Genomic DNA, 72,089 nt, shown 5'->3' with positions numbered 1-72,089 from the left:
GGGGGAGGCAACGCTCAAGGAGTGCACCTATTGTCGATAGTTGTGCATATATGGGTAATGGCCTGATTAGAAAAGTGTTCACAATGTATTTCAGATCTTCAATGCAGCAAGCAACAGAGAACAGTTACTTTGTTGGCTGCTGTCACGGGACTCCAAGGACCAGGAGCCCCGTAATTGTGTTCACCTGTGCCTGCCTGCTCGCTTGCCCACAAGCGCTACTTAACTTCTCGCTGTCCCCGCTTCGCGGGCGCGCACCGGATGAAGTCCGGGCCAAGGGCGGGCCCGTTTGAGCCTGTTGGAGACCGGGAGAGGCTGGGCTGGGCCCCCTCTGACGTCTTCCATAGTCAACGACCAGGTGTTCTACTAAGTAAGTGGCTATTTGATTACATCTGGTTATTTTGCACGCATTCATTGAGAACTGTCTGGCAGCGAGGGCAAGGGGAAGAAAGCGGCTGGAGTTGGATATGTAGCCGGGACTCTTGACCAATTTATAACGAGGGCTACATCCGTTTTGGCCCATGAAATTGCCATCACAGAGCGTCGCCTCTCTGTGGACCCTGTCTTTACTAAACGTTCATCTCTGGGGTGCTTAATGAGCGTACACACCCCAGAAAAAACACCCAAACAGTTCTTGCTTCCAGGCTATCAAGCCAAAGTACCTGTCAACTGCAAGTTACAGCTACAGGATCCTCTAATTTAGATGGCGAGTCCTCTCAGCTAGAGCCACTGTCGAATAATTCATTATTAAATCGGACCAGTGGCCCTGCCAAGCGTGCCACGGATGCCAACAAAGATACCCCACAACCTTCTGAGCAGACGCAGGGTGCAATCCCCAAAGGAAGCGTGGCGGTGCCCAGCAGAAGGGAAGAAAGTCAAAAGTTTTCAAATCAAATAAGTCTAGCACTGTGGCAACTATGGAGCCCTCTATTATTGAAACACCTCAGGAGAGACGTTCTGCTGTTAACAGTATGAACGAGGCTGATACAACTAATGGATTGCCCCAGATAGAGGATGCCCATTGGCAAAGAATAGGTGGACTTATAACATCTTTTTTACAGCCTCTAATAGAAAGACTCTTATTAATTGAGAACAGGCTCGAAAAATGTGAAGAACTGATGGTGACTACCTTGGGCAACATCAAGAACAAAATGGCGAACTGTGGCCAAATCCACAATTAATCGAGGGATGGACAAAAGGGGCCCAGTGGCATCTGCCAGCTCTAATATTACTTCGAACCCAAGCCAGGTTGTGCAATCGATTGTCCCCATAGTAGCGGGGGATGAGGCACGGGTATGAGTAACTTAAGGGGCCCAGAGGTGCTATGTGATAGGCTTTGCAAAGATGGGGAATTGTTGTTGGTAGCTGCCCAGGTTCAGAAAGTGGTTGCAACTCCGAAGGCAAACTATGCTGGGACAGACGCAGAGAACCTCTATCTGTACCTAGATTTACCCCCTGATTGCGCTCCATATGTTGCTGTTTTGACTGGTGTCCCAGAATTGGAACATGGAAAGGTTAAATCCTATGCCCAATTAAAAAACAAAACAATTCACTGGCTGAATAATAATAGACCCCTTCCTAGAGATGCCAAATGCCAGATTCTTTTTGTGAGAAGAGTGAGCTGGGTAGGATGCAGATCCAAAAGTATTGAAGGGGATTGTATTGCCATCAACTTTAAGGATCCCAGAGCAGTGGGGCATGTTTGTGTGGATTTTAGAAAGTATCCACGTTCTACCATCCAGATTCACGACCTAAGTTACTTCTACATCCCACCAGATTACATGCCTAATCTTGATCAGTACGAATGGACCAGGGGCAGGCCTATACGGCTGGTTGTACCATCTAAAATAGTAGAGGGGGGGAGTAGAGGACAACTGTCACCTGTACCATTAAGTAACAGATTTAGTGTACTGGATTTGGTGGATTGACGGGCACCTACCGCTACTTGTTTAGAGACAATGCCTAAGCAAAGTGTTATCCCGAGGGATGTGGGTGGTGGGGATCCAAGCCTCCATATATGCCCTAATAATGAAGTGGGGGTTATTAACAATGGAAAACCACTCCTGTCTAATACAGTGGGGAAGGTTGGGAACCTTACTGTTATGAATGTAACAATCTGTGGTAGTGGTGGTGTTGACCAATGTTTAGCGGGATTAGTGCCAGTCACTAATGGAACTGGTATCCAGGATTGGCGGATAGATCGGTGGCAAACAATTTGCTGCTGGCGGCTCAAGAATTTTATCCTGGAATATTGCTGGTCTTGCGGCTAAATTAGATCAGCCTGACTGGGGGGACTATATTGACTCCCATGAGATCTGCTTGTTCCAGGAAACTAGCTGTAGACCCCAAAATAGAGTGGGGTGTGTGGCATACTGCGAGGCTGCAGTCAAGGGACCAAAGGGTAGACCACCTGAGGGGTTATGTGTATGGGTTGGTTCCCACCTAGGTTGTAAGATAAAGCGAGTAGATACGCACTCTCCAGATATTACGTGTATCTTCCTGTCACACAGTAACCTCCCGAAACCAGCCATTATTAATGTGTACTCCAGGCCAGTCCAGCATGGTGTGACGGTGACCTCTTCTACCTTAGATTCTTTGGCAAACTTCCTCAGTACACTTGAGGGGAATATTTACTTTTTAATCGGTGGGGACTTTAATTGTCATTTTGAGCCCCTCAATGGCCTGATACAATGTATAACTAGTGACAAGGACGCCATATGGTCAATTCGGGCTTCTAATACTTACCCAACTAGGGGGTGGACACCTTTAGCCCTTCAGCTAACTTCTTTAACCCTGACTTTCTCCCTAAGGGCCTGCAATGGACGGTTCCAGGACGATAACCCGGGGCGCCCCACTTTTGAGCGACTTGGCCGAGCTTCAACAATTGACTATCTCCTCCTCAGTGTAGAGATCTGGCATAATGGGGCCGATTTCAGCATTGATGTACGCTGTGAAAGCGATCACAACCCTTTGGTTGTAATGCTAGATTTCCAGATGGGGGGAACAGGTCGAGCACGCGATAACACGCAACAAAATAGTTTGGTCGTTGTCGAAGGAGGGAGACAAATTCGTTGGGCTAAAATAAATCAATCGCCGGAAACCATGTCAGATTTGTACACGAGCATTATTCCGTTGCTAGAGAAAGTTAGTATTTCATTAGATAACATATCGACCTTATGCCCAATTAGTGATTTAGGAAAAGTCCACCAGGAAATGGTCCGGATTTTGGCAGACGTTTTCTTTAATAGTGGGCCAAATAATCATAAATCCGTCAACGACAAAAAATCCTGGTATAACAGGAATTGTAGTGAAGCAAAAAAAGCTTTGTTGCTCTCACTTAAAGTGGGCGACAATGACTGTATTCGGGAAGCCAGGGCCGCTTTTAAGAAAACAACTATAAAAGCTAAATCTGATTGGGAAGCAGATAGATGGCAGGCTATCAAGAATGCCTTAGATCAAAAAGATAGTAGAAGTTTTTGGAACTTGGTCCACTCGGGGAAAAATGAGGGTAAATGTAAATGTAAATGTACAGGAATTTATATAGCGCAAATCACCGAGCGGTTTCTAAGCGCTTGCTTAGGGAACCCGTCCTGGTATTCCCCTGTGAGATAACCCCGGCAGAGTATCCGCAAGGTGAAAGCCAGGCATCCCACCGCGAGGGGCCGTTGTGGAGATTAAGCAAGCTATTGCCCAGAGTCGCAGAGTGTGAACCCGTGAATCGAGTAGGCACCGGAGCGAGAATTGTCAAGTCCATGGACATTTTAGGACTCAAGACCCCGCCTAGCCGGGAATTGAACCCTGGTCCCGGGCTGACCTCTGCTTCCAGGTCTGCCTCCTCTAACCAGTAAGCCACACTTCTCCACTATTGGAGCACTATTGATCCAAACATTGGTGAGGAAGCCTGGCATCTATATTTTAAGGAACTATACTCAAGCACGCCCATTGATTTAAGTAGTAGTAAGGCTCTGTTGTGTGATTTTAACTTTGAATCCTCACAGGATATCCCCCGTGTACTATGGGTGAGGTATTATCTACTTTAGCAAAGCTTCAACCCAACAAAGCCCCAGGATTGGACAGAATCCCGGGAGACTTGTTTAAAAATGAGCAGACGTCTGGGCTCCATATTCATTATTACTCTTTAATGCAATATTGCATGGCCTTCCAGCGCCGCCCACCTGGGCAGGCGCGGAGATTGTCACTATTTATAAAAAAGGATCCCCGATTGAGCCCGCAAATTATAGGCTAATCAGCCTTATTGATGTAACACAGAAAATCTATGGGAGGGTACTATTGGGTAGGTTGCAGGACTGGATTGAAGTCTGTGAGGTACTAACCCCGTTGTAAGTAGGTTTTAGAGCTAAAATCTCTACTGTAGACCAATTGCTTAGGCTCCAGTTAATTTACTGGAAGCATGTGGTTTTGGAAGGTGGGAGCTTGTATCTTACCTTTGTGGATTTGAAATCTGCGTTCGATATGGTGGCTCGTGACCAGCTGTGGAGTATCCTGCTGGACATGGGAGTTCCGCCATATCTTTGTTTCCAACTTAAACTCCTCCACGAGGGCACATACAGCAGAGTAAGATATGGCAAGAATGCCCAATTAACAGCGCCCTTCCATGTCGGAAAGGGAGTAAGGCAAGGGTGCGTGCTAGCGCCGACCCTCTTTTCCCTCTTCCTAAATGGTCTAATTGAATATCTGCTAGCCATAAAGGATCTGGATTCCGCTAGAATATCAACATGCAAATTTCCAGCACTAATGTTTGCGGATGACACTCTGCTCCTTTCGAAGTCACCAATGGGGATGCAGCGGGTGTTAAAGGAATTCAGTCAGTTTTGTAAAAAGAGGAATGTCGTAGTTAATATCAATAAAACAAAATAAATGGTCTTCAATACCAATTCTACTAAGTACCCACATCCAGTAATGGATGATAGGCCCCTTGAGCGGGTTCATATTTTGGATTATTTGGGTCTATCGTTAAATATTAAGATGGGATGGGGCCCCCAAATTAACAAGGCCAATCTGAGGTTAGGTCAGGCAACAGGGGGAATATTGAAAGTTCAGAAGAGCTGTGTTTTGAAGGCCATAAGCCCACCGTTAGAAATTTATAAATTACAAGCCAGATCGGCTTCCCTATATGGAGCCGAACTTTGGGGGCATAGTCCATCCAATGCCCTGACACTTACTGAAAATAAGTTCATCAGACAAATCTTGGCTTTGCCAATAAATACACCCCTAGTACCGCTACAGATGGATTTGGATATCCTCCCAATGGTGGACTTAATCTCAACACGACCGTTGCTCTACTGGCGACGGCTGTGGAGTATACCCGAGTTGAGACACTACAGGGAGGAACTAAAAGCGGTAATTCTACTGCTGGGGGCTGTGGGTAGTATACCTTGGCTGTCTTTTGTGAGGGATTCTTTCCGTGCTATGGGCAGGGAGGACCTATGGTCTACTCCCGAAGAATCATGTGTAAAAATACTTAGCTAAAGCAGTGAAAGATTATAAATTGACTAGTCTAATCCAGGCAGTCAAAACCACGAGTCTAACGTATGGGTTCTTGGATTTTAAGTCACATTATCAATTTGAGCGGGTGCTAGATTCAATACAGCCTCTTTTAGCAAGGAAGTTGTTTCTGCAATTTAGATATGGGCCGCTCCCGCTCTTTTACAGTAACTAATAAGTGGGCGGGTGCTTCCCATTGTCTCTGTCCTGGATGCCTGGTGGAGGAGGAAACAGTGATTCACGCATTGCTCTTCTGCCCGGCATGTAAACAGTCCAGGTCTAAATGGATTATTCAACTATACAGAAATCTGGGCATTAGGAACCATCGTGAATTTTTTAGGATCCTTAAATCTGATACAAACCCAGTCTATGTTATTGCTATTTCGAAATTTCTCCTTGCTATGTGGCTAAAACGAAGGTATCTTTCAACCCGTTTATTGCGGAGGTTATTTGGGCGCAGTGCGGGCGTTCTATAGAGTGGGTGGGCCACGTCGGCCGTTGAACGTTCGCAGCACCAGCCAGGTAGTGCTCCAAACATTCAGCGGCCGACGGCAGCACTGATAGGGTTAAAGAACGGCACCTAATTATTTGTGTCCTTACCTCTGTGTGAGAGATAGAGTGCCCCCAGCTGGTAGGCTTACTGTCAATCGACGTCTAAAAGTTTTCGGATTTTTTTATTAATGTTTTTACATGTTCTTTTCTTTAAATTATATTCTTTAAAGTAGGTTTTAATCTTGCTTCCCTAATTATTGTGGCCCAATTATCAACACACTTGTATATACCAGTTCTTATAATGAGTTTTTATTTTTTGTTACTGCTATGGATTACATTTTATTGTATTGCAAATTCAAATGTGCTTTAATGGCTGCAATAGCCGCAATAAAGTTTTTGATGATGAGAACAGTTACTTCATATATTTAGTGAGTGTGCTGCTGTCATTACCGCTGTCGAAGCCAAAGGAGAAAGGTGAGGGACAGACAATTCTTGGTATTCAGAGTCCAGTGCAGTGAATCATTGACAGAATATCGACTACAGAAATATCAACGTCAAAAATATTGAAGGCGAAATATCGATGTCCACAATATCGAAGTCCTATCTATATTATGGTAAGTACAAAAAAATCGGAAAAACCATATCGTCAAAAATATCGTTGTTAAAAATATAGTTTTTTTAAATGTTAAAAAAAGTATGTAATAATACATATAATTAAAAGAAACAGTTAAAAATATTTAAAAATGTTTAAAATTATAACTAATACAGATAATGTTCAAATAAATTAAACATATACAAATAAAATACAATATATATATATATATACTTACTTAATATTATTTATAAATAATTATTGTAATAAAAAACATTTTTATTAATACATATATACACACAATAATAATATAAATGAAAATATTAAAAACAAATGTAACAAATAACAAATGTGTTATTAAAATAAATTATACACTACATTAACTAAAACAGTAAATATTGAATACCATAGGAGTAAAAATTACTATTCCCACTCCAAACAGTGCAACAATAGGGAAAGTGTTGGATAGCGTCTGGGTAAAAATTACTATCCCACTCCGGAGAGTGCAACAGTAGGGAAAGTGTTGGATAGCGTAGGGGTACAAATTACTATTCCCAATCCAGAGAGTGTAACTGTAGGGAAAGTTTTGGATAGCAGAGGGTTGCATTTAACATGCTTACCAATTGTTTTTTTTAATTAAATGACCAATTAATAATTAATTAACAATAAAATATTTACGAATACCAATAAATTAAAAATAATAATTACCCCATTAAAATTAAATTACTTACCACACTATTCCCTGAAAGAACCCAACCTGATCCTAAAGTAAATCAACACAATTAATATAATAATCACTTAATCAATTAATAAAAACCTAATTACCAATTAATAATTAATTAACAATAAAGTAATTCTCAATATCAATAAATAACATTTAATGTTTACTTTATTTTAATTAAAATATGTCCCACCCTATTCCCCTGTTAACTCACAAACCACTCCTAAAGTAAATTCACAATTAATATTATGATAAATGAATCAATTAATAACAATTAATTTCCAAATAATATTTAATTAACAATAAAGTAAATATCAATACAAATAAATTAAAATGAATAGTAACTTTATTATAATTAATTTACATAATTAATACAATTATCAATTAATTACCAATAAATAATAATTAATATCACATTGATTATCAATAATGATAAATGGAAATGAATAATATCTGTATTCAAATAAATTACCTCGCACCCTATTCCCCTATAAACCCAAACCCAGTTCCTAAAATTAATTAGCACAATTAATATAATCTATTGATTAAATAATAAAAATTAATTACCGATTAATAATTAATTAACAATAAATTATTTAACAATACCAGAAAATAAAAGTTAACTATTACTTTATTATAATTAAATTACTTCCCACCCTATTCCCCTATAAACCCACAACCTGCTACGGAACTAAAACACTAAATGTATTTAAAAATATTTAATAATTTCTAAAAACTATTATTCAATTTAATGTATTTAAATTACTTCCCACCCTATTCCCCTATAAACCCACAACCCGTTACGGTACTAAAAGGAAAACATTACTTAAAAAAAAATCTGTAACTTCAAAAAAAGTAATACATATATTTAAAAACAATATACAATACTTAACAAACAATATAGAACACATACATATAAAATACATACTAAAATACATAACACTAAAATAAACATCGATATTATTTACAACAATATTTCTGCAAATGATATTACTGGCTTCGATATTAACAAAAACGATATCTCTCACCTTCAGGTCGATATTCTGGTCACCGATATTCTTAATGTCGATATTCTGTCCCTTCGATATTTCCATCTCGATATTTCTGTAGGTCAAAATAAAAAACTCAATATTTAGACTGTGCACCCAGTGTGACGGGCGGACGGGAGAAGAATTACTGGTCGCCTTGTACACAGTAGCAAGTTCAGCTCAGTTTTGTTTTCAAAACTGGAGAGCATCATCCAATGTTGCATTACCACTGTAGTGTATGCGACTTTTCACTGGATAAAGCATTGAGTATTTCACATTGGCACTGCGTAAAATCAGTTTTATGTCCGTAAATTTGCATTGTGCCTCTTGCACAACCGGGGCTTAGTCGGGGTAAAATACTAGTGTCATGCCTTGATACTGCAATGACTCTTTTTCTCCGGCAAGACATAGTATAGTGTCTCGATCTTTGTAATCGAGTAGTTTAGCAATAATCAATCGAGAAGGCACACCAGGAACTGGTCTTCGCCCAAGGGTTCTATGGGCTCTTTTGATTGTAAAGATTGAGATGGCATCTCTTTTAAAGAGATCAGTGAGTAGTTGTTCGATTTAGTTACACATATGACCCGTATTGGTAGATTCAGTGATTCCTGCTATATGTATGTATTTTCTGCAGGATCTCGCCCATAAATCTTCTGCTTTTGCTGTAATTTGTTTAAGTTGTCTTTTTTCAGTTTATCAATCCGTTTGATGCTGGAAGAAGTTACGTCTTCCATATCCGAGATTCATTGTTCGGTTGCGGTTATGCGCCCTTCCTGATTGTTGAAACTCTCATGCATGCTCTCCAGTTTAGCAGCTATATTATCTAGATGGGTATAAACAACTCTTAAACCTGCTTACAGCTCAGCAAGAATGGCTGCAGTTCCCTCAGTTTTTGTAGTATCTGCATTATCCGCATGTGACTCTGCGCCACCATGAGGTTTGTCATCCTCTCATCTGGGGGTCTTGGCAGAGTTGAATGACAGCGGGTGCTTATGAGGTTCAGTGCGCCCCATTGTGGCAAGCACCCACCTGGGGGGCAACGGATATGAGCTTGGGCCCTGGTACTGCGTCAATGATACCAGCCCCCATGTGTCACTTGGACACAGTGTGAAAAAGAGCACATCTCTAGGGCATGGTAGGTCATTCACAGCAATAGTGTTTTTCCCCCTGTTTATGTAGTGAGGTATCTGAGGCAGTATGATACTGCATATCAGTGCTGGAGGCGATGTGTATTGCCAAATATACTGAGTGTTGAGTGAATGTTCCTTTCCGTAGTTGTATAGCTTCAGGGATTCATCGCTTGCAGCCTAAAGGGGAGTCCACACTAGATGGGCATCACAGCAGGTCACAGCAGGTCATATGTGCATCATCTCATCCGTCTCGCAGACTCTTTGGTATATTTTGCTGCGTTAATCTGCAGTGACTGAGCCATAGTGCCCATATCGGCCCACACACCAGCCCCCCCAGCAACCTGCATATCCCATAAATAAACAGACAAGACAATTGTTGATGGGAAAAAGTCGCTGCAGGTTTATTAGCATACACAATGCCAACAAGGTGGGTTATCTTACAGATGATCCAAAGGCAAGCCGCCCCTCGGAGCTTACCACCTGATGGGCCAAGTAGCACCGCGGCCTTGGCCAGATGGTGCTTAGCGGTTATGGTGGGAGGATGGCCCCTTCCATATCTGGTGAACCATTGGTCCACCCTCTTGCTCACACCCCCCCTACGAGGGCTGGACCGTTCAAGCGACCCCCGGTTGTGCAGGTTTCCAACCGCCCGTAGGATAACGGGGCACCGTTGCACCCCAGGGCCCACCGCACCGATCTTCCAGGGATATTAGGCCTCAGCACCCTTTGTGCTCCTGAATAGGGTACTCCTGAGTACCTTTCCACCTCTGGCTCATCCTGTAACTCCGCCACAGCCCTGGGAGTGGCGACCGTAGCAACCAGGCCCCCCACCTGAGCACACCTTTTTATTTGCATCCTGCTACTCCCAATGCTTCTTCAAGGTCTAATAGGAACAAGTCCATGCCCACATTAGAAAGGTGAACTCCTTCATCATCAAAGCATCCAGTGTATTTGGCATGCAGTTTCCCATGTCTTATAAAGCCAAAACCCAACTGGTCGGTGAATTTACGCATGGCGCAGTTAACTCTTCTGCGCGCCACCTCCAAAGCCTGCCCTGATCGTGCACCATGCCACACCAGACGTGGCGTGATCTCTGACCACCACAGTTCACATGTCCCTAACATGCTGTTTATCTTGCACATGTTCGCTTTCTTGTCCCTCAGCAGAAACCTTTTGCCCAAAGCCGGTAGGTCATCCCTGCCAAGGTGTAAGACTAGCACGTCTGGCGGAGGGAAGCTCCTCTCCAGTTCTCGCTGCAACGGGCCCAACAACCCATTCCAGCGCATGCCCGGGAATCCCAGCCAACTGAACTCAGTGTTGCAAAACCCATGTTTCCACTTCCTGCTTTCAGCCCACTGTGCCAATCTGGAGACACCCGCGTGGCCGATCACCCAGACTTTTGTTCCTGGTAAATAAAGAGATGTGATGTATCAAACTTGTTTTATTAAACATAAAGCACACCACACTGCAAATGAATACATAACACAACACTCTGCTGCCAGTCCGGGGGCTGGGTACTGGCAGCTCAATAACTTTGTGGCCACACGCCATACTTTATTAAAAGTACATGCCACCAACACCCTTCCAAATTGACCCCCGGGGTTTCTGTTGACGGACCTGACCCTATAATCATGCACTCAAGGTCTAATGTACCTTTTGAAACTGTTTGATTGCCAATGCCCCACTTGCTTGATGCCCTCCGCTGGCAAGCCTTCTGTGAAAGCAGTGGTGGCTGCGCCTATGCGAAAGGAATGCGTGCAAAAACGTTTGCCAAGGGCGTTCCCCCCAGACAGCGCCAGGCATGTGCGCATGACATGTTCTACCTGATATCTGGTGAGGGGGGTGTTGTCTGCATGGATGAGGAGGTAGCCATCCACTGCCGGGCGTGCTGCCAAGAAAGCGGAGACCAAGAAGACTGGGCAATACTTGCTAACTCCTAAGCTGTCCAACCAAAACACTTTTCCTCTCCCCCGCTGATCAGTCTTAGATTGTCACAGTGTGACTTTGAGTGCCTCACCAGAGAGAGATACATCCTGCAACTTCAGTGCTACCCCTGACGTGTCATTCTTAGATCTAGCTACCATGCGCAAATCCTGAATGCTCCAAAGAAGGCAATGCTAAGGTTGTCACAAACAGCGCAGCCTCATAATCTGAGGTAGTTGCTTGGGGCAGCCAATCAATCATCCCATGTAAAGTCTGCAAATCTATGGGTGATCTATTGTCTGGAGCCTTAGGTTCACTCCTAGCCCAACCTTTCAACGCTGCCCTAATCACAAAGGCCTTGGTAGGGTCAGCTTGCCCCCTGAGCTTGGCGTGGTGGCTGATGGCTGCTATGTGGCCAGATATCCAGGAATGGCTCTTCTTGCTGTCCTTAGCCCACAGAATAACAGACTGCACTCTTGCTTCTAAGGGTGCCCCGCAGTCCTCCCAAGCCCCCACTGTAGCACAAACTTTTGGAATGCATGTCCTGTATCTACTGGCGGTCTTGGGTGCTAAAGACAGTTCCCCCAGTCGCCTCATTTGCTTTTCCACTTCAACAGGTACCAGAGTTGTGCTGGGAAGGGGGTTGCTTCCTCTCTCGCTCTCGGCCATGCTTCCCGGAACCGGCGCCACTGCAAACGAGAGAGAGCGTCAGCCGCAATGTTTAGGGTACATTAGATGTGTCGAGCCCTGCATTCTACATTGTTGAAAAGACACACTCGCACCAGCTCCCGCAGGAGGCACAAAACCAGTGGGCAACTAGCGGAATGGGAGTTTATGGCTTGTACTACAGCCAAGTTATCTGACCATAACAGGACCCTTTTGACTGAACACTGCAGGCCACAAGTGAAAAGACACAACAATGGGGAATAACCCGAGAACTGTAATCTTGGCTGGAACCGTTTTCTTGTGCCAAGCGTTGGGCCACTTCTCAGCACACCAGTCCCTGTCCAGAATGGCACCAAAACCATGCCTACCAGAAGCATCAGTGTAAAGAGAGAGGTCGGGGCTACCCGCCCAAGGAGCCTCCAGATCACTGCCCCGTTGAAATTGGCCAGGAATTCTGCCCACATGGTGAGGTTGTGCTGCATGCCTTTACTCAGGTTCACCATGTGGTGTTTCTTGGTGACGTTGGCGGTGGCCCTAGAGAGTCGTCTGGCAAACATCCTACCTGCTGGGATGATTCTTGCTAAGAAATTGAGTTTCCCTAAGATGCCTTGAATGCATTCCAGGGGGGCCCAGTCCAGGCCCGCTAAGGACTGGATGATCTAATGTCTGGAGCCTTAGGTTCACTCCTAGCCCAACCTTTCAACGCTGCCCTAATAACAAAGGCCTTGGTAGGGTCAGCTTGCCCCTGAGCTTGGCGTGGTGGCTGATGGCTGCCAGGTGGCCAGATATCCAGGAATGGTTCTTCTTGCTGTCCTTAGCCCACAGAATAAAAGACTGCACTCTTGCTTCTAAGGGTGCCCCACAGTCCTCCCAAGCACCCACTGTAGCACAACATTTTTGAATGCATGTCCTGTATCTACTGACGGTCTTGGGTGCTAAATGCAGTTTCCCCAGTCCCCTCATTCGCTTTTCCACTTCAACAGGTACCAGAGATGTGCTGGGAAGGGGGTTGCTTCCTCTTTCGCTCTCAGCCATGCTTCCTGGAACCGGCGCCACTGAAAATGAGAGAGCGCGTCAGCCGCAATGTTTAGGGTACCTTGGATGTGTCGAGCCCTGCATTCTACATTGTTGAAAAGACACACTCGCACCAGCTCCCGCAGGAGGCACAAAACCAGTGGGAGTTTATGGCTTGTACTACAGCCAAGTTATCTAACCATAACAGGACCCTTTTGGCTGACAACACTGCGGGCCACAAGTGAAAAGACACAACAATGGGGAATAACTCGAGAACTGTAATCTTGGCTGTATCCTTTTTCTTGTGCCAAGCGTTGGGCCACTTCTCAGCACACCAGTCCCTGTCCAGAATGGCACCAAAACCATGCCTACCAGAAGCATCAGTGTAAAGAGCGGAGTCGGGGCTACCCACCCAAGGAGCCCTCCAGATCACTGCCCCATTGAAATTGGCCAGGAATTCTGCCCAAATGGCAAGGTCGTCCTCTATGCCTTTACTCAGGTTCACCATGTGGTGTTTCTTGGCGACTTTGGCTGTGGCCCTAGCGAGTCGTCTGGCAAACACCCTACCTGCTGGGATGATTCTTGCTGCAAAATTGAGCTTCCCTAAGATGCCTTGAATGCATTCCAGGGGGGCCCCGTCCAGGCCCACTAAGGCCTGGATTTGACCGGCCAGGTCCCTCACTTTTCCTGCCAGTAAACTGGACTCTCCTGCAATGGTATCAATCTCAATTCCCAGGAATGTTAACACTTGTGCTGGCCCTACTGTCTTTCCAGGAGCGAGAGGGACCCCCAGATGCCCAGATAGTTGTACAAAGTCTGCCAATGCCTGTGCACAATGCTGTGTCCCATCGCTCCCGATGAACAGGAAGTCGTCTAGGTAATGAGTCACCCCTTCCACCCCGTAGGTGTCTTTGAGGGCCCATTGCAAGAAACAACTGAACGCTTCGAAGTAGGCACAGGACACAGTGCAGCCCATGGGCATGCATTTGTCATGATAGTACATTCCATCTAGCTTGAAGCCCAGTAGGTGAAAGCTGCTCGGGTGGACTGGTAGTAGCCGGAAGGCAGATTCAATGTCTGCCTTTGCCAACCAGGCCCCTCTGCCCGCCCGCCTGACTAGGTCCAAGGCCACGTCCAGCGTACAATATGACACAGAGCATGCCCCCTCCTCCAAACCATGATTAACAGACGCCCCCTCTGGGTATGAAAGGTGATGAATTAATCTGAAGGCACCTGGTTCTTTCTTGGGTACCACCCCCAGGGGCGAGACAACAAAGTTTTCCAAAGGGGGAAGCAGAAAGGGACCCCCCACCCGGCCCAATGATCTCTCCTTCTCCACTTTCGCCCAAACTACCTCTGGTTGTTCTTTGGCCGATCTCAGGTTGTATGCTTCTCTGCTGCCCAGGGCACCTATGTAGGGGATCCTGAAACCTTCATGAAATCCAAACAATAGCAGTCGGCTGTCAGTCCCCAGGGGATAGCGCCTAAGCAGGGGGGTAATGTTGTCTAGGATAATAGGAGAACAGCCTAAAATAGCGTGCCCTGTGGCAGGAGAAAGAGTAACTGGCTGGGGGGAGGCAGGGAGATTAGTGAAACTACCCCGACCAGGAGATGAGCAGGGGCAGGAGAAAAAGGCGGGGGAGGGGGAACCAGAGCAGGGGGAGAGATAACTGATTCAACTATGCTGCCCCCCTCTTCCTGTTGGTTGCGAGCTCTGTGTGGGTTGGCAGGAGGCTGCAGGGTGCGGTCCCCCACAAGTGTGACATGCGTGCAGGAATTTGCACGTCTTTCCCCAGGAGCATGACCCGTTGTTAAACGGGCGACATGTCCCTGGGGGGATCTCTTAAAACCCCCTCTGTGTCCACCCCATCTGCGGCCCCCCCGAAAGGTATGTTTGCCCCTTGACCACGACTGAAAGGACGCCCCTTGTGAGGGCTGCCCCCCCGGGGGAAAAGGCCTGGGAGCCACTGGTCTGGTGAGCACGGGCACCCATGTGCTCCATCCAGAGCTGCACCTCCTTCTGATCCCATCTCATGTCTGGGCACTGCGACATCTTTCTCCTAAACTCTCTGTCGTAGTTGACCCACCCATTACCTCCCCATTTCATGGCTTGGTTGTGGAAGATCCTGGAGTACTGCACCAACTCTGGGCCCTGCTCAGGGAATTTCTCCATCGTGACTGAGGCTTGAATAGAAAATGCTTCCAGCCAGTTTGCAATGTTCTTTTCCGGCCAGGGCTGGTACTTAACCTTTTTCTCCTCCTCCTTGGCACCTATCTTTCTGACGTCCATGCCCAGCATGAGCAACGTGAATATATCTACGAAATCACGCCTCCAGATACCCTCTTTGGTGGCCTGGGGGACTTGCCAAGCCAAAGAGCAACGTCCAGACAGGAGCGGGGCGAAGGTGACTAGTGGAACCAGCGAGCTGGGGGGAATGGGCACCCGGATAACTGGAGGAGGGACCCCTGAGGTACTGAGTGCTGCGGGCGGACCATGTTGGACACCAGGGTAGGAGCGACCGGAGGAGGCGCCGCACTCTAACCCCCGTCACTGTTGGCCACCTGAATGCTCACTGCCGGCGCTACCCCGCCCGGACCAAACATTAGATGCTACAGGTGCAGCACTCGATTTGTCACCTACAATGGAGCATACCTGTGACGGGCTAGCAGCTACAGACCCTGCCTGAAAACGTACCATGAAAGAGTTCAAAGTGTCCAACATTTTGGCCAAATCGTCCCTAGTAGCGTAATTACCTTGGGCAGCGAGGCTGTCCTGCCTGATAACCGGAACTGGTGGGAGGGGAGCAGCCCCTTGGGAAATGACCTCCTGGGGGGTCGACACAGTTCTGCTCCTAGATGGTGGCAATGGGTCTTGAGGGAAATCCCTGACGGTGGGCTTGCAAACCCGCTTGGGTCTGGATGGGGCCACATCAGCGCTGGGCTGAAGATCCAATGGTGGCGATTTTCCTACAACTCCAGAGTCTTCTGTCTCGGGGGCATGCTTGACACTGTTTGCCCACGCTAGGCCTTTAAGCTTGGCCATCTCGAAAAAGTCTGCCCACTGTGCATCTTGGGAGGTTCTCGGCAATGAGTCCTCCACCTGCGTAGCCTCCGGGAAAAGGGGGGGAGCCCTGGCTGTCCATGCTCACTTCTGCTGGCCCACAGCAAGGTAATCTGGGGATAAAAATCTGGGTCAAACGAGTGCACATGGTGAGACTTAATGAACGGAAACCTTCCCCCGCTCCCGTGAGGATGCGTGCCCCCATTCCCCTCCATACTTACTTAATGCAAAGCGTGTATGTGCCGAAAAGCGAGGAAAGTGGACGATATTGGCGATCCTCTGCGAGCAAGGATGAGTGTGGGCGATCCTCTGCGAGCGAGGATGAGTGTGGGCTAAGAGGGATAAAAGGACACAATAGTGGGCAACAAGGCTTGAGGCGCTCCTCCTGGCTACCCTGCCCGTCCACAGACCTCGAGCGGGCCAGCGCCCCCACTTGTTCTCCCCCGTGTCTCCGCCCCTTGCCTTATACCTGCTATCCACTACTTTCTGTTCTGTTTCACCGGTACTTTCGGACGTTCGTTCCCTCCAGCGTCGTTGTGATAGGCACCTGTAATATAAAGGAAAACCATTAAACAACGTTCCATTCCTTTCTGCTGTGCCCCGTGTCTCCAGGCCTTGCTCCTTTAGTTTTGATGCCGTGGGCCCCCTGTCCGCCCTTCGCCTTGTCCGTCCTCCGTACCATGTAAGGGACACCTCCTGCAAGTACACACATGTTAGCACATTGTATTACGCAAACACCTCCATTACACTAGCAGACATTCTTGCCATGCCCATACTCTCTAAAAATTTCATATCCCGTCGTGCTTCCAAGCCCTGCTAGAACAGAGGCCTATCCCCCCCCAAGGGAAGAAAAAGACACATGGGTGAACCTCATGCCCAAAGCGTGGATTGATAAAGAAAGATTCCATGTTGTAAAAGTGGCGCCAGCTCATGAGCATTGCTCCTGAGGATCCAGATTCTATGCAGTCGCCTAACAAACCAGGACAGCATAATTAAGAGAAGAACATCGATCGCCAGAAGTTTGATCCTTACCCGGACTCGAACCTGGGACCACAGATTCCGAATCGGCTGCCGTAGATCTAACCCTGCAGTTATAAAACTGCCTATCCCCCAGGGAGGGCCAAGACCGGCGCCTACCGCATGGCCAAGTCAGCTTGTAGCCCACTTACCTGTAAAAATGCCACCTATAGGTACTCCGACCGGGGGAAACCTGGGAATACCCGCCCTGACCACGACTGATACCTGGGCCGGGGAGGAGGGGGAAAAAAGGCCTGCACTTGTGCCCGGCGACAGGATGCGGAGCAAAAGCCACCGGCAGAGCGAATGCGCTGCTGGCCTGACCGCACGGCACGGGGACGCCAACCCTGCTCCGGAGAGTGCCGGAGGGGCCCAAGGGGCACCAGGCCCTTCCCACCTGCATGGGAAAGTACTGGTTGTTGTGGGCTTCGCCCTGGTAATGTAACCCCAAAACATGGTGGCCTCTTGCGTGTAACGCTTGTGACGTAGGGCCGGTGGTTTCCTCACTCAGAGAGAATCAGCCATGGAAGGGTGCTAGCGCCTCACGTTGGGCCGCGAAACGCACAAGGTGACTGCGGGGTCCCCGGAGGGGACACATCCGGGACCTCGATCGCCCCCACTAACCGAACGGAAAGGCCCTATCTTTCCCGCATGCATAGGCCACTACACAGCCCCACACATAAGTTCCTGCTCCCGCGACCTAGAGATACCTCGAATGTGGTCGCGCGCCCTTCCCCCCCAGTGCTAGCAGACAACAGGGCCTCAAGGGAATGGCGGCCCAGTCAGCCCACCACACATGCCCCAGCATTCACGGCACCGGAATCGAAAGGCCCACCACCACCCCCGGGGGAAGCGGGCGCGAGGGGAGCACAACACACGGGCCCCGAAACACAAATACAGTCGAGACCCAACCACGTGCCTATACAGGGACACCAGGATCTGCTGCTAGGCCCGACGGGCCCATAACCTATCCCTTCCCCCAGCGTCTGTGCCCGAATCCATGCCCCACCTCAGCGGCCCGCAAGCAGGCCGCCCGGCCCAGCTACGACCCCCAGAAGGGGGGGAGCGGGCACGAGGGGGTTAAAATAAAATTACTCGGTCATCCCGAGCATGCTTGCCACAATCTTGCCCCCAGCCTCAGCGGCCTGTAAGCAGGCCGTCCGGCCCAGCTAAAACCCTCAGAGGGGGGGAGCAGGCACGAGGGGGGTACGACAACGGACTCACCGAGCAGCGCAGCTCGTGGGTTCGTACAAACATCGAGGGAGAAGTGGCCAACGAGACCGCCAGTAAGGGGGGGGAGCTTTATATACTTCTGCCCCGCCCCCCACCCGGCCGGACGTGATGCGCCTTCCGGAGGGGTGACCCTGGAACTTGGGCTGTCCTGCGTGACATCTTGGGGGCACTAAGGGGGCCGCCCTCTTATGAGGGTCCCCTGTGGGGACAAGTCGGTCAGCCCGCAAAAGCCACACTGTGTGGCATAGTCCACCACTCCTGACACTCCGGAAGGCACAGTCACACTCAGCGGGGGATTGCAGGTATTAGCTTAATGCAGTTTTTGTGGGTCTCACCGACGATGCTTAAACCGTCTTTCGATATACCAAAACCAAATGTTGTCTGCAGTCGCGCCCACGCAGCGAGCAGAACACCACTCAGGGCAGGCAGCTCACCACGGCGGGTCTCAAGTGAGACACTGGCGCCAGCCACAACTGTAGCCCCACCCTCAGGCTCGCCCCCCACCCCTGCTGTGATAGGGCCTACTAGGTCCGCGTTAGGCTACAGACGCCGTCAGCCGTACTTACGCTTCCTGTGGCGCTGTGCAGATTGTGCGGGGGTTAGGAGAACTCCCAGTGCTGTTTATTATGTCTTAATTGTAGCAACCAGTATGCATTATGGTTTTCTTAATTTTTCAGTTTTTTCGACTTCATACTCTAGTGTCCTTGTTAACTGTGCACACCTACCTATGTTTTCCTACAAAGTCAAAAAGTCAAAAAGTTTATTATGTTTTGGCTCTCAATGAGGGCCACATAAAAATAAACACACAATTTATACAATATAGATAACGAAATAAATCACAAAACAGAACGGGAAGAAACACTACTCATCTGCAAGTCAAGCAATCATCAACATCTCCCTGTACATCATTAATAAATATCTAAAAACCCTTTAAAAAATTTAAAAATTCTTGAACAAAACATTTCATTTGGAGGGCAGTAAAGTGCATGGAAAAACATTTTTACATTTAAAATTCCTAGCTGTATACAAATTGGTTTTAACCATTTGTGGCACAATAGGCGCAATGCAGGACAAATAAACAAGACATGATTACGATCCTGTACAGCATTATTACAGAAGTTACATATTGGTGATACCCCATACCATTTTGCTAAAAGGAGATTTAGTGGAAGCAAGTCGTGTCTTAAAAGGTACCATAATCTACGGACTCTATGAGGAATATTCCAAGTAAGGTATTGTTGGGCCAGCTTTGGGATATATGTTTTTACCAGAGATTCCCTTTCTTTTTGTCTAGGTTGGGCAAGTATATCCAATTTATAACAAAGTTCCCAAGATGCACATTTTAATTTAGACTTTAGCTCAGAAGGTGAAAGTAGAAATAAAGTGCTTTCATCCAATTCTAGCAAGAATACAGCTTTTCTAAAGTTTTTTACTAACAACGAGAACTTGTTAAAGTTGCCCAAGAGTTCCTTTTTAATAGCTTCTCTTAAGGAGCCCGGTTTACCTCTGGCCAAGCAGGCTACCCATCTTACAAGGGCTACCAACCCCTGTACCCAGCAACTTCGGAGTCCGAATTCCAGCCTACATGAGGATGTAGAGCATGCTGTATTAAAGGAGGAGATTTTTCTTAATACCTTTCCTTCGATTTTTTGCAAAAAACCCCATTGTTTCAACTCCACTAATTCAATTCCATATAGCAGAGTTGCAGGAATTTTTGCTCTAAATACTTCCAAAAAAAGGGAGAAGTGTCTCATCCCTGTAGCGTTATACAAGGAACATAACCCCATGCCATGGGCCAGCGCTTTACGTGAGTTATGTTCAATATGGGGATTGTCACCAAGATTTGCTGAAATTATTTTGCCTAAGAAGGTGTAGGTTTTAACCACCTCTAATTTTTGTCCACCAATAGCCCAATTATAACTTTCAGACCTACATTTTTTCTTACCAAAAATGCACATGATTTTACTTTTCGCTATATTAATTTTCATATAATGTGCATCAGCAAATTGGTTCAATGCATGTAGACGATTAGATAAACCCTTCGGGGTCAAATCTAAAACAAGTATGTCATCCGCATACATTAGGACCGATATAGATGACCCTCCTACTGTCGGGGCTAGTCCCTCACAAGCTGCAATGGAGGATGGTAGGTCGGCCGTATATAGGGAAAACAATATAGGCGCTAGTATACACCCTTGTTTCAACCCATTCTGAGAGGGGATAGATTGAGAAAGACCCCTTTCACCACCTTGTAGCACCTTACACCACGTGTTCGAGTGTAGAGACCTAACTAATTTGAGTAGATATACTGGCATACCCAAAACAGCCAGCTTTCTCCACAGCGTTGGACGGTCCACCTTGTCAAACGCCGTGGAGAAATCTATGAATGCTGCGTATATGCCACCACCTCGAACACGTGCATGCTTGTCCATAATCACCTGTAATAGTGTCAAGTTATCTAAAGTTCCATGCTCTTTACGGAATCCTGTTTGTTCCATGGGTAAAATGCCATTTAATTCTGCCCATTCCGTTATTAACATTAAAAGACATTTTGCGAAGATTTTTCCTATTGAGTCCAATAAAGCTATTAGACGATAGTTAGTAGGCTTATCCCGGTCACCCTTTTTAAATATGGGGATTAATATACTACCCCTCCAGGAGTCGGGGACTGTTCTTGATAAAAAACATGCTTGAAATACTGGAAGAAGAATCCTGCTCCAGGTGGTAGCATCTTGCTTGATGATTGACATGGGCAGTTCGTCCGGACCCATAGCTCCGGAAGAGTGCATACTCTTTATCACGGTAGCTATGGATTTCTCTGTAGGGAGTTCTATTTTATGCTCTCTATTTGGGCCTGGATCCCATGTGTCCCCCACTGCACTATTGGGTGCATATAAGGTAGTTACAAATAGAATCCAGACATCTTCCGCAATAGAGATTGGGGTTGGAGTTGTTATTGATCCACATCCTTTCCTTATTATGGACCAGAAATCTCTAGATTTATTGTAGGTTGAAGCCTCTCTTAGCTTGATCCATAGAGAATCTTCTTTTTCTCTTTTTAGCTTAGATCTCAATATAACCCTCCTTCTTTTTAATAAGGCTAACTGACGCTCATTTTCCCCAGATCTATTAAGGAACTGTTGCCTAACCAGTTTATTTATCTCCTTATTTAAAATTAGTAATACGCTTGGAGAGAAATGTAGCTTTTTAGGATTTCCAGTTTTCTTAGCTATTTTGATGAGTTTTTTATAAAATTTTCGAAATGCAAAAATTCCATGCCTTGCCAATCATTTAGTTCTAATAAAGTTTGGGCAAGAATGTTTTGTACATCCTTCATACAGGTAGATCCCCAGAAGCATCTTCCAGACTTACAGTTAATAGTAAGTCCTATGTTCTCTAAGGACCAAGAATTGGTTTCTGGAGGAATTATTGAGACAGTTATGTTAATCATTTTGTGATCGCTCAAAGAAGAGTGAGAGATCACCATATCTTTGATAAAAGAGAACGTATCGTAGTCCGTAATTGCATAATCCAAAATAGATTCACCCCTATATGATCCATGTGTATAGCTAGCAGGAATGTCGGAAGGCATCCTACCATTTATGATAAGCCCCTCTAAGTGACTAAGTTCCTCAAGAAGTATCTTTCCTCTTTTATTAGTTTTTATTTTAGAGGGAAAGAGTGCTTGAGGTATATTATATGCTTCTTCCTTAGATTTGTTTCTAAACATGTCTAGACTTAAATTAGACACTTTGCTATTTAAGTCACCCACCAGTAATATATAGGGGGGGTGATCGAGCTCTAATAATTGTTTGACATAAGAAAACATTCGCTTTAGAACTGGATTAAAAATATCTTCTGGGGGAATATATGCGTTTAAAATTATAAATGAAGACCGTCTACCCACTGAGGCTAGATTAGTAATAGTTATTGATTGGAAGAGATTACTAATGTCCGTGTAATGGGAGAATTGCCATTGTAAAGAGTTCGATAACAAACATGCAATTCCACCTTTAGCATGCCCTTTTTTAGAAGGAATTGCGGGGGCCTCCAGGACAAAGTAATCTTTCCCTCCGTATGGGAGATTTTTACACCATGTTTCCTGGATGCATAGCACATCTGCATTTAAAGAAAGTAACAGATCAAATTTCTCTGGACAATTATACAGGCCTGCAGCATTCCAAGAGACAATTTTTAAATGATCGTTAAAGATGTTGAAATAGTCGCGGGTTGTTCGATGTATTATTTGATAAAACTCCTGGTAACCAATTCCAACTCTGATTGTCTTCTATTAGAGGAATATCTATATTGTCAGGTAGAGGGAGTAGCTGAGAGACCATTCGTTTGCCTCTAGAGACCCAGATTTTTAGGTCTTTGTTACAAGTAGAGGAGTCCTCCTGGCTAGAATCCAACTTTGTAATTCTTTCTCTAGAGGAAGTGCACTTCACACTATTAACAAAAGGTAACACATCAATTCCTCTACATTGAAAGACTTCTGCTTGTTGGAAAACAAGATTTGCAATTATTTTAGAATAGAATTTTACCCTTGTTCGTTGCCCATTTACTGATCTTATTGGTAAGACTAAATCAATATCATTGGATAATATTAGTTTTAAACTTTCAATCTCTTTAAAGCAGTTAAGCAACCAAGATCTATTCAATTTTAGGTCTAGATCAAATAACGGAAGAAAGTCCAATGTCAGAGTATCCACACATATGATAGGTGTTTTCAGTGGCTGAATAATTGAGCTCCTAGCTACATCTGGTTGAGGCCGAAAAGTAGGAGCGGATGGATTAAGTACCTTTGCTACTATAGGTGTGTTTCCGATAGCTTCAACACTTGATGCTAAGGGTTCTAATGCATTTACCACAGAATATGGAACTACCCCATTCATAGTAGCTTCAACAGGGGTACCTACCAATACATTGTTAGTGATACACTCCACTACCTCTTTGGCAGGAGTATCTGATAGTAAACTATCTCCACTTTCTCTAACATCAGGCACTTCAGGTGTTATGTTTTTTTGGAAAATAATTTGCCTCGGTCGTTTCTTTTTATATTTACGAAGCAACTTCCTATTTTTCCCTTTAGATTTTATTTTTGCTGTTTTAATAGTCGTCAAAGTTTGTTCTGGTTCTTTTTTTTCCTGGATAAAAATGGGAAAAAGTTCGTTTCCGACCGTTTGTAGTACCTCTACCAAACTATCCTCCTTCACAGTAGGTTCTAAGTCTTTACTCTGTATTAAGGAAGATGGGGTAGGGGTCTCAAAGGGCTCATGAATATCAACCTTTATAGACATTCCCAACGCTCCATTTTTTCCCAGAACATTAATGTTATCTACAACTTTTTGAACAACAGGTTCAACAGGAGGAATAGTCACATTCTCAACATTTTTAACCAGCAGTGCCTTCAATATCTCGGTAACTGAAGTCAAAATGCAGTCGGAGCTCACAGCAAATTTACCAAGTAAGAGTAGTATAGAAGACAGAATTTGTTCAAGTGCTATCAGAGACTCAGAGATCGGTTTCTCATTTTTTGGATAGCTGGGTGGAGTAAAAGAGCAAATCCCCGATAGATTAAATTGTGGAGATTTCAAATCACTCTGGATTGAGAGATTGTCATTGGATTTGATGGAAGGAGTGCTACTGTATAGCAGCAGTCCTGATGGCGTTGCTCTAATTGGTGTTTTACTGTGCTCCAGCTGAGTCAAGGATCTCTTGTCCAAATAGCGACCACAAAGTTCAAGATCGATACTGGTTGAAATAGATGCATCTCCCATGTCTTCCTCCGCATTTTCTCTTCCCTTAGGAGTATTGTGCAGAAGTACTTGCGGATTTATTAACACGGGATCAAAGTCATCTCCTTTTAATGTATATGTTGGGAGGATTACTTCGTTGGACTGGATCTGAAAAAGCTTATTTATTTCCGTCGTTGGGTCTAGATTAAGATCTTGCTCCGCATTAGATTGCAGTTGCGGATGGGTTAATATGTCAACATCAGTTATTGTTGGGACTTCTATGGGTTTATTCACAGATTGTTCCCAAATTTGCACCAACTGCATCTGACCTTTCAATTGTACACTATTTTCATGCTTGTTTCTCAGGGGGTTGGATCTTGATGTTATACATGACCTCTCCCCTAAGACTTTCCCGGATCGTAATTTCTTTGCAGTCATGATGGCTGAGGAAAATCTAACCCTACAGCAGGGTAAAAAATCACAAATATGAACACACTGTCAATAAAATATGAATCCACAGGGCGAGACGATATCGCTCGTACGAGCAAATGGCGTATTTCCTAGCAGAATCCCAATCTGCGTAATTTTTATACAAACATACAAAATAAGAAACTAAAACTACAGTGAAAGATGAAAATACCCGGGCCCAGCCCGGCCTACCTCGGCCACTGAGGGCCACAGAGGGCCCGCCCTTTGCCCGGGCTTAGCCCGGCGTCGCCCGCGCGCGTCCCGCGATGCGCGGACTTCCAGCGCAATTGAAGGCAGGTGAGGGGGGCGTGGCGGGGAGTTGTTCCTGTCCCAGATGGCTTGTGGGCACTGATGTTGATTCACTCCGACCGCCTACAATCCCACACAGGCGAGTGTTTCCCGCGAAGCGGGAAACGCGAGCAGTAATTCAAAAGCGCTGCCAAGTAGCGTTGCCAATAGCGCTTTCAGGATAGCGGCGCTAGGTACAGATTCAAATGCTTTTTTTCTCCAGCAAAAGCTGCAACCACACGGCAGCTACAGGAAAGTAGTAGTTTTCCTATATATTCCATCTGTTTCTGCAGCTAGCTTCTACCTGTCTCTAAATTGCGATTCCACCTTTTTTACCATTTTGAAAGTAACCTTTCCCTCAACCTTCATTTACAGCAACACCCTCATATAGAAAAAATTAAGGTAGGGACTTAAAATAAAACTCCAAAGGAAATAATGGTAAATTAAATTAAACTATTTCAAATAGTTGAAACTATTAATAAATGTGATTTCATATTAAAGTAAGGTAAAAGCTGAACACATTTAATTATAAAATATTTAAACAATCCTTTTTGAATGTATGAATTAATGTAACATTATTTGTTATTCAAATATAATTAACTAGCTTTTATTTACTTGTATACATTTATCAGTGCCAATCAAAACAATATTTTTTTTGCTTTGTGTGTATTTTCTTTATTTAAACATTACAGGATTATGTTTTAATATGTGGAGTTCTCCGCCCCGACTGTGGAGTCTCTGCTTTTGTAAACTTACTATTAATATGTTGTTTGTGAATACCAAAAGAGGCCAACTTACTCAAAGGTGTAAGTTTACCTTGGTGAATCAGGGCCATGGTGTAGATTTACTCACTAAAGTGTGCATAATGAAGCCCTCAAGTATCAGGACTCAGAAAAAGACAATTTCACTCAAATCCATCTTGCGTGGATAGCGGTAAAAAAATAAAGTACACTCTAGCTAGTTTTCCTTGCCCAGCCATTGCTTCAATTTATTCTATGCATTGCGTGGACAAATTAGCAATTTTCGATATCCTGAACTCTTCTTCCTGAGACAATTGGTGTATCTATAATAACATCCGACCTGCAAAATGTGAGATCTGTTGATGTTGGCAATTAACAACCCTACAAATTGCACAATCTGGGGGCAAAAGTATAGGGACTTCATTAATCATTGGATGGGGGAATAAGGGGAAGGTGAGAGACAGAAAAACACAACATTCATTGACGTCACATCTGTTGTTGAAGGAAGATGACAGTTCAGTTACCAAATACAAACAGTCTTTGGCAGCTCCCAGGCTTCCCAATAAGCAATGATTTATATATGCCGGAAAATGCAAAATATGGAGGACTTGCACAGTTCAAACACATTTATAATAATACAAGAATGCGACTGTATACGTTTGGGAAGTGTATCTGTATTCTTCCGGTGTTGTCCAGCTTGGATGCAGGGCTGAGTCACTGAGGAGGAGAGCCAATGAGGTTCTGTGTATAAGAGAAGGTTTTTGGAATACAAAAAGAAAATGACAATATGGAGAGTCAAGATAAGCATGGTTCTAGAGGAGTCACTGTTAGAGGCTGGAGAATAAGATGGCATAATAGCATACCATTGACTTACAGCCAGTCTAATATTGATCACAGACACCAGACAGCCAGGCAGCCAAATAGCTACATTTACCCAAACAATGAAACAATGTATCTGTGCCCATCATGTAACATGTCCAGGCCACCTCCTCTTATTAGGAGTTTGCCACTTTAGTCACAAGCATGCATTTTCCTTATCAACAGACCTATCTCAAGTTTGCAGGGGCTGGCGTGTTTGAGTCTTCTTGTTTCCAATAGAAGTAAATTGGCATTGGTACTTCTTCTGGCTGTTGTCAATGGTGTTTTAAGTTTCCTCCAAAAACAAATCCACATTTTTAACCAGAAAATGAAAAGAATTAGAGTATTAGTCTAATCTTGGTTAATGAGTAGTCTAAGGATGAACTTTGAGATTATGGATTTAAGTTAACAATAGGACAATCAAGTAAAATAGATATCCCAGTGATACATGAATCTCAATGGCAGATAGAAGGCAAGCATTGTTCCGGAGTAATCACCCAAATATTAAGGGCCCGATTCCCCAAGTGCACAATGTGGTACATTTTGACATAGTCCTGCACAATTAGATTTATGCATGCATTAAATAAAGAACCTTGACCTATTCTCCATCAGTCATGGCTTTGAAAATATCACTGCCATTGTCATTGGCAAGGAATGTAGTGGTTGCTGCTAAATGCCATAAAAACCAACATCATCAGTAAATCTAGCAGATAGCTGTTGCCTTACTCCCTTGAATGAGATTTTGTATGCAGTGTTTCACATGTGATCTGTATGTTGCTTCACATCTGGTCCATATGTTCATAGTTAGGTGGATGGGCTGAACAACACTCTCCGATATAGAGTAACCAACCAATTGCATGACTTAATTGTGAAGCACTGGTACACCATCAGTGAAAAAATCGGTCTGGTTTGGTACCTTCAAATTTGGGCAGAGGGTCTCCACAAATTCACAAAACCTCTCTCCTTCATTGAAAGGAAAGGGAAGAGGTCAAGCACTAACATTTTTGCCAGCTTCCAATTGCATAAATGTACTTTCTCATGTATTTGATGGTCCGATGACTCCTTGGTGAATATAGCCTTGATAGTTGGTTTTTGGGACTGTATTCATTGTGATATTTCTACTGATGACCTACAAGTAGCAGGTAGGCTGCTAGGGCACTTTCGGGTGACTTTAGCTCTCTGTCCCATGTGCCATTCTGAGGTTTCTGCAGGCAATGACCACACAGAACGAGTGAGATTTACAGGGCTACTTGGCTTGACACTGACATCTTAAACTCTTCCTCACCATAATCCGCTTCTATTAGTTGAAATTCTTACCACCAGCAACTATGATTTTGAGGTGCTCTTCACACAAGATTGTAAAATTTTCAGATGGGGCATTTTGTTCCTGACACTTAGGGCCCTATTTATGTTTTGACAGTAAACATACTCCATCACAACCACTACGGAGTATGCCTTCAGCCAAAATAATGGCCAGACGCCCAATTTAGATGTTGAAAGACTATTGGTTTAATCACAGTGGAGGATACTCCATCTCTGCAGTGATTTAATCCCTCCGACAGCCCTGTGGCATAAGGGCTGTCAGATGCAGACATGCAATTCCCCCCACCTGATTTAGATGCACAGAATTAGAGGTCAGTACCCATCATTGCAAGGAAAACCCTGGTGATATGTGTCAGTGAAAAATGCTAAAAGCTCCCTTTGCAATGGAAGAGGACTGCCATGGTGAGGGGAGCATTTTCTTTTTTATTTTCATAAAGAAAACCTGATTTGGGGATTTTCTTTTTGAAAATAGAAAAAAGACAACAATTTGGTGCTGAGCTCCATCATGGTGAACTGCACCTGTACCGAGCAATGAATTGCATTCACAGGAACCACTGTGATAGTGAGTCCTGGCAATGCTTTGTAAATGACCTCTAGCTTTATTCTGTTACCCTGGTGGTACAATGGGCCATCTACTAGGATATAAACGAGGCCCATAATGTCCCCCTAGCTTACCACAACAGTCCTTTGGTGGCAAATTGAGCATTCTGTGATGTGTGGAGCTCCTCATGTGACCTGAGTGTAAAGAGGTCTTCCTAAACTGAAGTTGAGAGCTTTCTTATTGTTCTAAAGCCTAAAGAACTTGAGGTGTGGCTAGGCAGTTGTTTTTGCCTTCCTCCAAGTCAAACTGTCCTGACCATGGTAGGGGTGATGGTTGCTGCCGGTTTAGGGTTCTTCTTGAAACGATGGAAGCAGGCACTGTCGTTGGAGGTACAAAACTCATGTTGAATTTAGGTGAGATGTACTTCCTCTGTGCCACTCTCCTCACTAACAATCACTGGCTTATTAGCACCTTCCTCACTCTCATGCTTTCGGAGGCTTTCCTTTCCTTTATCTCTTGTTGTGGGTGGCAGTTACATTCTAATCATTATCAAGATCATTGGAAGGAAACTTGGAGAAGATGGAGGAGTGCTCCTTCTTTTCTTTGCTTTAGATCGTGAAGCAGATGTGCCCAATTGAAGAGCAGTCACATCAACATCCTTCTCTGCAGCAAACTCAACTTTCTGCTCTGCTCCTACTCGTGGAAGACCAAGGGGTGCATTATGATACCGACACCAAGCTAACTAAACTGAGGGTCAGTTCCTTCACGCTGCGGGGGATATTGCTGCAACTGTTTTATTCTGTGTTTTTCATTGTAGCTAAAGCTAAACTTACGTTTTTAAGGCCATTGACTTGCTGTGCTGCTAATTCCTTTAGATCTCAGCTCCCTCCAGGGTGCGTCACCAGTCCACCGCGGCTTTTCGAGCCGTTTGTGCGGAGAGACATAACCCCTTCCCTAAAGGCCATACTCACTTCCGGGTCAGGGGGTTAGCGGGCTAGTGGTTTTCTTTCCCTACTTAACCCACATGATTCACCGGACGTGCGCAGCGGGCGCGCCAAAGGCAAGCCTGTCTGCACCCGTCTGCGCTGAGTCCGCAATGAACGCTAGAAATGCTGCTCAATTCATCACATATAAAAGCCATGATTTAAAAAAGATGAAATCAATCTCTACCAAATATAGATGAAAGCTGCTCCCATATCCTGGGTAAAGGTTTAGACACAATTGGGTACATGAAATGCAATAATTGTGGCTTTCAAGTAAACCACGACCCTCCCACAGAAAAAATGCATTTGAATAACGGGCCGCTCAGGAGCAACAGTCCCAAATCAAACCAATACCCCGAGGCGCACTCTTAAATGTCAGATCAGTGCACAAACATAAACTAGACATCTCCGAGCTAATTGAGGCTCAGGGTCTAGATCTACTCTTTTTTACTGAAACCTGGGCGGACCAGTCTTCAGGGCCAGACTTTTGCTTGGCGGTACCTCCCGGCTATTCGGTCTTTAGACATGACAGGAAGCATAAAAAGGATGGCGGTCTTGCTATCATATAGCAAGACACTTATACAGGGGCATTTGAGGATATTACTTCGACAAACTGTGAGCAGGCCTGGACTGGCCATTGCGGGCACCGGGCAATCCTGGGGGCCGTTTTTGTTACAGGGCCGTTTTTGCAGCGTTGCTATTCGGCTGCAAAATCTTTTATTGCAAAATCGGCCGAAAACCGGCCCCGGCAAAGAGCGCGGTCACACCCCCAAACCCCTCCCCCCCCCCCGGGAGTGCGGGGGCCGGCCGAGCACTTTGCCAGGGCCGGTTTTGGTTACCAGTCCGGCCCTGACTGTGAGCTATTGTCATTCAGTTTTAAAATTGCCAATTGTATTTCTTTTAAAGGAATACTAATCTATCGTCCACCAGGAGAAAAAAAAATGTGTTCCTTGCCTCTTTTAATACACTGTTGGAAACCTTTGCACTTGTAAATAATTTTACTATACTTGGTGATTTTAATTATCATCTTGAAATAAATACGGATGTTAATACTATTGCGCTGATCGACACTATGACACTTGCTGGACTAAATCAAAGGATCAAAAGCCCCACTCATCATTCCGGCCATACGCTGGATGGGATTTTCTCTAACCACAAAGCACTTGGGGTTAGACAAATTCAACCACAATGTTGGACTGATCATAGTGCGATCATATTTGAGCTTGAGAAACCAGTCAACCTAATAAATCAACAGGATTATATTGAAACTGGAAACAGGTTGACAGCAACCAGCTTAACGATCAGCTTACCCAAACATCTACAAAGGGTCCACAAGAACCTGAATTAGCCTCTGTCCATTTCAATGAATGGCTCACAGCGACGGCCAATGCATTTGCCCCCCTTATGAAGGCTACAGGTTATAGGAATACTCCATCCGCTCCTTGGTTTTCTGACACTCTTAGACAGAAAAAACAGGAGTGTCGAAGACAGGAGCGCTGCTGGAGAAGCAACTATAGTGAACAAGAACTGGGGAAATACAAACTATTAATAGCAGGCTATAAAAAATTGATACTAGCGGAAAAAGCTACTTACTTTGCTAAGGAAATTAATGAGGCTGAAAACTCCTCCAAATAACTTTTTGAGTGGTGGCCAATTATCTATGCCCTCAGTAAGAGAAAGTAATAACCACTCGCAGGCTTTGTGCAACCTTCTAGCCCAGCATTTCCAAAATAAAGTTGAGCACATTTTTACTACCTTCGATAATGGGGCACACCTAAATCTTGATAAGGATAATACATCAAAAGTATTATCTTCTAACGACCCAATCTTTTGCGGAATTCAGAGAAACAACAGTAACTGAGCTAACGACCCTTATCTCTAAAATAAGATCAGGTTCCCCTTACGATCCGCTTCCACCCTTGATATTTAAAAAAGCCCCGGCGGTACTTGGGTTGAGGTTAACTTCCATTTTTAACTCTATGTTTACAGAAGGTATTTTTCCTTCGATTTAGAAGAGAGCCTCAATTTTGCCTCTTTTAAAAAAAGCTAATCTTGATGCTATGGATCCAGGGAATTACAGACCCATCTCGCGTCTCCCATCGCCAGCCAAACTGGTAGAAAAGGTTATGAATATTCAACTGACCACGTACCTACTAGAACATGACTTATTGGATGAGGCGCAGTTTGGGATCAGATCATAACATAGCACCGAAACGGCACTGATCAAGGCCACTGACGAGATTAGAACAGTCATGGACACAGGGGGTGCTGCTGTCCTGGTGTTGCTTGACTTGTCAGTGGGCTTCGATACGGTTGATCACAAAATCCTGCTAAAAACCTTGAAGGTGTTGGGCACCTCCGGAAAGGCCTTGACATTGCTATCCTCCTTCCTTGAGGATGGAATACAATCGGTGGCCCTGGGGAAACTGACCTCTCCATCTTTCACACTTCCCTGTGGAGTGCCTCAGGGCTCTTCCTTAAGTCCCAAGCTTTTCAACATTTATGTTCTGGAACTGGCATCCCTTATTAGATCTTTTGGGATGGCACTGACATCAAATTGTGGTTACCATCACTAAAAACACCGCACCACCAGTAAACAGGTTTAGGGACTGCATGACAGCAGTTAGCGCTTGGATGACTTCCCACTGTCTTAAATTAATCTCCGGGAAAACGAAGGTGATTTTATTTGGTAAATTCTCTCCGTCTTGGTCACAAATCTGGTGGCCAGATGACTTAGGGTCAGCACCTACCCCGGTTCCCAAGGTGTAAAACCTGGGTGTGGTCATATATCAAAGACTTGACTTTGAAGCTCAAGTCAAAGCTGTATCATCTTCCAGTTTTTTTATCCTTAAGGCCATAAAAAAATTCTTCCAATGATTCCCTCAGAAAGCAGGATTACGGTGGTTACATCTCTAATCCTTTCGAGATTAGATTACTCTAACAGACTCTATCTTGGCATACCTATTAAACAACTCCAATGGCTCCAAATGATCCAGAATGCGCCCGCCAAACTTCTTTTGGGGATTCCCAAATTCCAGTCTGTGGGTATTCATCTTCAAAGACTACATTGGCTACCAATAATAAAACGGATCAAGTTCAAAACCCTTTGTATTATGTACAAGGCTTTTCAAGGGGCTGGTCCTCAGTTCCTAAAACGGTCACTACACTGGTGCTCCCCAAATTGATACTTTCCCAGAGAGTTTTTAAGTCCCATTGGAGCGGCAGAAGATTTATGGTGGGTGCTACCATGCTCTGGAACTCCCTCCCGTTCAGCATCAGAAGTCTCCCCTCCATGACACTATTCAGGAAAGCCATTAAAACCTGGCTGTTCACTGATTAATCCTTTCTGCCAGGTTTCCCGGTCTGCTTGCACCAAGACACCTCTGGGTAATAGTGCGCTGTATACATTTATAACATAACATAACATGATGGCGGTCCCTCCGCCATCGGCCTCCCATTTTCCCCCGGCACAATAGGATGGTGGGGGAATCGCTTTGTGACCGCGGCAGTCACAAAGACCACCCTCCAGTATTCCACCACAGGCAATCATCATAACTGGCTGGCGAAGCAGTCAGCATGGGTAAAATGGCTGCGGTGCCTAGCAGGCACCACCCGCCAGATTACAATGCTGGCGGAGGCTGGTTTCGGGGGCCCGTTGCGGTTCCCCTCTGTGTGGGGGGAGGGTGTATGTGCACTGGGGGGTACCCATGGTACCCACCTACATTTCCATGCACAAGGTGGCAGGCACCATGTGGTGCCTGCCAGAGTGTGCATGGAAATGCACAACATGCGATTTCCAACACCGCAGCGGTGCTGCAGCCACTGTCCGCAATGTAAAATCGCTGGATGCAACCGCCACAGTGGCGGTCACATCGTGATTTGGAGTGCAGGACCTCTGCCTTACATGCCCGCCACCGTAATCAGCCCCCAAGTGTTGCTGGCTCTGGTTCTTGTTGTTGGCTTTCAGTTTTCTCTAGGGACAATTAGGTTCAGACTCACTGTTATCCATGACAGTAGGCCCTGCAGTGCTGAGAGACATGGAGTTTGGTTTAGGTGGAGGGGCCATTGATCCAGGGGTAATCCTCCTTGCAGGCTCTTACTGTCCAGAGGAAGGGCAGGCAGGTACGTTGCGTTTTCAGAAAAATTAGGAGGGTTTAATATCAGTGGTTGCACTGGCAACAGACATTTTCTTCTACTACCTGGCCACCTTTGTGGAAAGAACCATCTACTTAGGGCCTTCTTCTTTATATATGAGTTAGAATCTAATTTGTTGACCATCCAGCGACAATTGGACCCGTATCTGAGGTGGAAAGGTCGGCAAAAATGTAATAAACTAATTAAATAAAAACCGGTTTTCCTCCAGGGCCCATGGGGACTCTTTGGGAGGCTGAGTGGCTGGCAAAAATTGAATAAATGTATTAAATTATAGCTGGTGTCCAACCAAGGACCATGGGGACTATATGGAAGGTAGGGGGAGCAGCAGGGGGAGGCAGTATCAATCAAAACCAACAATTGCATAAAACAATCAGCCACAATATGTCATGATAAAACAAAAACTTAATAAAAATGTTAAGCGATTCTTCTGTGAATGTTCCTAGATGATGGCTTTTACAAGTGGAATAAAAGGATTTCAATGTTCACTGGATCCACAGATTATTGGAAGATGGTTAATTTACCACATGTTCAGCAAAGGAGGCATGGAAGAAAAAGACAAAATGGCCAGCACACACACAACCTCCCTCACTGGCTCAGAAAACGGTGGTCGCCACATGCCCCGCAAAGAAGGAAGCAGCCGGAACAAAGTCATAATAGCCACCACACACCCACAAACTAGCTATACAACATGGCCACCACCGCATGGCCAGCAAAGAAAATGGCATAGAAAGCAGAGAAGAAATGGCAGCCTTTTACAAACACATATCAACTACCAAAGTGACCACAGCTTCATAGCCAGATAAGAAGGAAACGTTCATGATTACACAAGATAATGATGCCAGGAACCTTAAAGTTACAGGCAATAGCTCATTTAAATGTTGTTTGTTGAATTCTTACAACAATTGGAGTGCTAAATATGATGATGATCAGTAAAGGTAGCGTGCACAGCCATAAATGCTCAAAAAATGAAACTAACTAGAAGTTTGCGGGAAGCAGGATTTCTGAAGTGGTTGCCATTAGATATTTATTGCATAAAGGGAGAATGGAGTCGGAGTCTCGTTGCTTCTCAAAACAGTCCATGGTTGGCAGTTGGAGGATTACTGCGCAGAAAGTACCTTGAGGTAGGAGAATCAGGTTGGAACTCTGATATCCTGCTTTTTGAAGACCATTCATATCAAACACATGAACGGTTAAAATGTTCATGGTAGTGGATTTTCTTTTATATATGTGCACATTCTATTTTCAGTACATTTTTGGGGCATGTTCAATCTTATTTTGCACTTCGTGTATCTCTTGTTTTCATCACTGCCATTGTACTTATAATCATTTTCTTGAATTCTCCACATTGAACTACTTTGGAGTCCTGTGCAATGAACTCTCTAGTAAGTTAGCAGAGTCATACGTGAACACCACACTGCATGGATTCTAAAGGACATTAGTAAAATTGTTTTTCTATATTTCAGTGAGAAAACTGTATTAAAGCTGAGGGAAGAAAGGACTGAGTTAGAGATCTTGTTACTTAAGGAAATTAGGAAGAATCATTGTATATTATACTGATGTTCCAGGATTCTTTTCTAAATCTCATATGGTTCCTACAGACTTCTATAGCAGGGTGGAAGGAAGTGTGAGGAGTCTTGCCCCAGTGTTTTTTTTCTCTTCCACTTACCCTTTTCCCTTCTGTATTGGCTGCTGTGATATCTGTTAAAACGGGAAATCTTGGTCACTTTGTGGATGTGAATTGGCCTAGCTTCATGATATCCCTTCAGCTATTAAAATCTAGGAACTTCTATTGAAACATGAAGAACAAAGAACATGGTTGCCCTATTCTGGCTGGAGTACCTCCCCAATAAGAATTATTGTAGCATTGCAAATATGTATTATTTTCTCAAAAATGTGTGTGGGCCAACACATGGGACTGTCCATTACCCACCGCAAGTCACCAATGTCAGAAAAGTACATTAAATAAACTTTAACTATTTCCCTACCACAGACAACCTAAGGTAACATCAATTACCCCTTCAAAATACTTTGAAAGGTGGCAGAGAAAAACAGTAAAACAGTATGGGGCATATGTATCATTGAAAATCGCATTCGCAAAGATTTCGGCCTTTGCGAATGCGAATTCTCAATATGGTATGTATTAAACAAATGTGGTACAAAATAAGGAATCGCACAATTTGCTATTCCTTATTTTGCGATTGCATTTAAGGAATCGTAAAATTTGCGATTCCTTAAATGCAATGTATGATGCAATAAAATATTGCTAATTGTTCCTAAGGAATCGCAAATTACCACCAACTTCAAGTTGGTGGTAAGTTGCGAATTCCTTTTAAAAAGCATTTTATTCAAAAACAAAAGGTGCCATGTGACGCTCATACATGCCCTAAGGGCATGTATGTGCGCCATATGCGCACACATGTCATTTTCAGGGGTGCAGCAGGGTGTCCTTTGGACACCCCTGCACCCTTGAAAATATTCTCAATTTGCGATTAGCTAATTGCTAATCGCACATTTCCCCTTCATTCCTATGGGCCTCCTGGCCTATAGAAATGAATGGGAAATTATTTGTTAATTGCGATTAGCAATTTGCTAATCGCAATTAAGGAATATTAAGAAATCGCTAAAAAGAAGCTGATTTCTACATACATTCCATTGTGCGATTCCTAAATAGCGATTCCTTAAAAATGGCTATTTAGGAATCGCACAATGGAATGTTGATACATATCGCCCTATATCAACAACGTCATACATGCAGAAATTCACAAACAAAATGGTGAGCACGCACATGGGGAAGAAGGTAGCTGAGAACAAAGGAACATATTTGGCAACATGAGCCTTGAATCAAGGAACCACCCAGATTCTAGTCAGCAACAGGCACATGCAGGCAAACAATTAGCCTTCATTCTGCATTTAATAAATGTCATACAAGAACCCCTGAAATAATTTGAAGCAGCAGTGAGAATGTGAAAATGAATTAAAAATACACTAAAGGACTACTGCAGGGAAGACCATGCCCCAAAAGAGTAAAACAACAACACAGTAAAATGATTAACAAATCTGTAAAAAAGTTCACAAAAACACTGGGGGGCAGATTTACAAGGTACTGACACATCTGCATAGATGCGTCAGTTTCCTTGCGTCACCTCCAAATGTCCTTGCGCCACCATGGATGCACTGTATTTACAAAACAGTGCACCGTGGCGCAAGGAATTACAGATAGGTAGGTCCTATGTAAAATGCCCTGTGTCAATCCTTACGCCTGGTCTGAGCATGTGTAGGGATTTTGATGCAGTGAAGGCGTAGAGTGACGCAGTGAAATCTTGTAAATTCCACTGCGCCAGTTTTACGTGGCTTTTTGCATGGGAACGCCTACCCTGCATACATTATACCCAGCGCAGGTATAATGTGACGCAGGGCTTTACAACGTGAAGCATCTCCCTAGAGGCATCACGTTGTAAATGGACCACAACTTTTACGCCGCAGCTGCTTCACAAAAGTGACGCAACAATGGCGCAAACGTGACGCAAGGGGCTTGTAAATCTGCCCCTGGAAATGGAGAAAATATATATTATAACCCCAAGCCTCCAAAATCCCCAAAATGTGCAACCATTATCATTTAAAAAGCTAAGGGTCTGATTTAAATCATGGCTGATAGTCTTGTTCTGCCACGGTGACAGACTAAATTACTATATCGCCCTAATGGAGGGACCACTCGCCAGATTTATAAATTACTGCCAAGCTGGTGGTCATTTATAAACCATTGCCAGGAACAGCCGTCACAGTGGTGCCTGTCAATGCATTTGTCTGTTTTTGCCCAGGGCTTCGTCCACATGATGGAACCCTGCAGTAAACTTTAAATTTTATATTTACAAAAAGAAACTCTCAAAACTGAATTTTCTTTTTTAAATTAAAAAATACCCCTCTCCCATGGTGAATTGAGCATTTAGCAGTTTTCACTGCCACTTACCACCAGTTGCTGATGGATGTACGACATTACAACGCATGCTTTTACATCGCATGCTTTTACAACGCGAGTTTTACAACGCATACCATTACAACGCATAGCGCTTTGGGGTGCTGGATAGTGAATTATTTAATTTACTATTCCAACTCCAGTCCCCGTGGATAGTAGGGAAGGTGTTGGATAGTAAATTAAATCTATTCCCTATCCTAGAGCGCCCCCCAGCGCAATGCGTTGTAATGGTTTGCGTTGTAAAAGCTGCGATGTAAAAGCATTGCGTGGTAAAAGTTGCGTTGTAAGTGATGTTTCCCATTGCTGATGCCAGCTTCTTCAATATACATACAGTCGATAATAAAACGTCCAAATGACTAGTGGTGCAATTTGTTTGATGACTGCACTAGAGTTTAAATGTATAGAAAAGTGCGCCGGATCACTATTGAGAATGTATTATCTCACACTGTGCTTAGAAATTGAAAGCTGAGAGGCTTAGATATATTTACATTAGATGCAATGTGTCATGCATTGTTTAGACAGTTGCAGTGTAGAAAATGTGCCAGTTCTGCATAGCAGCACACAATAGAGCCTCGGCGACCTACGGGTGCATAAGCAAGAAGTTGGATTTCATTTTCTTAGGGATGAGAGAATAATATTCTCCTTGGGAAAGTTGTGCTCCAGTTGGTGGCTCAGATGCAACTGAGGAAACATATGAGTCAAGTGCACCATGGAAGAGTTGTTTGTGGATCTATGTGGACATGCATATGCCTTCTTTTTTTCCTGTTTATAGTAATCTCGATATGTGTATCTCGGTGGATGGATTAGCAAACATTTTATTTTCCACAAATAAGACTTAGCTGTTTTCAAGTTCTATGTGCTTGCATGAAATTCGGGTGTTTTACATATCTCTGATTTTTCCATTTTTTTCTACATTTGAATCTTCACCTGGTCATACAAAGTTGTATTAATCACAGGTCAGGACGTGGCCCATGGCTTTCTCTTATTGAAGACTGTAATTTACTTCACTAGCAGTGTTTCTTCCACTGCATGTTTTTACTCCATGATCGACCTCAGCGTGGTTCCATAATCACACTTTCACTCAACCACGTTTTTGCTCTATTGAATCTTTTTTTAACCCAAACGGGAGGAATTGAGTGCAATTAAGCTACAAATTTCAGTGACAGAAGTTTAGAACTTGGACTTAAGCAAGTTGAAATGAACGGTATATACAATTGAAACGAAAAGCCTGAATGCAGGGATATATAATGAACAGTATAATAAGTACAATGTATGAAAACTGGGCAAAGCTATCGATTTGTGAAACGAAGGCTAAATCTGGAAAATAGGCAAACGTTTTTCTTAAAAGGTACCAGGACAGGCCACTTCCTTGGTTTATAATTTTCCCCAGAATTAAATAAACTGTTGCCATGATTGCAGAGATTATCAACTGTGCTTTGGCACAGAATCTGTTTACCATTGTCGGGAAAGGCAGAAATTATATTTTTCAACTGTTTTTGCCCATTTCTTCTTGGCAGCTATTATTTTGAAGAAAAACAGCAATCCGTCACAAGCTGTATGTGGGAGTCTGAGCTGCAGCATTAGGAAAGGCACGTTTATTTATAGATTTAATCATGACCCTGGCACATTTGTGATTCTTCGTCATTTTCTATTGCTGCTTTTATTTCGCACTTTCTCTTGCATGGGAGGATGACTCACGTAGCACACAATACATGTGACAATCATTGATGTGTCACTACCTTTCCGTGTATATACACTCCAGATATGCGATGTCGAGGAGTTCAAGGCAACATGCTGCAAAATGATGTATTTGAGTTTTACGAATTCGCAAACGTTTTTGTTATGGTTATGAACAATGGAATGCATAAGAAACAACGACTTCACATTTAAACAATCTATCTATCTATCTATCTATCTATCTATCTATCTATCTATCTATCTATCTATCTATCTATCTATCTATCTATCTATCTATCTATCTATCTATCTATCTATCTATCTATCTATCTATCTATCTATCTATCTATCTATCTATCTATCTATCTATCTATCTATCTATCTATCTATCTATCTCTCTATCTATCTATTTATCTATCTATCTATCTATCTATCTATCTATCTATCTATCTATCTATCTATCTATCTATCTATCTATCTATCTACCTGTCTGTCTATCAGTCTATCCATCCCCCTCTTTTAAGAAAGCTATGCAGATGTCCAGTCTGCACAGATGTACCATTGTCAGGCCTAGATGACCATGTCTTGTGCAAAGTTATTTGAATTATGCGACATATTTTGTGATAGAATAATTGTCTTTCATTTGCGTGAAATCTGCAAATCTTGAAAATAATGTGGCACATTTGGTGGCAAATCCTGGAATCTGTAAATATGTGGTAAACAGTGTAGCCACTGAATCCAATAAATCCACTGGCACTTGCTATTGTTCATTGTGATGTCAATTTCTTTTTAAAGGTAAACAAAACCTAAACATTCTAGTTTAAATTCCAATTAGTGCCCATTGTTAGCTGCACTTAGAAGAAAATTGCATTTTCAAGCTAACTACGACAAACCAAACATGTACAATTAAAAGTACGAAACCTGTAATATTTATATCATGGGCCTATGCTACCATCTCTGCGTGCTGGTGGTGTTCAAAACCCAAGACCAGTGCAATATGCTATATGCATCATATACATATTCACTGTATAATTATAGTTAGGTGAGTTTCTAAAGGTGAAGTGTTTTTCCCCAAGAACTTTGGCACCGTTTGACGAATCTGCACGAAGCTATTCAAAAAGAGTTCACCCACTGTTGTGTGTTGGGTCAGGGCCTAACACGTGGTAACAGAGCTAGCATGAATGTACACGGACACTGGTTGAGAGGTAGCCGGAAAGACCCCGAGCGGTCTTCCGCCTTGTTTATTTACACCCCGGTGCAAGCCCGCCCCGGGGTATGCGTGAATGCGTGTTGGTATTAGCAACAATGTATGGGGGAGCCCGTGTGGCTCTCTACATCCCTTCTTCAATTTAGTCTGTCCTTACGGCAATCAACAAACAGAAACTCTTCGTCTCAGGGAGATGTCCAGACAAAGTCTCTCAGTTTCTGACTGGGTCTTGGGTTGGATTGCAGGTCATAGCGTTGGCTTCGGGCAAAGGGAGATGCTGCAACCCCAGCCGGGGTTGTCCCTTCACTCTCACCGCTGAGGACCCCGCCGGGTCGGCTGTGCTCGACGGTGACGTTTTGTGGCGTCACATGGGGTGAACTCGCTCCACTCCACCTGGCTACGGGTGACCCCGGGACTGACCCTCTGAGATCCAGCCCACCATCATCTCCCGTCTCCTGATATTCCGTTGTTTCACGTCTTTCAGCTGGTTCTCTCGTTCTCTTGAAGCACGACACATTGCGTGTCACCACTTGTCCATTACGCCTGGCGGTGACCATGGTCCCTCTGATCTTTTCTATGACCCATACCTCCGGCTCGTAGGGCGTTCGGAACTTCCATCCCGGGTGCCTATCTCGCACTATTACGGTGTCTCCCTCCTGCATGGTTGGCTCCTTGGCGTGGTGATTCTCACTCGCCCTCTGATTGGTGAGTCGCCTCCAAGCCTGAATGGCTTTGTCATTTCTATCCTCGGGCACCCACGTGCTGTCTGTCGGGATGCAGTCACGGGGTGCTCTCTTGAACAGTGCATGGGCGGGAGCACATCTGGTGGTGCTATGTGGCGTCTGCCGATAGGCCCCTAGGAACTGATCAAGGGCAATTTCGGGATCCTCTCCATTGTCCACGGCAATCCTCAGGGTTCGATTGAGAGTCCTCATCAGTCTTTCAACCTCCCCATTCGCTTGGGGCCACAAAGGGGTGATCTTCTGATGCTTGATCCGAAGGCTCTCAAGATAGTTCTGAAATTCTCTCCCCTGAAAGGGGGGTCAGTTTTATGATTTGATTTCATCCGGGAGTCCCATGGTGGCAAAGACTCGATTCAGGGCCTTCTTTACTTGGGGAAACGCCGTCGAGGATATGACTTCCACTACCGGGAATTTGGAGAATGAATAGACAATGACCAATGTGTGTCGGCCGTCGAGGAAACTTCCAAAGCCTATGCTCAGGTGTGTCCATGGCGTCTGTGGAGCATCCTCTGTAATCACCGGTGCAGGGGCCGGATCGCTGCCGGTGATGGTGCACGTATGGCATGAACGTACCATTTCGTCAACTAGACGGTCCATGGCTGGGAACCATACCTTGCTTCTCAGACGGGCTTTTGTCTTGGCCATGCCCTGGTGACCTGTGTGCGCTAGCGCTAGCACCCTCTGCTGGAGGCTCTCAGGTATTACTATCAGATGCCCTCTGAGGATGACTCCTTCGTCTCCTACGCTCAGCTTGCTTCGGACTTGCCACAGCTGTTGGCGCGAATGGCTTACTTCCAATCGAAGGCTCTGCGCTCCGTCCAGGAAATGGGCCCTGCGGTTTTCTTCCAGGGCCTGCGAACTCTTGCTAGCGTCTCATCCATTGCAGTAGCTTCTCCGATCTCTTTCAGTGTCATGTTTTCAGGGCATGCTGCTTGCGAAATCATGTGGACGAATTCCTCTGCTTTCGTTCCTTCTTCTGGCAACGGACGTTGGCTGGTGACATCAGGATGGTAGGACAAATAATCAGCTGGGTTGTGCGCTCCAGGTCGGAACACGATCTTGAAGTTATAGCCTTGTTGCTGGACCGCCCAGCGTTCGATTCGTGGGGGTGCCAGCCTGGAGGATCCCACGAACAACGGTAGCAGTGGCTTGTGGTCCGTCACCACGGTGAACTCCTGGCCACACAGGTAGAGGTGGAAGTGTTGACACGCCCACTTTATGGCCAGGGCTTCTCTTTCAATCTGAGCATACCGGGTCTCGGTGTCAGACAAAGCTTTGCTGGCGTATGCGACTGGCTTCCACACCTCCGGTCCATGTTCTTGCAGGAGTACTGCCCCCAGGCCCACTGGGCTGGCGTCAACGATCAGCTCCGTTTTGTGGCAGGGTTGGAAGTAGGCCATCACGGTCGTGTCCAGGAGATTGGCTTTGATGTTTTGAAAAGCGTTGTTGGCTGCTACTGTCCACTCCCACTTGTGGTCTAGAAGTGTGAGGGCTCTGAGAGGCTCTGCGAGGGCAGCCAGGTTGGGTATAAACCGTCCACAGTAAGTGGCCATGCCAAGGAAGCTGCGCACTTCGGTGGGGTTCCTTGGGGTGCTCGCTGCCTTGATTGCTTCTGCCTTTTTGGGGTCAACTTTCAGTCCTTCCCTCATGAAAATGTATCCAAAGAAATCTATCGACTCTTGATAGAAGGAGCATTTCGTCCGGTGTAGGTTCAGTCCACTGTCCACGAGCCTTTGAAGGGTTGCCCTCAGATGTGCATGGTGTTCCTCCAGTGTTGCCGAGTATACCAGTATGTCGTCACTGAGGTTAATCACTCCGCTCAGCCCGGATAGAACTTCACGTATGGCGTTTTGAAACACCTCTGTGGCGGAGGAGACACGAAAGCTCAGCCGTCTGTAGCGACGAAGCCCTACATGGGTTGAAAAGGTCGTTATATACCTACTCGCCGGTTATAGCTCGAGTTGATGGTATCCCAAATTGAGGTCCAGTTTCGAGAACCATTTTGCCCCGTTCAGGTCAGCCACTATGTCGTCCATGGTGGGGGTGACGTGCCTCTCCCTTTTGACGGCCGCATTGGGCAACCTCATGTCCACACACAATCTGATCGCCCCAGGTTGTTTCGGTTTGGGCGCTACCACCAACGGGGAAACCCAGGGTGTCGGGCCCGACATCTTTTCTATCACGCCGAGGTCTTCCAATTTCCGGAGTTCCTCCTCGACCTGCGGTCTCAGATTGAATGGCACCCGCCTGTGTCGAAGGGCTACCGGCCGTATGGATGTGTCGATATGCAGCTTGAACTTTCGCCCCTTGAGTTTTCCAAGGCCTTGGAACAACGCAGGGAAGTCTTTCAACAGGATGTCTGCATGTGCCTGGTGCACCTGGTTCGCAAAGAACACGAGTCCAAGGTCTTCTGCTGTGTGGCAGCTCAGGAGGGTGCCCTTTTTCCCTTCCATGATGTGGAAACGTGTTTCGGTAGAATAATCGCCATTCACGACGGTCGTCTGAATTACTCCTCTCAGTGGTAGTGGCTCAGTGCCGCCATAGGTGTAGATCCTGGCATTGGAAGGTGCGAGAGGGGGCTTGGGAGACATCTTCTCATATTGATCTGAGTCCATGACGTTCACTGAGGCCCCCGTGTCTATGAGGGCTTTTACTTCTGTACCTTCTACGGCTATTGAGCACATGGGTGGTGGCCTTCTCTTGGTGGACGCTCTGCGGACGTAGGAGATGACATGGACCTCATCGTCCTCATCGTCTTCATATCGAGGTCGTTTTTCATGGGCTTGGCTATCCGGGGAGGGGGTAGTTCTTGGTCGAGCGACAGCTGTCGAATGCTTTGCGATACTGCCCTGGACCTCAGACCAGCTGGCCTGTACTTTCCTCCTCGACATACCGCGGCAAAGTGATTAAGTCGCCCGCATTTCAGACACGTCTTTCCTTTCGCGCCACACGTTGCTGTGGCTGGGTGATCTTCACCGCAGTATCCGCATTGACTCCCACGGGAGGTGGCGGCTCTTGGGCGGACTGTCGGGGGTCTCCTCTGGATGGCATCTATCTTCTCCTCCTTGATTGGCGTTGACCTAGCTGTGGCTGGGGCAATTATCAGTGTGCGTAGCGCAGCCTCCATCCCTTCCGCTCTCGCGTCCGACAGCTCGTGTGACCTGGCCAGAACTAATATCTCATCTAGCGATATGCCCGGTTGACGGAGAATGAGCTTTCTCAGTAGCTTGACCGGCAGCCCACTATGATTTGATCTCGGATTTCTTCCCTAGGGTTGCTGAATGGGCAGGTGCTGGCCAGCCGGCGCAGCCTAGCGTAGTACATGTCCACTGACTCGGTTTCAGTCTGCCATGCTCGTTTGAACTTAAACTTCTCAAAGTCGTTGTTGAGTTGGGGATCAAAATGCGTTTTAAGTGCCGCGACCGCGGTGTCGTAGTCGTGCTCGGGTCCAGTATTGGGGAGCGTTTCAAATAAATCATAGATCTCTGGACTGCCATACAGGATTAGGAGCGACCTCTTGACTGTCCCGTCGGTCTCCCTGGTGCCTTTAAAGTATAAGTTTAGCCTTCCAACCCATGCTTTCCACCTCGGCGCCGCCGTGGCAGGGTCCGCCGCCTCCCTAAATGGGGGAATTGGCGCTGTGCCCGAGTGTAAGTGGGTGGGTGGCATCGGTGCAGTGGCTCTGGCCTGGTTCTGGCCCGGTGGTGGCGGCGCGGCTATCACGGGTGGTTGGACTACCGCTGCAGGTGGATTTTGTCCTGCCCCATTTTGGCCAGCTCCTGGCGCTGTTACGGACATGACTGAGTCCTTGTGTGACCCTTCCTGCGTCTGCCCGAGTGGTCCCGGCGCGGTAGAACCTCTTGCTCAGGTGTGCAGGCTGACCAGGGCCGGGTTGCCTTATAGGGAGGCTTGTGCTGACCCTCTCCCCCTTGTGGGTGTCTTTGCATGGAGCACGTGGAGTGACGTTGCTTGAACAGGGCCAGGGGTGTTCTTTCAGGTATTTGGCTTTGCCAGTGCTTGTTTCATGTGCTTCACTGTCTTTTTTTTTTCTGTGGTTGGGGCCAGGGGGGCGGTGTTTGAATGTTTTGGTGCAAACCGCAGCTGATGCGCCGCTGGCGCCGAGTCTTGGGCCTCACTCTGGCCACGTGGTGCTGCCGCGCGTGTTGCGTCCACCCCTTTCCCTCACGGGGCGCTCCGGCACTTCCAGGCCTCGGCACTGTAGTTTACTCCGCGCAGCGGAGGGAGCACGCACGGGGGGGCGGCGCGGGGGCAGGGAGCTGACTCACCCGCACCGTCCGGAGCCAGATGGACGCACTCCGATCCTCCGGCGAGTCCCACCGGCTGAAGGCGCTCCCAACGGGGAGACGCATGGGTGGGTCTTGGAGCAGGGATCGGCGTAGGAGCACACGCGGGTAGGCAACGCAGCAGGAGGCAGGCAGGCAGCGGAGCCGCAGACAGAGGCAGCCAGGCACGCGTGACGATAGGCCGGCCTCGTCGCCAATGTTGTGTGTCGGGTCAGGGCCTAACACGTGGTAACAGAGCTAGCATGAATGTGCACGGACACTGGTTGAGAGGTAGCCGGAAAGACCCCGAGCGGTCATCTCTGTTTTTCTAAGCCTCCTTTATCTCGCCAGTGTGTGTGTTTGTATGTTTGCCATAGGTCCCCATTTGTACCAGATGCCATGTGGACACTGGCCAGGGGCCATTTTGTAGTCAGTGGACAGTCCCTAGGCCTGCATGTGCTGTTTGTTTTTCAGGCCTCCTGCCTCTTGTTGTTGGGACGTTTGAGTGACTATGTGGCTGGTGGCCATTTTGTGTAGGCAGCCAGTGTGCTTTTGCCATTGGCCTGCATACGTTCTTTGTTCCGGGCCTCCAACTTCTTGTTGTCACCATGTAGCTGTTGGCCATTTTGGTTAGGCAGCCAACGTGTTTTTGCCATAGGCCTGCATGTGTCTTTGTTCCAGGCCTCCAGCTTGTTGTTGTGACTGATCATGTGGCTGGCTGCCATTTTGGGAAACCACCCAGTGTGCTTTTGCCATAGGCCTGCATGCGTTCTTTGCCTCCAGCTTCACGTTGTGACCACAAGGCTGGCGGGCATTTTGCGTAGGCATTAGGCAGCTAGTGTGCTTTGCTTTCCCTATAGTCCTGCATGTCTTCTCTTTGTTCCCAATGAATGCATTCCTGCTCAGTATTGTTGTTCATGACAATGAGGAACTGGTTTGCAGCCATTTTGTACATCCAACCAAAATTGGTCTTTTGTCATAGGGTGCATGTACAATTGAGCAATGAGATAGCAGTTTATTAATAGCATATTATTATTTCTTTAAGGATAAGTTCACTTATGTTTAATTTTTTTTTCAAATTGTACTTTTTCTATTTTTTTATCGATTGGTAAATTATATTTTATATTTTTCTAATTTTATAAACTTATTTTGCATAATTAAAAAAATGTTTTTCCTATATAATTTTCCACTACATCTGGCATCAACCCCATGTATGCTATAGGTGTATAACAGCATTCTGATTTAGAGATAGACTAACACTCCTCCTACCCCAAAGATAAATAGGAGAAATTACAGGGAGAGAAGTTGGAAAGATAGAGAATAGGGCAACAGGAAGAGAGCGATGACAAAGTGAAAAGTGATTGACAAAATTCCCAAATCACAGGGGAAAAATAAAGTGATTGCATGTATAGCAATAGAGTTTGAACAATAAAATCACCATTTAACTGGTCTGTACATAGCTCCAATTATTTCATGACATAATCACCATGCCACTTAGGTGATCTTACAATTATGTCACTGAGTTTAACTTCAGGCATGTTGGTTTGCAAAATTAGAACTCTTGTCTGACTTGTTTCCACTACTCAGCTCTGAATATGGAACTAATCTGTCCATGTTCCACATTCTGCCATCAGCCATGGTAACCTCATTTTTCTTGACATTCTTTACCCTTGCAGGACCATAGAATTTATTGTACCTGTCCGAGCTATTGTGAGGTCTTTTAACCAGGACAAGTTGACCTGCTTTCCAATCATGTGATTTGACTCCCCATTTGTGATCATATTTTTGTTTGTACTCATTTTGGTGGCTCACAATTCTTTCCTTGGTCAACTTGTCATCCCTTACAAATGAGTTGTCTTTGAATAACCAGTTAGGTGTAAGTTTGGATCCGGGTTTGTGCCCTCTTAGAAAACAAAAAGGTGAGTAACCAGTCACGTTGCTGGGTGTGATATGATATGACCAAATCATGTCTTTAATTGACTGAACAATGGGTTTATGTGCAACCATCACTAATTGTAAAGCCTCTTTGTTCATCCTATTGCAGCGTTCCATCAATCTATTTGCACAAGGACATTATAGGGGAGTAGAAATGTGTTTTATGGCCAAACAGACAAGAAACTCTTTCATTTCCTCAGACACCAACTGCACTCCATTGTCAGTAATGAGCGTTTGGGGAATACCTTAATTCGCAAAAACATCAGAAAGGAACCAAATTACAGTTTCGGTGTCTACCCTATTGACACACTTTAGTCTGATCCATTTGGAAAAATAGTCTACTAAAACAATAATGAACCTCTCTTATAGACCTGATATTTGTAGGGGGCCAATGATGTCCAAGCCAAATTTTTCCCAGTCCTTTATTTGAATGTGAACCGGTTCTAACTGTGTTTTCCGTGTGCTTTTGGTTTTGTCAGTGAGACCACAAGCATGGCACTCTTTAACCAGATTCTCTATAAGAGTGTCCATGCCAGGAAACCAATACCCAGAACAAAGCTTGCTTTTTGTAAGGCTCCTTCCTAAATGGCCTTCATGAGCTATTGCACTGATATGCATCCTGAGTTCTTCAGGGGGAATTATCTTGTCAGCTTTGAACACATTTGTTCCTGCAGTAGACAGTTCATCTCTAAACATTCCAAAATGGTTGTAACTCTCAAGGAAGGTCTCTACATTTCTTGGGCCAACCCATATCAATGTTTTCCCTAACCGCTTTCAATGTGACGTCCCTTGACATGAGGCTATTCCACTCTTCTTCTTAAATTGCAGGAATGGTTACTTATAAGACCACGAACTCTTCTATACCTTCCTCCATATACTTATTGAGGGGTAAGCGAGAAAGGCAGTCACAACTTGACTCTTGTTACTTGGAACATACTCAATTTTGAAATTGAAATTTTGTAGGGACACAAGCCAATTGCCAATTCTGGGTGTAGTTTTCTCAATGTCCTTAGAAGAAAATAATGACACTAAAGGTTTGTGGTCCGTCCTGAGCACAAACGGTATATCCCACAGAAAAAATGTAAAATGATTAATTGCCCAAAAACAAGATAAGGCTTCCTTCTCAATTGTGGAGTAGTTAATTTCTGCACCTTTGAGTGTCCTGGAGGCAAAGGCTTTGATTTTTTCCTTTCCCTCTTGCATTTGAGAGAGCGTGGCACCAATGCCTCTATTGCTAGCTTCCGTAGTGAGGAACGTGTCTTTGGTACTGTCAAAGTTACCTATGCAGGGTGCCATTGCGATGGCCTTTTTGAGGGCCATAAACACACTGTTGTGGATGGGTAACCAATCACATTTCTTCTCTTTCTTTAATAGGTCTCTGATAGGTTGTACAAGATCTGAGTAATTTGTTATGAATTTAGACATGTACTCAGCCAAACCTAAAGAAAATTTTATTTCATCTTTGTTGACAGGAGTAGGAGCTTCTACCGCGGACTCTATAAGATCCATTTTGGGTTTCATGCCTTCACTGGACAAGGTGTGCCCTAGGAATTCAACAGATACCACTCCAATCTTGCACTTGTTCTTTTTGATGGTGAAACCTGCTTCACTAAGTTTGGTACACACTTGTTAAAATTGTGTTCATCCTTATTGAACCCATAAATGAGAATGTCATCTTGAAAACAGATGGATTTGTCCACCCCCACCAAAATATGTTGCATTATTCTTTGGAAAGCTGCTGCGGCTGAGGCCAATTCAAAAGACATCCTTAAGAATTTGTAGGTACCAAAGGGTGTGGTAAAAGCCGTGAGGATTTGAGAATCAGGGTGCAATGCCTCTTGATGATATGCTCATGTGAGGTCTAATACGGAAATGTATCTGTCATCATTTATTATGGATAACATTTCGTTGGTTTTTGGAAGTGGATACCTTTCTACCCAAATGTTGGCGTTGAGACTTCTCAAGTTCACACACATTCGGATCTCATTGCTCTCTTTTTTAGAAGTTATAACAGTGGGGGCCAACCATTCTGGAGTCTTCACAGACTGAATAATGCCCACCTTCTCTAGTTTCTCCAGTCCTTTTTTCAACGGTTCACGCATAACCAATTAAATTGACCTGGTCTTGTGTGAGACCGTAACAGCATCATTTGTAAGCCTAATTTTGTGTATGTAGTTTTTTAGCACGCCAACATTTTCTGTGAAGACCTTTGGAAATTCATCACATATGCCTTTTCCAGTTATCGATCTATCAATTGGTAATACTTGTTCTATATTGTTGGGGTCCAGCGTGATGCCTAACTCTTTCTGGTACTTCCACCCTAGTGAATTACTTCCTTTTTCTGTTATGTAGACTTTCCCAAATGTATATTTGTCCTTGAAAGTGATCCGCATCTTCACCATTCCTTTTAAAGGAATGAGATCCTTATTGTACCCCCCTGGGCGTACATCAGGGTTTTCCAAAATGTATTCACCTTCCTTAAACAAACCTTGGAACATTTCTTTGTCTATTAGGGTGTCAGGGGAACAGGAGTTCTCAAATGCTTTGACTTTCTTACAATCTAACAGAACCAGTCAAGGAAAAGAAACACGAAGGAAGGTTGCAGTAGACACAAGACTCACGAGCCCATGAGCGCAAGGAAGCAGAAAACTTCTGCTAACACAGGAACCAGACCTGGAGTAGAATCCCAACATCGGAAAAGAAACCAAGCACTGAAACAGGGGCGTACACAACATTTAACCCTTAGCCAGGTAGGTCATGTGATGCTGCATACATGGTCAGAGAAAGAGGACTGACGCTAATCCTAACACTCACACTTCAGCGAGGCCATCGCAGACTTCATCAGCCCGCTCGCCCTCGCCTCCCCCGACTACATCCTCCTAGGAGACCTCAACTTCCACCTGGAGAACGACCATGACAACAACACCACCGCCCTACTAGACAACCTCGCCAACCTCGGATTCAAGCAACTGGTCAACACCCCCACGTGTGCTGGAGGCGTCAGAAAGTCGTTCACCTCGAAGCGTGGTAAGTAACCATTCGCAAGACTCCCTTGGGGGACTGCCCGTTGTCTCACACATACTGGGGGTGGCAAATGCAGTATGCGCCTTGGCCTGGGTGCGTCTGAAAGGGACGAACGTAGTGTGTGGCTTGGCCTGGGTGCGTCTAAAAAGCACTCGGGCCGAAGAGCCACAAAAATACCCTAGCACCCCTAAACCTAAATACACCCTGAACCCTAAAAATACCCCCTACACTCCAAAACCTAATCCCACCCTGAACCCTAAAAATACCCCCTGCACCTCAAAACCTAATCTCATCCTAAACCCTTAAAATACCACTGCACCCCAAATCCCAAACATACACTTAACCCTAAAATTACCCCTGTACCCCATAACATATTCCCCTACACCCCTACACCCCAAACCCTATACTTACCTTATACTTACATATAAAAAACATATGCTTTTACCATTCATGCATTTACAATGAATTTCATTGTAAAAGCATGCATGGTAAAAGCATATAAAATGTAATGCCATGCATTGCAAAGACATTGCGGAGTAATGGTATTTGCATTGTCATAGTATGCGGGATGATGGTATGCGGGGTAAAAGATTTGTTGTAATGGTTGTTTACTATATAAAACATATTTAACTGTTACAGTAACACACTATCACTGGATGATGTCATCAGTGATGTCATTTGAGATGTCATCAGTGATGTCATCAGTGATGTCACTGGCCATGTCATGATTGATGTAATATGTGATGTCATCAGCAGTGTAGTGGCATGAGTTATCGTTAGCTCATCTAACTGTAACAGCCAAATTTCTCTGGATTTGTATGAGTGAAATGCCAGCCTAACTATAACGTCCCTGAAACGTGTGGTTTTGTTCAGTGAATGGTTGCTCCCATTGCTTTTACTATCGGTGAGCAAGGCAGCTGAAACGAGTTTGATAGGGCCAAAATAAAGTAATTTGACCAACCTACACGAGGCGTTGTCATCCTTGAGTGAGAGGATTGAATGCGCAAAATATATAAATGTACATATATATACCATAACTTACCTTAACTACTTTTACCAAGTATATGCCTTTACCACGCATGCCTTTGCGTTGTTATGGCATGCATAGTAAAGGGATATGAATGGTAAAAGTGTATGTTGTAATGGTAACGCGTTGTTACAGCACTTGCGTTGTTACAACCGCATTGAATTGGCATTCAATGTATCATCATATATTTGCTACTGTCTACTACTACCACCACAGCACCTTGGGAAACCATGCAACCATCACTTCACCTAATTACAGGTAAGAGAAGAACTGGGGTTCATTCATCATTGAGCTGCAATAATCTATATACTATGGAAATTCACACACCCATACCCCCTCGGAGTCATTAGGGGTTAATAGTTGCAGAATCTAGAGACTAGGAGGAGTGAGAAGTAGGACAGGTGAGGGTACTGCATAACTATCCATTGGTGTGTTACACTATCTGTACATTTAAAACCTGCTGTGGGCCTGCGGCAAAGGAAACAGTGTGAAGTAAAAGAATAACCTCCCCAAAAATATTTAAATCATATGTACAACTATGAAAAATGTATTCCCTTAACAAATATAAACTAGAAAACCCACAACATCTGACCCACCCCTCTCCCTAACCCCAACCAATATCCAAAGTAAAGAAAGTCCAAATAATTATCCCTAAATCAAATGTCCATAAATAAATATGTTAAAAAAATATTTCTCCAACTCCCACATTCCCACCCTCCACCAACAAGTCCCACCCACCAAACAAAAGATTAAAAAGTTTCAGCAAACTATGAGCTTCCTCTCTAACCTGTCAAAATGCTCCTCCATACTGGCTTCCAGGCACACCATCCTCTGGAGCATGCAGCACTGAAAGGATTTATAGAATCTCCAGGGGGAAACAGCAGTGGTTGAATGGCGGCGGGTGGCGCCATACTACTGGAAGCACTGTGGCCTGGCTGTGGTTCCTAGCATTGGAGGCTGCAGCTGCTCCCACCTCCTCCTCCTCCACCTCCTCCTTCTCCTCCTCCTCCTCCAAGATCACCAGCTGCTGGTATTAGGACCTGGTGGCCTCTGGTTTTCTTTGCCTGGTCCTGGCTGCTACCTCCTGCCTGTTGGGTTGTGGTGGGTTGGCAGGAGTAGCTATTTCAAGAAAGAAAAAAGACAAATTGTAATCAATACGCTTAGCAAAACAGTAGCACAAAATTATATAATGCCACAGACAGTACCACTGGCAGTGCATAACATTTGCTGGTATTATTTTAAATTCCTGGGGCCATTCTATTTTGATGTGATTGGAGTTTCAGCCAGACAATAAGCACAATGAAGTATTTAAGTATTATTCTTCTCTCTCTTATTTAGCTACATTAATATAGGTATGCCAGCTCTGCTTGCGCCCTAGACAGACATACTTGTGTTACTTTGCTACTGTCTGCAGGTGGGGCAGCTGTACTACACAATTATCTCTTTTCCTATCCTGTTCATACTCTGTTAAATCAAATGCTCAATTTCACTTCCACCCTGACTACAACAAGGCAGATGGATAGTTACTAATATACGAATTATATACGGCACAACGTGAGGTACTACTATTGTAACCATGCAGCCGATAGGCCATCCATGGCTGACGCTTGCGAAACGCCATGGGTAGTGAGTGGGCCTTGGAGGAAGTCGATTGATGATAATGGGTAGGTAGGGGTACATTATATATGTTGTACTTGAAAACTACTGTGAGTCAAGGGAAAAGTCTGAAATACAACCTTGCTCATCATACCTTTAAATCAAAAACCTTGATACAAAAAAGCATTCCTTTTTTACTCTTCTTCTCTGGGTTTTTCCATTTATCATTGCATTTTTCTTCTAGCATTATTTTTCTCCTTCACAATTGGCTTTGCTACTTAGTCACTGTTTAAGTTTTACATTCTCTTTATTTAGTATTCACCTACGAATACCATCCATCCATCCACACATGGCTATCCTTCTCAACAAACCTTTCACCAACATACATTTGTCATTTTAACCACCCATGCGTCCTTGCTTTGACCCATCAGGGTTCCTTTCACCCATACACTTTTGCTCACCCAGGCAGGCATTCTTTCTTTCACCTATATGCATCCTTTCACCCAGGCATCCTTCTCTGTCAGTCAAATTACATTTCACCCATCCCTTTTCCTTCTATACTTCTTTCTCTTTTCCATCAACCCATCAAGGTCTGACTCTTCTTCATGAAGCGGTCCTTAGTTACTCAACTCCTGCTGTATATGCTAATACTGAGAAAAAAGGGGTGTCTTCAACTGTTCACAACTTAGTCTCAACAGTACAAAGTACACCCTTGCAGCAAGTATATAAATTGTCAATAAGCAAGCAATTAGATATACCACCGCCCACAACTGCAGCTGGCTCTCCCGCTACAGCTCTCGTATCTGCTCCTTGTATGGTGCGGCCATCCCAACTGGCCCTGGCGGTCGATGCAGCTAGGAAAACCATATTAACAACAAGGGGTGGTGATGGACAGAGTTTCTGAATTAAGCAGAATACTCTCACCCAGTCAAGAGATCAGGGCTAGATCCAACACCGTTTATTAGCTCACTGCACCATCCCAGTTCAGAACCTGGCTATATGCAAATTAGTCTGTTCCTGTCCCAGTGGATGATGGGAACAGGGCAAACCAAACTACCAAGCCAATTCTTACACTGGGAAGGAAACAAGCTTCCGGGGACCGGTTTCTGGCATTTCAGCCTTCGTCGGCCCGGCTTGCTTGAATCCTGATGGTGCAATGAGCAAGGGACTCACATCTGAGTATACCCTTCCACGCTTAGGGTGGACAAAATATTAACAACAAGGGGTGGTGATGGACAGAGTTTCTGAATTAAGCAGAATACTCTCACCCAGTCAAGAGATCAGGGCTAGATCCAACACCGTTTTTTAGCTCACTGCACCATCCCAGTTCAGAACCTGGCTATATGCAAATTAGTCTGTTCCTGTCCTAGTGCATGATGGGAACAGGGCAAACCAAACTACCAAGCCAATTCTTACACTGGGAAGGAAACAAGCTTCCGGGGACCGGTTTCTGGCATTTCAGCCTTCGTCGGCCCGGCTTGCTTGAATCCTGATGGTGCAATGAGGAAGGGACTCACATCTGAGTATACCCTTCCACGCTTAGGGTGGACAAAATATTAACAACAAGGGGTGGTGATGGACAGAGTTTCTGAATTAAGCAGAATACTCTCACCCAGTCAAGGAAAACCATTACACATTTTTTAGATTTAGATGCAATATATGCCGCTTTCTATTTATTTTTTTCTGTAGCAAAATTGAAAATACATACCACGCACATCACTAGCAATTTGGGTACAGAGAGTATGTCCTATCAAAAATAACAAAATATCCGGTTAGGCATTTTTTGGGTGGCAATTTATGAAAAGCCTCTAAAGAAGACAACCTGAAAAGGACTGGACTGAGTGGGTAGAGCTATTGGTGAATCTGAGTTTCTGAAAAGAAATGAGAGTGGCCAACTGGGCAGACAATCGGACAGAAGGGCTTCTTGGTTCTCAAATGTAATGGTGTCATCATCCTCCTCATACTTCCTGCCAGCCTCGGTGCACAGTAATCAGTTTACCATCAACTGCTGCTAATAATACTAGGCATGGATAAGAAGACGACACAACTTTGGGGTGTCCAACATGACCACTCTCATTTTACTGATTGAGCATGAGAAAGTAAAATAAATCCTTCTCATCTCAACAAACATGCGTAGAATACCTTACTTGGGCATGTACTCTGCACAAATACAGACACTAGAAATATAAAATAACTTATTAAATAGAATAATGTAGGGATAACAAGATTTTTTAAATGGATTGATCTAAGAGGGTTTGGGAAAACATCAAATTAGGAAACAGATAGAAAAAAGTTCAAATTAAGGAGCAGTAAAAGTTAGGGAAATATATATTAATATTAACAACAGGAGGACTCACTGGAGCCATCAGCCGAGGAGAGTTATTCCTGGGAGGCACCTCCAGCTCTCTCGCCTGCCTCGGACGACCTCTTGCTCTTGCCCCTGGATGTTGATGTAAGACATTATTAAAGAGACAAGACAAAATAGTTAGTAAATAAATAATCTCTCCAAAAAGATTTTTTGAGAGGAAACAGCAATTGCAATAACATTGAACTTTCTTGACTCATATTGATTAGTAGTAGACTAGTCTCGCGGACCGTCCTATCTGGTCCACATTTCCTAAACCTACCCAGCATGCCTATTCCAAAGACTTTTGAATAAATTGCAAGTAATGATATTTGCTTCTAAGTTCTGATCTCATTCGCAATCATACTCAACCCCCTTTGACAGGCCACTTCTCTAAGTCTGCATTTTTTCTTTAAATGCATAGATGGACATATGCATATGCCAAATTGGTTGGTTGCTTGTCATTGTACAAGCTACAAAAAAGGTTCTACGAACTGAAGTGAGAGGACGCGCACCGCTAAATTACTAATATTAACTACCACTATCTTAGTGATAGGATAAAGGAAAGGGGTCTCTCTCTAGTCTGCATTACTTAACTCAATTTCTTACATAATCAGCCCTAGCGAGTACAAAGTTGCAAACAAGTACGATTAGGTAGCGCTGAGCACCTGTTTGAAAGAATAATGATCACATAATGTAAGATTTATAAACATAACTTACCTGCATGTGAGCAGCATGCATGCTATTTGGTAAAAATATTAGTAATAACATAGAACACACAACTCATAATAATACTAATAATTAGCTGCTCACCAAGCCCCACGACTTCAACCCCTAGCAGGTCCAGCAGGTCCTGCTCTCATCCAGGATGCCAGACAACTAATGTGTCCACTAGTTGCGGATGCACTGGATCCCAGATCAGTGATACACTGCTCTGTGCACCCTCGCCCACTGCTGCCTCTGCTCCTGAAGCCGGTATATGGACCGAGGCCTACCGCCTGCTGCCACGATGGAGAGGAGGTGGTGCTGCACAAAAAAAACTGTTAATGAAAAGGTGCCTCCCAGACCATAAATAACAATCAATTTCAAAATAGGAACCTATACCTTGTTCCTATCAATATCCATAAAAGGATTGTCTTTCTGAAAACATTTTAAATATATATTTAGGTATCCCACACCTTTCAATTCTGAAGTTATTTTTTTTATACACTTGTGACCAATTGCAATTTTTCTTTTTGCTTCTTAATGTTAAATACATTTTTTACACCATGTAAATACATTCATTTGCAATTTTCACGATAAAAACATAAGACAACTATATTTTACACACCGTATTAGGCTTTGACACACACAGAATGAATTATTTGGGCAAATAATACACTTAAGGGGACACAAAATACTGCCAATACTGTGCATCAATATCTATCTACAAACATATTTACAAACTCTTCACGCCTCATTATTTCTGAGGATATATCTACAATCTCGCAATCATCTGTTGCAGTGACCTGACTGGTGTCCTTACGACGATTTAGAAAGGGACCTGTACCTTGGTCCTCTCTCTAATTTGGTTATCCCGATTACTAAGAGGGCCTAATGAGGTCAGAGTTCTACTGGGTTTTTGGGCTAGATTCCCAACTTGTTTCTCCCATTGTGCATTATCATTACACACTGTGTATTGCAGTAAATGGAAACCCTTCGCCTTGGGACTTTTTGCACTGATGCGTTTTGACCTTCTGAGGTGGGCTTGAGATGCTGAGAAGGTCTTCTTCAGGGCAAGTGATATCTTAAGACACTGTGGGTGTGTTAAAGGAGATGCCAGTTTCTCATTTGAAAATATTTTTGGGGTGCATTCTAACTTTGGCTCACTTTGCTATTTAGAAGATGTACCGTTTTCCTGGTTCTTGAAGGTGCTTTTTCGGTAAATGTTTACCAGGTCCCCTCAAGGGGTCCTGTACTAATATGTATATTTCACCTTGTTCACAGGACTATGGACTGTTATAATGGCGGCAAATGGAGCCTATATGGGGTAAAAAGGACACGTGCGGAAGAGTAGTCATGCTTTTTGTCCTTTGACTCTTACTTTCATTTCAGCTGCCTTTGTTAACCTAAACTCATCCATACTTAGACTGTGCTCTTGTTGAGGTGACAGTACTGTTGTGAATGTATCTAGGACCCTAATTAAATATTCCCGATTCATATCCTTATGTAGGCATAAGAATCATGTCCATATTTAGTCATACTAAAGGTAGAATGTTGGCGCACTACTGTTTCTATTGAAGTTGTTTAAACGTTGTGCCGTGCTCCTGGGTATCACTCTCCGATGTGAGTGTAATGATGTGTATCATAATGGAAGCATCCCCAAAACCAGAGGGGAATATCCCCTGTGCACTGGATCTGAAGTCCTTATGAGAAGGTTTCTATTTTCATGTACGATAAAATGGAATGAAAATATGTAGCCTTTTGTGAGTCTCAATTTTCACTTTTATTGTTGAATCAAACAAGTTAACTTTACTCGGTTTTCTGAATTTTTGAGTTCATGACATTCATAATAATCCTTATGATTTAAACCATGTTTTAGAAATCCCAATGCATTTCGGCTAGGTAGCCTTCATCTGGGGAAATTCTGTGGACAAAAATACGGTGTAAGCTCAGAGGTCACATGATTTTACTGACAAAAACTAACAGCAATTAAAAGGTAAGCTAAAATCAAAGATAAACATACTGGTATTCCACTAACGGAACTATCTACGATGTCTACAAAAATGAAAACAACTATACGGTAAAACATAGACCATTAGTCATACAGTTCATGGTGTTAAACATTTACCAAATATAATGTGGAGAACGTTACACTTCGCTTGCTGAGAAGTGAAAAAGCGTTGTTAAAGAATGTTGTAAAATTCTTCCTGCGAGCTTACCCAGGTGTGGTTATATCAAACGGACGATGCTCGTGAACTGCTTTCCTGTTCAGTTAACGCGTTGTGTCGGGAAACGTGCAAAGGGTGTGGATTACTGTCGCGCGAGCGTTGGCTGCCAAATAGCGTGTGTGCTGATTGGTTAGGTAACGCTAAGCATGCTGGTATTTGTATGCATAAAGGATATGGTGTGAGGCATTTAGGATATATAATGTGGAGGACGTTACTAAAAAATGAAAGAACATTATTAAAGAATGGTATAAGATACTTCATGCGCGCTTACCCAAATGTGGTCATATCATGCGGATTGCTTTCCTATTTGGTGACTGCGTTGTGTCGGGAAACGAACGAAGGGTGTGGTTTACTATCGCGCGAGCATGCTGATTAGTATGGTAACGCTAAGCATGTTGGTACTTTTGTGCATAAAAGATGTATTGTGTAAATTAACCTGATAATCAGGTTCTAAACATAAATAAACTGGGATGAAAGGTATCACAGATAACAAGTAAATTCAGTCCGGTCATTGAGCCCATGCGGTTTCAGCGAGTTTAACAAAAAAATCCAATAGTTCTCCCATTTCAATAGGAAGCTGTGATTGTCTCTTCCCTCAATTCTCTCAATTTTTTCCAACACACAAAATTTCATCTGACTTATATTGTGGTTAGTTTCTATAAAATGTTGGCCCACTGTAGATTTTATGGCTTTTGTCCTTATGTTTGATTATGTTCGTTCAATCTTGTTTTGATTTTCCTCTCCGTCTGTCCTATATAAATTTTTCCACAAGGACATTTTAGCATATATATGACATTGCTGGTGTCACATGTAGCGGTAGTTCTTACAGAGATTTTCTGACCTTTCATTGGATGATTAATACTGGTGCCTTTTATCACGCTGTTACAATGATTGCAGTTTAAACATGGTTGCGTGCCCTTAAATTTTTTCTTAGTTGGATTTTTATACTGCAATAGTTCGCCCAAATTCTGACTTCTAGTGTAGGCGAAGATAGGCTCTGTGTCGAATATGTGATTGAAGTCCTGTTCAGTTTTGAGTATTTGTCAATGTTTCTTAATGATCTGTTTGTATGCTTTACTAGATGTTGAATATTTTGATACCACTGTTATTATTTCTCTCATAGGTTTCTTTTGTGTTGACAGTAATTCCTGTCTTGATTTTTGTAGACATCGTTCATGTGCATGATGTAGTATGTGATCAGGGTACCCTCGTTGTTTGAATCTTTCGGACATGCCCTGGAGTTGTTCTTTGGTTCTGGTTTGGTTGGAAACGATCCTTTTAACTCTTATCATTTGACTGTAAGGTAGATGTTCTTTGAGTGGTTGGGGGTGAAAACTCGAATAATGTAATGTATTGTTTCTGTCGGTATCTTTTCTGAACAAGTCTGTTTCAAAGCCTGTGGAGGTTTTAATAATTTTAACATCCAAAAATGTTATTGTCTGTGTTTGTATTTCATAAGTGAATTGAATTCTTGAATCAATGGAGTTGAGTTTCTGTATTTCTTGTGTAAGATGTGTTTCGGATCCTTGCCAAAGAATGAAAATATCGTCAATGAATCGGACGAATAATTTGAGAAGTTCAGTCAATGGTTGTGACGACAGGATGTGTTCTTCTTCGAACCGATTCATAAAGATATTGGCGTGGGCCGGCGCCGCACAATTTCCCATTGACGTGCCGGTCAACTGTTGGTACCATTCATCGTTCCACCTGAAATAGCTATACATCAGGGTGTATTCCATTAATTCCATCAAAAAGATTTTCAAGTCATTATCGATTTCTGTACGAATTAATGCGTGTTCAATGGCTTCTATCCCCAGTTGATGTGGGATAGAAGTATAAAGTGAATTTACATCTATCGTGCATAGAAGAGTCTCCTCTGGATTTTATGCATACAAGTACCAGCATGCTTAGCGTTACCTAACTAATCAGCATGCTCGCACAATAGAAAACCACACCCTTCGTTCGTTTCCCGACACAACGCGTTCACCAAATAGGAAAGCAAACCGCATGATATGACCACATTTGGGTAAGCGCGCATGAAGTATCTTATACCATTCTTTAATAACGTTCTTTCATTGTTAGTAACGTCCTCCACATTATATATCCTAAATGCCTCACACCATATCCTTTATGCATACACATACCAGCATGCTTAGCGTTACCTAACCAATCAGCACACACGCTATTTGGCAACCAACGCTCGCGCGATAGTAATTCACACCCTTTGCACATTTCCCGACACAACGCGTTAACTGAACAGGAAAGCAGTTCACGAGCATCGTCCTTTTGATATAACCACACCTGGGAATAACAGTATGTTTATCTTTGATTTTAGTTTACCTTTTAATTGCTGTTAGTTTTTGTCAGTAAAATCATGTGACCTCTGAGCTTACACCGTATTTTTGTCCACAGAATTTCCCCAGATGAAGGCTACCTACCTGAAATGCATTGGGATTTCTAAAACATGGTTTAAATCATAAGGATTATTATGAATGTCATGAACTCAAAAATTCAGAAAACCGAGTAAAGTTAACTCGTTTGGTTCAACAATAAAAGTGAAAAGTGAGACTCACAAAAGACTACATATTTTCATTCCATTTTATCGTACACGAAAATAGAAACCTTCTCATAAGGACTTCGGATCCAGTGCCCAGGGGACATTCCCCACTGGTTTTGGGGATGCTTCCATCATGATACACATCATCATCACACTCACATCGGAGAGTGATACCCCGGAGCACGGCACAACGTTTAAACAACTTCAATAGAAACATTAGTGCGCCAACATCCTACCTTTAGAATCACTTCTTTCTTTCCGAAACACTGTGGCAGCACACCCAATAAACAATGGAATACGAACAAATCTTTAATCTCAATGAAACCAGGGCAGAAACCTTTGCTTATGGAAATGATGAGGCAACAAGAATTTACGCCCTAATTAATGAAGAGGTCACAGAATTTACCACAAAAAGAACGAAAGAACAAAGTCTATGTCAACTACTATACCTATCAAAAAAAGAGATAAATCAGCGCATGCATGCCAGTACTATGATCAAGTACCATAAAGCTCAACAAATTCCTATAGGCCTTAGGATCCCCCTTAAACCATCGCTATGCAAGAATGTGCAAAAATTCAAAGAAAAATGGTTTGCAATTTTAAATAAATGCTCCCTCGATTTGATTTTATTAATCATCGAGGAATTGTCATCAATTCTAGAGGATTTAACCAAGGAAATATCTAATGTCAAAACAGAACTTGAGAAGTGTTCTACACCAGAAGAACTTACTCAAATGTTGAAAGACATGAATACACAATTAGCAAAACACGCAGCGGAAGTCAATGAACGGAAAGTACGTAAACTACGTCGAGATACCATTGACTATAAAATGGGTGAAGTTTATACATGGGCGGATATATATGCTAAACGACGACAAAATAAGCCCTGTACTTCCAACATTGAAACTTCGTCGTCAGATAGTGATCTAAGTAGCAAACAAAAAATAGTTCCGAAAACACCGAGAATGACAACATTTGAAAATATCCCCTCAACTGCAAATTCTGACACAAGCGGCACTACAAAGGGGCTTTTTTTAGAATTAGGCCCAGAAGAACAGGAAGACTCAGGAGGAGCCAGAGTAAAAAAACAAAGACAAAGACAAAGACTTACCGCAAACACGAGCAACAACAGCCAAACAAGTCAAGAAAGTCAAATAACTAGCAACCTTGTCATTAACATTTCTGACTACCACATGAGTGACATCCAACTGAAAACCTTACAAAAAGCTACTTCATTTGTCCCAACTGCGGGCACAAACACTTTGGAATTGAATATTTCCTTTTTCAAACTGATGAGAAAACTCAGATTGCGACATTTTTTCGACAACATTGCTGAGCCTACCCAAAATAAATCTGATGACCAACTGAGGGGATTATGTCTCAAGAGCACATTTATGGCACCCATCAGCCATAAAAGCCTGGATATATTTGAATCTTTGGTTAAAAAGGATTTATTGAAACTTGACACTAAAAACAGACCTAAACACAACAACCTGACTGTTAAGGAACGAGCTATAATCAAATCAATATCGTCCAATGAAGACATTATATGCGTCAAGGCAGATAAGGGAGGAGCATTAGTTGTTCTCAACACTCGGTATTACAATGAACAAGTACTTTTACATCTCATGGATCAATCTACTTACATGAAACTACCAGGTAACCCCACGGGACAATAAATGGATATTTTACAAGCAATTACACTAGGAGCCTTTGACAACTGCGTAATAAATGAGAAAACCAAAAAATATCTCACACAAAAGAATCCTAAAAGTCCAACATTCTTTATGGTACCCAAGATTCATAAAAATCCAGTTCGTCCACCATGCAGACCGATTGTTTCCACCAATGGAAGTTTACATGAACCCATAGGAAAATTACTGGACCGATATCTACAACCCAGTGTTTCAACCATGAGATCCTACATCAAAGATACAACTGATTTTTTATGTAAATTAAATCAGATCACCCTCAAAATCCAGAGGAGACTCTTCTATGCACGATAGATGTAAATTCACTTTATACTTCTATCCCACATCAACTGGGGATAGAAGCCATTGAACACGCATTAATTCATACAGAAATCGATAATGACTTGAAAATCTTTTTGATGGAATTAATGGAATACACCCTGAGGTATAGCTATTTCAGGTGGAACGATGTATGGTACCAACAGTTGACCAGTACGTCAATGGGAAATTGTGCGGCGCCGGCCTACGCCAATATCTTTATGAATCAGTTCCAAGAAGAACACATCCTGTCGTCACAACCATGGACTGAACATCTCAAATTATTCGTCAGATTCATTGACGATATTTTCATTCTTTGGCAAGGATCCGAAACACATCTTACACAAGAAATACAGAAACTCAACTCCATCGATTGAAGAATTCAATTCACTTATGAAATACAAACACAGACAATAACATTTTTGGATGTTAAAATTTTTAAAACTTCCACAGGCTTTGAAACAGACTTGTTCAGAAAAGATACCGACAGAAACAATACATTACATTATTCGAGTTTTCACCCTCAACCACTCAAAGAACATCTACCTTACAGTCAAATGATAAGAGTTAAAAGGATCGTTTCCAACCAAACCAGAACCAAAGAACAACTCCAGGGCATGTCCGAAAGATTCAAACAACGAGGGTACCCTGATCACATACTACCGCATGCACATGAACGATGTCTACAAAAATCAAGACAGGAATTACTGTCAACACAAAAGAAACCTATGAGAGAAATAATAACAGTGGTATCAAAATATTCAACATCTAGTAAAGCATACAAACAGATCATTAAGAAACATTGGCAAATACTCAAAACTAAACAGGACTTCAATCACATATTCGACACAGAGCCTATCTTCGCCTACACTAGAAGTCAAAATTTGGGCAAACTATTGCAGTATAAAAATCCAACTAAGAAAAAATGTAATCGCACGCAACCATGTTTGAACTGCAATCATTGTAACATCGTGATAAAAGGCACCAGTATTAATCATCCAATGAAAGGTCATAAAATCTCTGTAAGGGCTACTGCTACATGTGACACCAGCAATGTCATATATATGCTAAAATGTCCTTGTGGAAAAATTTATATAGGACAGACGGAGAGGAAAATCAAAACAAGATTGAACAAACATAAATCAAACATAAGGACAAAAGCCATCAAATCTACAGTGGCCCAACATTTTATAGAAGCTAACCACAATATAAGTCAGATGAAATTTTGTGTGTTGGAAAAAATTGAGAGAATTGAGGGAAGAGACAATCACAGCTTCCTATTGAAACGGGAGAACTATTGAATTTTTTTGTTAAACTCGCTGAAACCGCATGGGCTCAATGACCGGACTGAATTTACTTGTTATCTGTGATACCTCTCATCCTAGCTTATTTATGTTTAGAACCTGATTATCCGGTTAATTTACACAATACATCTTTTATGCATACAAGTACCAGCATGCTTAGCGTTTCCTAACTAATCAGCACGCTCGCACGATAGTAAACCACAACCTTCGTTCGTTTCCCGACATAACGCGTTCACCAAATAGGAAAGCAATCCGCATGATATGACCACATTTGGGTAAGCGCGCATGAAGTATCTTATACCATTCTTTAATAACGTTCTTTCATTTTTTAGTAACGTCCTCCACATTATATATCCTAAATGCCTCACACCATATCCTTTATGCATACAAATACCAGCATGCTTAACGTTACCTAACCAATCAGCACACACGCTATTTGGCAACCAGCTTCCTATTGAAACGGGAGAACTATTGAATTTTTTTGTTAAACTCGCTGAAACCGCATGGGCTCAATGACCGGACTGAATTTACTTGTTATCTGTGATACCTCTCATCCTAGCTTATTTATGTTTAGAACCTGATTATCCGGTTAATTTACACAATACATCTTTTATGCATACAAGTACCAGCATGCTTAGCGTTTCCTAACTAATCAGCACGCTCGCGCGATAGTAAACCACAACCTTCGTTCGTTTCCCGACATAACGCGTTCACCAAATAGGAAAGCAATCCGCATGATATGACCACATTTGGGTAAGCGCGCATGAAGTATCTTATACCATTCTTTAATAACGTTCTTTCATTTTTTAGTAACGTCCTCCACATTATATATCCTAAATGCCTCACACCATATCCTTTATGCATACAAATACCAGCATGCTTAACGTTACCTAACCAATCAGCACACACGCTATTTGGCAACCAACGCTCGCACGATAGTAATCCACATCCTTTGCACGTTTCCCGACACAACGCATAACTAAACAGGAAAGCAGTTCACGAGCATCGTCTGTTTGATATAACCACACCTGGGTAAGCGTGCAGGAAGAATTTTACAACATTCTTTAACAACGCTTTTTCACTTCTCAGCAAGCGAAGTGTAACGTTCTCCACATTATATTTGGTAAATGTTTAATACCATGAACTGTATGACTAATGGTCTATGTTTTACCGTATAGTCGTTTTCATTTTTGTAGACATCGTAGATAGTTCCGTTAGTGGAATAACAGTATGTTTATCTTTGATTTTAGTTTACCTTTTAATTGCTGTTAGTTTTTGTCAGTAAAATCATGTGACCTCTGAGCTTACACCGTATTTTTGCCCACAGAATTTCCCCAGATGAAGGCTACCTAGCCGAAATGCATTGGGATTTCTAAAACATGGTTTAAATCATAAGGATTATTATGAATGTCATGAACTCAAAAATTCAGAATACCGAGTAAAGTTAACTCGTTTGATTCAACAATAAAAGTGAAAATTGAGACTCCCAAAAGACTACATATTTCCATTCCATTTTATCGTACATGAAAATAGAAACCTTCTCATAAGGACTTCAGATCCAGTGCCCAGGGGACATTCCCCACTGGTTTTGGGGATGCTTCCATTATGATACATATTTAGTCTTAGCCAATGCAGTCCAAATACGGCAAGGCTACTCCCATAGACTCCTAGAAAGTACAACGCGTTCTTTAAACAAAGCAAGCCTCCAGCAGCCCGGGAATTCCCCCTGCTTTTGTTTTGATTTGCACAAGAACTCCTGGGGTCCAGAAAGAACTGTAAGTTCTTAGTGACATCTTATGTCCAACCTTACGTCAAACCCGGCACCTTCCAGGTATAAATATACCAACGTTGCCTTAAGCAAACACATGGTGGTTTGGAGCAGAGCAGCTATCTACTTGCCTGACGCCCAGCTGATGCGAGTGCCGAAGAAAGCCGACCCTCCCATTTTATGCACTGAGAGAGACGCTGTCTTTTCTCCTGCCGAGAAATCCAGCTCCGGTGTTTCCAGTCACCCTTGCGGGTTGCTGGGAGATCGAGTCCTGAGAAAGAGATACAAGACCTCCTTCATTCTAAAACCAAGGTACAGAGCTGATTAGATCCTTAGAGAGTTCTTGATGCAGATTCTTAGCAAAAACCTAACTTAACTTAAACTGCAACTTACTTACTCCTTCCCACGTATTAGGCTTAGGTCAGGTACACCTGGGTAGGCGTATCTTAGAAGCACCAGTTGAGTACGTTTAGTCAATGATTTTATGTATGTATATATTTTATCCGTTTTAAAGTATCATATGGCTTAGAAACCATATCAATGCTTTTACAGTATTATTTCATAATACTACTTTTACTGTACGCACTTTACTTCATGATAAGTATTGCAATTGTGGCGATTCACTTCTCTTGCATGAAAAAGAGGACTGTTCAATAAATAACACCTTTTATTGAAAACGCCAGTCTCTCTATTTCTCTGCACTCTGGTGAAACTAAGTATGCACGATTGACTGAGTGAAATAACTGTCTATTGTTTTCACACGACTCTGGAGATATACTCCTTGTTCTGGAGGGAGCAAAGTTGTCATGTTTATGCGGTTGTCAGAAACTAATCCCTTCTTGTCTAATCAGGAAAGTTAACTCCTTCCTGTTCATTCGAGAATGTTTCTAGTGACCTCTGAGCTAGCTGGCATTTCTAATTAAGTCTAACATATTCAGTAGAGACCTAGATGACCTCAGTCCTACGTCTAAACTATTGTTTGTGTTATTCCAATGCGCAGAGCCTATTGGGAATATAGGGACTACACTACATGGCGCCCAACGTTTGGTAAGGCGATAATCTAATGTTAGATGCTAGAGTAACTCAGTCGTGCTTTTCACACAAACCCCTTTTTCCCGTAAAAACTCCAATAGAAGTCTGAAGTGGGTGAAAGGTTAATATCTGCCGGAACTTAGTAGGATGAGAATCCTATGTATTAGTTTTTTGGTTTAGTGAACGTTGAAGGATACAGTGTTCCAAAATATTGTGCACCTAATCTTTGTTTCCTTGAAACTTGATCTGCAACAAAAAACTTTCTGTCAGTAAAATGCCGGAAGGTGATGAAGAAAGAGATGCTTTGGCAGCTCAACTTATAGTGGATGACACAAGTCTACAAGATGAAAACCCGAATGCTATAATCATTCCGGTAAACTTATAGAAAATTGATTATCACCGAGAGGTGGTACAGTCATATTTGTGGTAGAGGCCCATGAATATCGGCAGACAAAGGTATTCTAATTATGGATACATTTTCCAGCAGCACACGCTGTAACACAAGATTTCCACTATTACAAAATAGAGGAACCTCCGGATGAATACGCCCCTTTCGAGGACGTTGAAATTCCACTAACATACCAAGAGCACCTGCTCTGGTTTAATGGCGCCCTAAAACATCAAAATCACATCACCAGGCTCGGTCCACTAGGTAGACCAGGAGCCACATGGCTGGTTCTTGCCAGCTACACACCACATCCAGACATTGAAAAAATGTCAGACCGGGAACTTTTAACTCAGCTAGAACAACTAATTAAAATACATAGACAATTGGTCCAATATGTCATGCGGACTTCAACAGTCCAACCAGCAATAAAAATTCCACAGCAGACCCCTCACCAGGGGAACACAAATAAAATCACAGCACAGAATATACAATCAGCCATTGGCAAAATACCCGCAAAACGGGAACAAATTCCATTCTGGTTAGCTCAAAAAATCACTCAAATAGAGGCAGTATTTCCTGATACTACACCTCATGAGAAACACAGAATTCTGACTATCTGACTTCCAATGGGGATCGCACCACATGTGGAGGACTGTGACACTTGGGGCACAGTCTTTGCTTCAATATACACAAAAACACATGGTGTTCCGTCCATGGCGGTTAGACCAGAAGTACTAAGACAGATTCAAAATGAATACGGTCCAGAACCTGCTTTAACTCTAGGTATGAAATTACTAAAATACTTTAAGCAAGTCTCGGCTATATTACTAGCCAACATAAAAGGAGAAGCAGCATCTGTGGCGATCCGCCAGAAATTGAAAGAAACAGACATAGCAGAACAACCTTTTGAACTTGCCAGAATCATAGAAAAATCCTATGAAGAACTAGGTAGAGATAGTTTGGGTGGGAAACCACTAAAACCACAACTAATTGAAAATCCTGAAAAAACTTTTATTAAGAATAATCTCAACACTTCAAAAAAGAGTTGGGAGGGTAATAAACAATCTACTCCCAGAGAAAAAGGGTTTCAGTCCAGAGGAAGGTCTCCTCAAAGGAGAGTGTGATAGAGAGCATCCTATCACCCAGGCGACTGGGAACTTCAAGATGGTGTCCAGTGGTCCACCTCAACCAGAGGCATCAAGCGGTCTAGTCTACGGAGCACGAGAGGAACAGAAGCCCGGACAGGAGTTAAAAGGGAGCCGTTGGCTCAGCTGTGGCCCGTCTGGTGATTGGAGATCTGGAGGAGGCGCAGCTGCGACGGACAGCAGCAGGAGAGGAGGCAAAACTATGCAGGACGGAACATCGGACGACGGAGCCCATGGAGACGGGGTCAAGAGTCCGGACAGTGGAAACACGGAGTCGACCAATCGACGGAGCGGCGGAGCTGACCTACGGGAGGTTTCCCCAACACACACCGCGCTCGTATCGGCTGTCCCTCCGAGCAACAGGACACCGTGATACCCACTGCTACGGTCACCGGGGACCGTAGCCCCAGGCAAGTGACGTGGGGAGAACGGTGGAGGAGCAGGTTGGAGGGCACAGGACTGTTGGGCTTGTGGCATAAATAAAGTTGTGCACGCTGCATGCGAACACTCTTTTCTTCCCTTCCCCTTTCCTCGTTACCCCGACCCTTCCTCCTACTTAGGAAATATTCCTAACCTCGGTGACCCCCAAAGTATTGGTGACGGGTGCATGCATAGAGCTTTAAGAATCTATACAGTTCGTGACGGCAGTGTTCTTCTGTTTCCCTTTTGTTAAACGCCGGTACGAGTGATTTGCGAGGAAGAGTGACCAAGGAGGAGAGAGTCCGAGAACTGCTTCCCTGAACTCCAAAGACCGCGCTCGATAAGTATTGTTATTTGCTACCAAGTTTTCTGAACGATTTATCCTTTTGACGCGTGAATAGAATGCATATGTTGCTACTGTCAATGACTGTGTGAAAGAGTTAATTAAAGACAAGATATCGAAACGCTTACAGAGAGATAGATCTCCAGAAAGAGGAGGCAAGTCTCCCCAGAGGGAGCCCTCTGAGAAAAGATACAACCTTAGAGATAGGGATACATTGAGAAAACCTGACAGATATCAAGATATTGATACACGTCCCTCTCGATCTTTTCAGACTTCCTCACAGAAATCGGAAAGAAGAGGACGGTCAGAACACAAGGAAGAGCACGTCACGTCCAAAGACAAGGAACCTGCTCATCAAAGTAAAAAATTACAATTTCCAAAAAAGAAGGTAGCTAGTATTAAAATAAAACCTGCTGAGGATTATGAGGACACAACTGAAAAATGGAGAGTGGGCCCAGCCAATGTTAGACAGCGAAGCAGAAGTGACCATAGCTCGCAAGTTCCTGATGAATCTTCTGGAGACAGTGGACACGAATGAATACATTCAAGAGGAAACTGCAGACACCAGAGTTAGCAAACACCATAAATTATATGAAATAACATTGCGTATAGAGGGGCACAAAACTAGGACAATAAAGGGTCTCTTTTGGGATAACCTTTCGAAAGGCTGTGATATCCTTTTAGCTGAGAAAGACTGGCCACCAGAGTTTGTCAGGGAGTGCCCTCATGGCGAAGAAATGATTATGCCTGCCTTCTCAAATCAAATTCCAATTCATAGAAAATACACATTTGCAAGAAAATGGGCAGTAGCCCAAGCTCCTGCATTACATAAAAATCATGTAGGATGGGATGTGGATTCTCCTCACCATAATATCCAGTTAAAAAATCAACCTACTGCCTAAAGGCAGTATCCTGTTAAGCAAGAATCTATAAAGCAAGTCAGGGAGATCTTAGATCAACTTGAATATCAGGGGGTGATTGAAACATGCACCTCACAAATGAACAATCCTTTGTTTCCTGTCTCCAAGCCAGACGATTCATATCGTCTAGTTTTGGACTACAGACACCTAAACTCTTGCTGCAAAAGATTTGCAGTACAAAACTCACACAGTGCAGCACTAATGAATAACATCGTGCGCAAAAAATATAAAACAACATTAGATATCTCAAATGGTTTCTTTTGTCAAAACATTGCACCTGAAAGCAGGTATTTGACTGCTTTCTCAACAATGGGAGCGTAAAAAACAATTCTGTCGACTCCCACAGGGATTCAAGAATAGCCCAGGATTATTCTCAGCAAGGGTAACAGAGTTACCACAAATGTATGATGATGAGGCATTATCTTATGTCGATGACATCTATCTTACAGACAACAACCTGGAGACACACTTGAAAAGCGTGAACACCATAATACTTGGGTTCGCAGCTGAAGGGTACAAATTCAACTTTAAAAAATCACAAATTGCTCACCTAACTGTCCTGTTTTTAGGATATGAATTATCAAGTGAAGGCAAAAGCCTAGCAGCCAACTTCTTAGAGAAGTGTGCAGTACTCTAAGCACCAAAAACACTGAAGAACTTACAATCAATACTAGGTTTCCTGAATTTCGGAAGAACATACATTCTAAATTATGCAGAGAGGGTTAAACCTCTCTATGAATTAATAAAACCTGATTTCAAACCAATCAATTAGACTCAGAAACACACAGAAATTTTAGGATCATTACAAACAGACATGTTAACTAAAACAAAACTGCAAACACGCGCAAACGAACGCAACCTTGTAATCCGAGTCATCCCAGGAAGATGCGGATTCACATACCTGACCTCTAATGAGGGAGAAACGGTACCAATAGCTTATAAATCACACTTGTACACACAAGCTGAAATGAAATTCAGTTCTACTGAAAAAATTCTAACTGCGGTTCAAACTGCTGTAGCAAAAGAAAGAGCCCTAGCACAAGGTAAACGTATAATAATCGTTACACCGGTACCTGCCCTAGACGCGGTAACAAGAGCAAGCATTCCGAATGCTAAAGCTTGAGATGGATACAATGGGTTAATTCTCTTGCTGCATCACACGTAGTATACGAATTCGATCCTAACTTAAAAACACAGGAATCCCTCCAATACGAATATGAATATCCTCTGCTAATCGAAATTCTGCCTCTAGAACAATACACCTGTGTAATATACACGGACAGATTTGCACAACACTACGTTGTGAAAAAACAACTTTACAAGGCTGCGTGCGTGATTGTTAAAGGTCGCTGGCGCTTAGGTAAAGTCAGACCGATGGTCACCAAAACTGAATCAATCAGAAACTGTACAGCTCAGCGAGCTGAAATAAGATCTTTAAAGATGGCGCTTGAAAATGCCGATCGCGAATTCCCCACACCAATAGTGTGCGATTCGCATTATTGCGTCCAGTCTTACAATGACATGCAGATATGGATCAAAAACAGTTATAAAGATGAGACTGATGCAACACTAAAGCATAAAAAACTTTGGGAACAGGTAGTTCCGTAGGTACCAAAAAGCGTCCTCAAAAACAAATAGACGGTGAGACGCTACTAGAAATAAGAGCCTCAACGAAAGGCAAGTATGCGGCGTTACCTCTAAATTATCCACTCGGAATTAAATACATAATTGATGCGAACTCCGTTCCTTTTGCTCAAATCCCTGGAGTGGGGGATAGAGTAATTCCAAACACGAACCGGAGAGCTTACTTGATTCAAGAAGCACACATGGGAATGGGTCTGAGGCACCAAGAGATCTTGAAATCTGTAATAGAATTACAATCACAATACTGGTGGCCGGGGATGAACATGCAAATTTACAACTTTGCAACGAGTTGTCAGAACTGCAATAGAGATTGCAGTGGTGAACCAGACGTGACACCAGCCCAGATA

The sequence above is a fragment of the Lissotriton helveticus genome, chromosome 2_1 (assembly GCF_964261635.1).
Source record: "Lissotriton helveticus chromosome 2_1, aLisHel1.1, whole genome shotgun sequence".
NCBI lineage: Eukaryota > Metazoa > Chordata > Amphibia > Caudata > Salamandridae > Lissotriton > Lissotriton helveticus.
The sequence above is the reverse complement of the archived record's forward strand: the minus strand, read 5'-3'. Positions refer to the sequence as shown.